The following is a 70,349-nucleotide window of genomic DNA, read 5'->3' on the forward strand; positions in this document are numbered from 1 at the left end:
CTCTCCTTTCTCTGTACTCTCTCCTTTCTCTGTGCTCTCTCCTTTCTCCATACTTTCTCCTTTCTCCGCAATCCTCTCTCCTTTCCCCGTACTCCATCCTTTCTCTGCACTCTCTCCTTTCTCTGTACTCTCTCCTTTCTGTATACTCTCTCCTTTCTCTGTTCTCTCTCCTTTCTCAGTACTCTCTCCTTTCTCTCTACGCTCTCCTTTCTCAGTTCTCTCTCCATTCCCCGTATTCTCTCGTTCTCTGTACTCTCTCCTTTCTCTGCACTCTCTCCTTTCCCGTACTCTTCTTTGTCGGCACTCCCCCCTTTCTCTGTACTCTCTCGTTTCACTCCATTCTCTCCTTTCCCCGTACTCTCTCCTTTCCCCGAACACTCTCCTTTCTCTGCACTCTCTCCTTTCTCTGTACTCTCTCCTTTCTCCGTACTCGCTCCTTTCTCTGTACTCTCTCCTTTCTCAGTACTCTTTCCTTTCTCTCTACGCTCTCCTTTCTCGAAACTCTCTCCTTTCTCTGCACTCTCTCCTTTCTCCATACTCTCTCCTTTCCCCGTACTCTCTCCTTTCTCTCGACTCTCTCCTTTCTCTGTACTCTCTCCTTTCTCTCTACGATCATCTTTCTCTGTACTCTCTCCTTTCTCTCGAAGCTCTCCTTTCTCTGTTGACCCTCCTTTCCGCATACTCTTTCCTTTCTCTGCACTCTCTCCTTTCTCTGCACTCTCTCATTTCCCTGTACTCTATCCTTTCTCTGTACTCTCTCCGTTCTCTATACTCTCTCCTTTCTCCCCAATTCTCGACTTTCTCTATACTCTCTCCTTTCTCTATACTCTCTCCTTTCTCCGCAATTCTCTCCTTTCTCCATACTTTCTCCTTTCTCTGTACTCTCTCCTTTCTCCACAATTCTCTCCTTTCTCCACACTCTCTCCTTTCTCTGTACTCTCTACTTTCTCTATATTGTCTCCTTTCTCCGCAATTCTTTCCTTTCTCCATATTCTCTCCTTTCTCTGTACTCTCTCCTTTCTCGGTAATCTTTCCTTTCTCTGTACTCTCTCCTTTCTCTGTACTCTCTCCTTTCTCTGTAATCTCTCCTTTCTCTGTGCTCTCTCCTTTCTACACACTCTCTACTTTCTCTGCACTCTCTCCTTTCTCCGTACTCTCTCCTTTCTCTGTACTCTCTCCTTTCTCTGTGCTCTCTCCTTTCTACATACTCTCTCCTTTCTCTGCACTCTCTCCTTTCTCAGAACTCTCCCCTTTCTCGAGACTCTCTACTTTCTATGTACTCTCTCCTTTCTCCACACTCTCTCCTTTCTCTGCACTCTCTCCTTTCTGTGGACTCTCTCCTTCCTCTGTACTCTCTCCTTTCTCCGCACTCTCTCCTTTCTCTGCACTCTCTCCTTTCTCTGCAACTCTCTCCTTTCTCTTAAGTCTCTCCTTTCTCTGCACTCTCTCCTTTCTCTCTGCCCTCTCCTTTCTCTGTTCTCTCTCCTTTCCCCGTAATCTCTCCTTTCTCTGTACTCTCTCCTTTCTCTGTTCTCTCCCCTTTCTCCGTACTCTCTCCTTTCTCTGTATTCTCTCCTTTCTCAGTACACTCTCCATTCTCTCTACGCTCTCCTTTCTCTGTTCTCTCTCCTTTCCCCGTACTCTCTCCTTTCTCTGTACTCTCTCCTTTCTCCGTACCCTCTCTTTTCTCTATACTCTCTACTTTCTATGTACTCTCTCCTTTCTCCACACTCTCTCCGTTCCCCATACTCCCTCCTTTCTCTGTACTCTCACCTTTATCAGCACGCTCTCCTTTCTCTGTACTCTCTCCTTTCTCTGCACTCTCTCCTTTCTCTGCACTCTCTCCTTTCTCAGTACTCTCTCCTTTCTCTCTGTACTCTCCTTTCTCTGAACTCTCTCCTTTCTCTATACTCTCTACTTTCTATGTACTCTCTCCTTTCTCCACACTCTCTCCTTTCTCTGCACTCTCTCCTTTCTGTGTACTCTTTCCTGTCTCCGTACTCTCTCCTTTATCTGCACTCTCTCCTTTCTCTGCACTCTCTACTTACGATGTACTCTCTCCTTTCTCCACACTCTCTCCTTTCTCTGCACTCTCTCCTTTCTGTGTACTCTTTCCTGTCTCCGTACTCTCTCCTTGATCTGAACTCTCTCCTTTCTCCATACTCTCTACTTTCTATGTACTCTCTCCTTTCTCCACACTCTCTCCTTTCTCTGCACTCTCTCCTTTCTGTGTACTCTTTCCTGTCTCCGTACTCTCTCCTTTATCTGCACTCTCTCCTTTCTCTGCACTCTCTACTTTCTCTGCACTCTCTCCTTTCTCTGCACTCTCTCCTTTCTCTCTGCGCTCTCCTTTCTCTGTTCTCTATCCTTTCTCCGTACTCTCTCCTTTCTCTGTATTCTCTCCTTTCTCAGTACCGTCTCCATTCTCTCTACGCTCCCCTTTCCCTGTTCTCTCTCCTTTCCCCGTACTCTCTACTTTCTCTGTACTCTCTCCTTTCTCCACACTCTCTCCGTTCCCCATACTCCCTCCTTTCTCTGTACTCTCACCTTTATCAGCACGCTCTCCTTTCTCTGTATTCTCTCCTTTCTCTGCACTCTCTCCATTCTCTGCACTCTCTCCTTTCTCAGTACTCTCTCCTTTCCCTCTGTACTCTCCTTTCTCTGAACTCTCTCCTTTCTCTATACTCTCTACTTTCTGTGTACTCTCTCCTTTCTCCACACTCTCTCCTTTCTCTGCACTCTCTCCTTTCTGTGTACTCTTTCCTGTCTCCGTACTCTCTCCTTTATCTGCACTCTCTCCTTTCTCTGCACTCTCTACTTACTATGTACTCTCTCCTTTCTCCACACTCTCTCCTTTCTCTGCACTCTCTCCTTTCTGTGTACTCTTTCCTGTCTCCGTACTCTCTCCTTTATCTGAACTCTCTCCTTTCTCTATACTCTCTACTTTCTATGTACTCTCTCCTTTCTCCACACTCTCTCCTTTCTCTGCACTCTCTCCTTTCTGTGTACTCTTTCCTGTCTCCGTACTCTCTCCTTTATCTGCACTCTCTCCTTTCTCTGCACTCTCTCCTTTCTCTGCACTCTCTCCTTTCTCTGCACTCTCTCCTTTCTCTCTGCGCTCTCCTTTCTCTGTTCTCTATCCTTTCTCTGTACTCTCCCCTTTCTCCGTACTCTCTCCTTTCTCTGTATTCTCTCCTTTCTCAGTACTCTCTCCATTCTCTCTACGCTCCCCTTTCTCTGTTCTCTCTCCTTTCCCCGTACTCTCTCCTTTCTCTGTACTCTCTCCTTTCTCCGTACCCTCTCTTTTCTCAGTACTCTCTCCTTTCTCTCTGTACTCTCCTTTCTTTGTACTCTCTCCTTTCTCTATACTCTCTCCTTTCTCTGTACTCTCTCCGTTCTCTATACTCTTTCCTTTCTCTATACTTTCTCCTTTCTCCGCATTTCTCTCCTTTCTCCATACACTCTCCTTTCTCTGTACTCTCTCCTTTCTCTGTACTCTCTCCTTTCTCTGCACTCTCCCCTTTCTCCGTACTCTCTCCTTTCTCTGTATTCTCTCGTTTCTCAGTACTCTCTCCATTCTCTCTACGCTCTCCTTTCTCTGTTCTCTCTCCTTTCCCCGTACTCTCTCCTTTCTCGGTGCTCTCTCCTTTCTCCGTACCCTCTCTTTTCTCAGTACTCTCTCCTTTCTCTCTGTACTCTCCTTTCTTTGTACTCTCTCATTTCTCTATACTCTCTCCTTTCTCTGTACTCTCTCCGTTCTCTATACTCTTTCCTTTCTCTATACTCTCTCCTTTCTCCGCAATTCTCTCCTTTCTCCATACTCTCTCCTTTCTCTGTATTCTCTCCTTTCTCTGTACTCTCTCCTTTCTCCATACTCTCTCCTTTCTCTGCACTCTCTCCTTTCTCAGAACTCTCTCCTTTCTCTATACTCTCTACTGTCTATGTACTCTCTCCTTTCTCTGCACTCTCTCCTTTCTCAGAACTCTCCAGTTTCTCTATACTCTCTACTTTCTATGTACTCCCTCCTTTGTCTGCACTCTCTCCTTTCTGTGTACTCTCTCCTTTCTCCGTACTCTCTCCTTTATCTGCACTCTCTCCTTTCTCTGCACTCTCTACTTTCTCTGCACTCTCTCCTTTCTCTGCACTCTCTCCTTTCTCTCTGCGCTCTCCTTTCTCTGTTCTCCATCCTTTCCCCGTACTCACTCCTTTCTCTGTACTCTCTCCTTTCTCTGTACTCTCCCCTTTCTCCGTACTCCCTCCTTTCTCTGTATTCTCTCCTTTCTCAGTACTCTCTCCATTCTCTCTACGCTCTCCTTTCTCTGTTCTCTCTCCTTTCCCCGTACTCTCTCCTTTCTCTGTACTCTCTCCTTTCTCTGTACTCTCACCGTTCTCTATACTCTTTCCTTTCTCTATACTTTCTCCTTTCTCCGCAATTCTCTCCTTTCTCCATACACTCTCCTTTCTCCGTACTCTCTCCTTTCTCGGTAATCTTTCCTTTCTCTGTAATCTCTCCTTTCTCCATACTCTCTACTTTCTCTGCACTCTCTCCTTTCTCTGTGCTCTCTCCTTTCTACATACTCTCTACTTTCTCTGCACTCTCTCCTTTCTCCGTACTCTCTCCATTCTCTGCACTCTCTCCTTTCCCGTACTCTTCTTTGTCGGCACTCCCCCCTTTCTCTGTACTCTCTCGTTTCACTCCATTCTCTCCTTTCCCCGTACTCTCTCCTTTCCCCGAACACTCTCCTTTCTCTGCACTCTCTCCTTTCTCTGTACTCTCTCCTTTCTCCGTACTCGCTCCTTTCTCTGTACTCTCTCCTTTCTCAGTACTCTTTCCTTTCTCTCTACGCTCTCCTTTCTCGAAACTCTCTCCTTTCTCTGCACTCTCTCCTTTCTCCATACTCTCTCCTTTCCCCGTACTCTCTCCTTTCTCTCGACTCTCTCCTTTCTCTGTACTCTCTCCTTTCTCTCTACGATCATCTTTCTCTGTACTCTCTCCTTTCTCTCGAAGCTCTCCTTTCTCTGTTGACCCTCCTTTCTGCATACTCTTTCCTTTCTCTGCACTCTCTCCTTTCTCTGCACTCTCTCATTTCCCTGTACTCTATCCTTTCTCTGTACTCTCTCCGTTCTCTATACTCTCTCCTTTCTCCCCAATTCTCGACTTTCTCTATACTCTCTCCTTTCTCTATACTCTCTCCTTTCTCCGCAATTCTCTCCTTTCTCCATACTTTCTCCTTTCTCTGTACTCTCTCCTTTCTCCACAATTCTCTCCTTTCTCCACACTCTCTCCTTTCTCTGTACTCTCTACTTTCTCTATATTGTCTCCTTTCTCCGCAATTCTTTCCTTTCTCCATATTCTCTCCTTTCTCTGTACTCTCTCCTTTCTCGGTAATCTTTCCTTTCTCTGTACTCTCTCCTTTCTCTGTACTCTCTCCTTTCTCTGTAATCTCTCCTTTCTCTGTGCTCTCTCCTTTCTACACACTCTCTACTTTCTCTGCACTCTCTCCTTTCTCCGTACTCTCTCCTTTCTCTGTACTCTCTCCTTTCTCTGTGCTCTCTCCTTTCTACATACTCTCTCCTTTCTCTGCACTCTCTCCTTTCTCAGAACTCTCCCCTTTCTCGAGACTCTCTACTTTCTATGTACTCTCTCCTTTCTCCACACTCTCTCCTTTCTCTGCACTCTCTCCTTTCTGTGGACTCTCTCCTTCCTCTGTACTCTCTCCTTTCTCCGCACTCTCTCCTTTCTCTGCACTCTCTCCTTTCTCTGCAACTCTCTCCTTTCTCTTAAGTCTCTCCTTTCTCTGCACTCTCTCCTTTCTCTCTGCCCTCTCCTTTCTCTGTTCTCTCTCCTTTCCCCGTAATCTCTCCTTTCTCTGTACTCTCTCCTTTCTCTGTTCTCTCCCCTTTCTCCGTACTCTCTCCTTTCTCTGTATTCTCTCCTTTCTCAGTACACTCTCCATTCTCTCTACGCTCTCCTTTCTCTGTTCTCTCTCCTTTCCCCGTACTCTCTCCTTTCTCTGTACTCTCTCCTTTCTCCGTACCCTCTCTTTTCTCTATACTCTCTACTTTCTATGCACTCTCTCCTTTCTCCACACTCTCTCCGTTCTCCATACTCCCTCCTTTCTCTGTACTCTCACCTTTATCAGCACGCTCTCCTTTCTCTGTACTCTCTCCTTTCTCTGCACTCTCTCCTTTCTCTGCACTCTCTCCTTTCTCAGTACTCTCTCCTTTCTCTCTGTACTCTCCTTTCTCTGAACTCTCTCCTTTCTCTATACTCTCTACTTTCTATGTACTCTCTCCTTTCTCCACACTCTCTCCTTTCTCTGCACTCTCTCCTTTCTGTGTACTCTTTCCTGTCTCCGTACTCTCTCCTTTATCTGCACTCTCTCCTTTCTCTGCACTCTCTACTTACGATGTACTCTCTCCTTTCTCCACACTCTCTCCTTTCTCTGCACTCTCTCCTTTCTGTGTACTCTTTCCTGTCTCCGTACTCTCTCCTTGATCTGAACTCTCTCCTTTCTCCATACTCTCTACTTTCTATGTACTCTCTCCTTTCTCCACACTCTCTCCTTTCTCTGCACTCTCTCCTTTCTGTGTACTCTTTCCTGTCTCCGTACTCTCTCCTTTATCTGCACTCTCTCCTTTCTCTGCACTCTCTACTTTCTCTGCACTCTCTCCTTTCTCTGCACTCTCTCCTTTCTCTCTGCGCTCTCCTTTCTCTGTTCTCTATCCTTTCTCCGTACTCTCTCCTTTCTCTGTATTCTCTCCTTTCTCAGTACCGTCTCCATTCTCTCTACGCTCCCCTTTCCCTGTTCTCTCTCCTTTCCCCGTACTCTCTACTTTCTCTGTACTCTCTCCTTTCTCCACACTCTCTCCGTTCCCCATACTCCCTCCTTTCTCTGTACTCTCACCTTTATCAGCACGCTCTCCTTTCTCTGTATTCTCTCCTTTCTCTGCACTCTCTCCATTCTCTGCACTCTCTCCTTTCTCAGTACTCTCTCCTTTCCCTCTGTACTCTCCTTTCTCTGAACTCTCTCCTTTCTCTATACTCTCTACTTTCTGTGTACTCTCTCCTTTCTCCACACTCTCTCCTTTCTCTGCACTCTCTCCTTTCTGTGTACTCTTTCCTGTCTCCGTACTCTCTCCTTTATCTGCACTCTCTCCTTTCTCTGCACTCTCTACTTACTATGTACTCTCTCCTTTCTCCACACTCTCTCCTTTCTCTGCACTCTCTCCTTTCTGTGTACTCTTTCCTGTCTCCGTACTCTCTCCTTTATCTGAACTCTCTCCTTTCTCTATACTCTCTACTTTCTATGTACTCTCTCCTTTCTCCACACTCTCTCCTTTCTCTGCACTCTCTCCTTTCTGTGTACTCTTTCCTGTCTCCGTACTCTCTCCTTTATCTGCACTCTCTCCTTTCTCTGCACTCTCTCCTTTCTCTGCACTCTCTCCTTTCTCTGCACTCTCTCCTTTCTCTCTGCGCTCTCCTTTCTCTGTTCTCTATCCTTTCTCTGTACTCTCCCCTTTCTCCGTACTCTCTCCTTTCTCTGTATTCTCTCCTTTCTCAGTACTCTCTCCATTCTCTCTACGCTCCCCTTTCTCTGTTCTCTCTCCTTTCCCCGTACTCTCTCCTTTCTCTGTACTCTCTCCTTTCTCCATACCCTCTCTTTTCTCAGTACTCTCTCCTTTCTCTCTGTACTCTCCTTTCTTTGTACTCTCTCCTTTCTCTATACTCTCTCCTTTCTCTGTACTCTCTCCGTTCTCTATACTCTTTCCTTTCTCTATACTTTCTCATTTCTCCGCATTTCTCTCCTTTCTCCATACACTCTCCTTTCTCTGTACTCTCTCCTTTCTCTGTACTCTCTCCTTTCTCTGCACTCTCCCCTTTCTCCGTACTCTCTCCTTTCTCTGTATTCTCTCGTTTCTCAGTACTCTCTCCATTCTCTCTACGCTCTCCTTTCTCTGTTCTCTCTCCTTTCCCCGTACTCTCTCCTTTCTCGGTGCTCTCTCCTTTCTCCGTACCCTCTCTTTTCTCAGTACTCTCTCCTTTCTCTCTGTACTCTCCTTTCTTTGTACTCTCTCATTTCTCTATACTCTCTCCTTTCTCTGTACTCTCTCCGTTCTCTATACTCTTTCCTTTCTCTATACTCTCTCCTTTCTCCGCAATTCTCTCCTTTCTCCATACTCTCTCCTTTCTCTGTATTCTCTCCTTTCTCTGTACTCTCTCCTTTCTCCATACTCTCTCCTTTCTCTGCACTCTCTCCTTTCTCAGAACTCTCTCCTTTCTCTATACTCTCTACTGTCTATGTACTCTCTCCTTTCTCTGCACTCTCTCCTTTCTCAGAACTCTCCAGTTTCTCTATACTCTCTACTTTCTATGTACTCCCTCCTTTGTCTGCACTCTCTCCTTTCTGTGTACTCTCTCCTTTCTCCGTACTCTCTCCTTTATCTGCACTCTCTCCTTTCTCTGCACTCTCTACTTTCTCTGCACTCTCTCCTTTCTCTGCACTCTCTCCTTTCTCTCTGCGCTCTCCTTTCTCTGTTCTCCATCCTTTCCCCGGACTCACTCCTTTCTCTGTACTCTCTCCTTTCTCTGTACTCTCCCCTTTCTCCGTACTCCCTCCTTTCTCTGTATTCTCTCCTTTCTCAGTACTCTCTCCATTCTCTCTACGCTCTCCTTTCTCTGTTCTCTCTCCTTTCCCCGTACTCTCTCCTTTCTCTGTACTCTCTCCTTTCTCTGTACTCTCACCGTTCTCTATACTCTTTCCTTTCTCTATACTTTCTCCTTTCTCCGCAATTCTCTCCTTTCTCCATACACTCTCCTTTCTCCGTACTCTCTCCTTTCTCGGTAATCTTTCCTTTCTCTGTAATCTCTCCTTTCTCCATACTCTCTACTTTCTCTGCACTCTCTCCTTTCTCTGTGCTCTCTCCTTTCTACATACTCTCTACTTTCTCTGCACTCTCTCCTTTCTCCGTACTCTCTCCATTCTCTGTACTCTCTCCTTTCTCTGTGCTCTCTCCTTTCTACATACTTTCTCCTTTCTCCACAATTCTCTCTCCTTTCCCCGTACTCCCTCCTTTCTCTGCACTCTCTCCTTTCTCAGAACTCTCCCCTTTCTCGAGACTCTCTACTTTCTATGTACTCTCTCCTTTCTCCACACTCTCTCCTTTCTCTGCACTCTCTCCTTTCTGTGGACTCTCTCCTTCCTCTGTACTCTCTCCTTTCTCCGCACTCTCTCCTTTCTCTGCACTCTCTCCTTTCTCTGCACTCTCTCCTTTCTCTGCACTCTCTCCTTTCTCTGCATTCTCTCCTTTCTCTCTGCCCTCTCCTTTCTCTGTTCTCTCTCCTTTCCCCGTAATCTCTCCTTTCTCTGTACTCTCTCCTTTCTCTGTACTCTCCCCTTTCTCCGTACTCTCTCCTTTCTCTGTATTCTCTCCTTTCTCAGTACTCTCTCCATTCTCTCTATGCTCTCTTTTCTCAGTACTCTCTCCTTTCTCTCTGCACTCTCCTTTCTTTGTACTCTCTCCTTTCTCCGTACCCTTTCTTTTCTCTATACTCTCTACTTTCTATGTACTCTCTCCTTTCTCCACACTCTCTCCGTTCCCCATACTCCCTCCTTTCTCTGTACTCTCACTTTTATCAGCACGCTCTCCTTTCTCTGTACTCTCTCCTTTCTCTGCACTCTCTTCTTTCTCTGCACTCTCTCCTTTCTCTGAACTCTCTCCTTTCTCTATACTCTCTACTGTCTATGTACTCTCTCCTTTCTCCACACTCCGTCCTTTCTCTGCACTCTCTCCTTTCTCAGTACTCTCTCCTTTCTCTCTGTACTCTCCTTTCTCTGAACTCTCTCCTTTCTCTATACTCTCTACTTTCTATGTACTCTCTCCTTTCTCCGTACCCTTTCTTTTCTCTATACTCTCTACTTTCTATGTACTCTCTCCTTTCTCCACACTCTCTCCGTTCCCCATACTCCCTCCTTTCTCTGTACTCTCACTTTTATCAGCACGCTCTCCTTTCTCTGTACTCTCTCCTTTCTCTGCACTCTCTTCTTTCTCTGCACTCTCTCCTTTCTCTGAACTCTCTCCTTTCTCTATACTCTCTACTGTCTATGTACTCTCTCCTTTCTCCACACTCCCTCCTTTCTCTGCACTCTCTCCTTTCTCAGTACTCTCTCCTTTCTCTCTGCGCTCTCCTTTCTCTGTTCTCTATCCTTTCTCTGTACTCTCCCCTTTCTCCGTACTCTCTCCTTTCTCTGTATTCTCTCCTTTCTCAGTACTCTCTCCATTCTCTCTACGCTCTCCTTTCTCTGTTCTCTCTCCTTTCCCCGTACTCTCTCCTTTCTATGTACTCTCTCCTTTCTCCGTACCCTCTCTTTTCTCAGTACTCTCTCCTTTCTCTCTGTACTCTCCTTTCTTTGTACTCTCTCCTTTCTCTATACTCTCTCCTTTCACTGTACTCTCTCCGTTCTCTATACTCTTTCCTTTCTCTATACTTTCTCCTTTCTCCGCATTTCTCTCCTTTCTCCATACACTCTCCTTTCTCTGTACTCTCTCCTTTCTCTGTACTCTCTCCTTTCTCTGTACTCTCCCCTTTCTCCGTACTCTCTCCTTTCTCTGTATTCTCTCCTTTCTCAGTACTCTCTCCATTCTCTCTACGCTCTCCTTTCTCTGTTCTCTCCCCTTTCCCCGTACTCTCTCCTTTCTCGGTGCTCTCTCCTTTCTCCGTACCCTCTCTTTTCTCAGTACTCTCTCCTTTCTCTCTGTACTCTCCTTTCTTTGTACTCTCTCTTTTCTCTATACTCTCTCCTTTCTCTGTACTCTCTCCGTTCTCTATACTCTTTCCTTTGTCTATACTCTCTCCTTTCTCCGCAATTCTCTCCTTTCTCCATACTCTCTCCTTTCTCTGTATTCTCTCCTTTCTCTGTAATCTCTCCTTTCTCTGTATTCTCTCCTTTCTCTGTATTCTCTCCTTTCTCCAGACTCTCTACTTTCTCTGCACTCTCTCCTTTCTCCGTACTCTCTCCTTTCTCGATATTCTCTCCTTTCTTTGTAATCTCTCCTTTCTTTGCAATCTCTCCTTTCTCTGTACTCTCTCCTTTCTCAGTACTCTCTCCTTTCGCTGTACTCTCTCCTTTCTCTGAACTCTCTCCTTTCTCTATTCTCTCTCCTTTCTCTATACTCTCTAATTTCTATGTACTCTCTCCTTTCTCCATACTCTCTCCTTTCTCTGCACTCTCTCCTTTCTCAGAACTCTCTCCTTTCTCCATACTCTCTACTGTCTATGTACTCTCTCCTTTCTCTGCACTCTCTCCTTTCTCAGAACTCTCCAGTTTCTCCATACTCTCTACTTTCTATATACTCTTTCGTTTCTCTGTACTCTCTCCTTTCTCCATACTCTCTACTTTCTCTGCACTCTCTCCTTTCTCCGTACTCTCTCCTTTCTCGATATTCTCTCCTTTCTCTGTACTCTCTCCTTTCTCTGTACTCTCTCCTTTCTCTGTGCTCTCTCCTTTCTCCATACTTTCTCCTTTCTCTGCAATCCTCTCTCCTTTCCCCATACTCCCTCCTTTCTCTGCACTCTCTCCTTTCTCTGCACTCTCTCCTTTCTCTGTACTCTCTCCTTTCTGTATACTCTCTCCTTTCTCTGTTCTCTCTCCTTTCTCAGTACTCTCTCCTTTCTCTCTACGCTCTCCTTTCTCAGTTCTCTCTCCATTCCCCGTATTCTCTCGTTCTCTGTACTCTCTCCTTTCTCTGCACTCTCTCCTTTCCCGTATTCTTCTTTCTCGGCACTCCCCCCTTTCTCTGTACTCTCTTGTTTCACTCCATTCTCTCCTTTCCCCGTACTCTCTCCTTTCCCCGAACACTCTCCTTTCTCTGCACTCTCTCCTTTCTCTGTACTCTCTCCTTTCTCCGTACTCGATCCTTTCTCTGTACTCTCTCCTTTCTCAGTACTCTTTCCTTTCTCTCTACGCTCTCCTTTCTCGAAACTCTCTCCTTTCTCTGCACTCTCTCCTTTCTCCATACTCTCTCCTTTCCCCGTACTCTCTCCTTTCTCTCCACTCTCTCCTTTCTCTGTACTCTCTCCTTTCTCTCTACGATCATCTTTCTCCGTACTCTCACCTTTCTCCGTACTCTCTCCTTTGTCTGTATTCTCTCCTTTCTCTGTACTCTCTCCTTTCTCTCTAAGCTCTCCTTTCTCTGTTGACCCTCCTTTCCGCATACTCTTTCCTTTCTCTGCACTCTCTCCTTTCTCTGCACTCTCTCATTTCCCCGTACTCTATCCTTTCTCTGTACTCTCTCCGTTCTCTATACTCTCTCCTTTCTCCCCAATTCTCTACTTTCTCTATACTCTCTCCTTTCTCTATACTCTCTCCTTTCTCCGCAATTCTCTCCTTTCTCCATACTTTCTCCTTTCTCTGTACTCTCTCCTTTCTCCACAATTCTCTCCTTTCTCCACACTCTCTCCTTTCTCTGTACTCTCTACTTTCTCTATATTGTCTCCTTTCTCCGCAATTCTTTCCTTTCTCCATATTCTCTCCTTTCTCTGTACTCTCTCCTTTCTCTGTAATCTCTCCTTTCTCTGTGCTCTCTCCTTTCTCCATACTCTCTACTTTTTCTGCACTCTCTCCTTTCTCTGTACTCTCTACTTTCTCTATATTGTCTCCTTTCTCCGCAATTCTTTCCTTTCTCCATATTCTCTCCTTTCTCTGTACTCTCTCCTTTCTCTGTAATCTCTCCTTTCTCTGTGCTCTCTCCTTTCTCCATACTCTCTACTTTTTCTGCACTCTCTCCTTTCTCCGTACTCTCTCCATTCTCTGTACTCTCTCCTTTCTCTGTGCTCTCTCCTTTCCACATACTTTCTCCTTTCTCCGCAATTCTCTCTCCTTTCCCCGTACTCCCTCCTTTCTCTGCACTCTCACCTTTCTCAGAACTCTCCCCTTTCTCGAGACTCTCTACTTTCCATGTACTCTCTCCTTTCTCCACACTCTCTCCTTCCTCTGCACTCTCTCCTTTCTGTGGACTCTCTCCTTCCTCTGTACTCTCTCCTTTCTCCGCACTCTCTCCTTTCTCCGCACTCTCTCCTTTCTCTGCACTCTCTCCTTTCTCTGCACTCTCTCCTTTCTCTGCACTCTCTCCTTTCTCTGCACTCTCTCCTTTCTCTCTGCCCTCTCCTTTCTCTGTTCTCTCTCCTTTCCCCGTAATCTCTCCTTTCTCTGTACTCTCTCCTTTCTCTGTACTCTACCCTTTCTCCGTACTCTCTCCTTTCTCTGTATTCTCTCCTTTCTCAGTACTCTCTCCATTCTCTCTACGCTCTCCTTTCTCTGTTCTCTCTCCTTTCCCCGTACTCTCTCCTTTCTCTGTACTCTCTCCTTTCTCCGTACCCTCTCTTTTCTCAGTACTCTCTCCTTTCTCTCTGCACTCTCCTTTCTTTGTACTCGCTCCTTTTTCCGTACCCTCTCTTTTCTCTATACTCTCTACTTTCCATGTACTCTCTCCTTTCTCCACACTCTCTCCGTTCCCCATACTCCCTCCTTTCTCTGTACTCTCTCCTTTCTCTGCACTCTCTCCTTTCTCTGCACTCTCTCCTTTCTCTGAACTCTCTCCTTTCTCTCCACTCTCTCCTTTCTCTGTACTCTCTCCTTTCTCTCTACGATCATCTTTCTCCGTACTCTCACCTTTCTCCGTACTCTCTCATTTGTCTGTATTCTCTCCTTTCTCTGTACTCTCTCCTTTCTCTCTAAGCTCTCCTTTCTCTGTTGACCCTCCTTTCCGCATACTCTTTCCTTTCTCTGCACTCTCTCCTTTCTCTGCACTCTCTCATTTCCCCGTACTCTATCCTTTCTCTGTACTCTCTCCGTTCTCTGTACTCTCTCCTTTCTCCCCAATTCTCTACTTTCTCTATACTCTCTCCTTTCTCTATACTCTCTCCTTTCTCCGCAATTCTCTCCTTTCTCCATACTTTCTCCTTTCTCTGTACTCTCTCCTTTCTCCACAATTCTCTCCTTTCTCCACACTCTCTCCTTTCTCTGTACTCTCTACTTTCTCTATATTGTCTCCTTTCTCCGCAATTCTTTCCTTTCTCCATATTCTCTCCTTTCTCTGTACTCTCTCCTTTCTCTGTAATCTCTCCTTTCTCTGTGCTCTCTCCTTTCTCCATACTCTCTACTTTTTCTGCACTCTCTCCTTTCTCCGTACTCTCTCCATTCTCTGTACTCTCTCCTTTCTCTGTGCTCTCTCCTTTCCACATACTTTCTCCTTTCTCCGCAATTCTCTCTCCTTTCCCCGTACTCCCTCCTTTCTCTGCACTCTCACCTTTCTCAGAACTCTCCCCTTTCTCGAGACTCTCTACTTTCCATGTACTCTCTCCTTTCTCCACACTCTCTCCTTTCTCTGCACTCTCTCCTTTCTGTGGACTCTCTCCTTCCTCTGTACTCTCTCCTTTCTCCGCACTCTCCCCTTTCTCCGCACTCTCTCCTTTCTCTGCACTCTCTCCTTTCTCTGCACTCTCTCCTTTCTCTGCACTCTCTCCTTTCTCTGCACTCTCTCCTTTCTCTCTGCCCTCTCCTTTCTCTGTTCTCTCTCCTTTCCCCGTACTCTCTCCTTTCTCTGTACTCTCTCCTTTCTCCGTACCCTCTCTTTTCTCAGTACTCTCTCCTTTCTCTCTGCACTCTCCTTTCTTTGTACTCTCTCCTTTTTCCGTACCCTCTCTTTTCTCTATACTCTCTACTTTCCATGTACTCTCTCCTTTCTCCACACTCTCTCCGTTCCCCATACTCCCTCCTTTCTCTGTACTCTCACCTTTATCAGCACGCTCTCCTTTCTCTGTACTCTCTCCTTTCTCTGCACTCTCTCCTTTCTCTGCACTCTCTCCTTTCTCTGAACTCTCTCCTTTCTCTATACTCTCTACTGTCTATGTACTCTCTCCTTTCTCCACACTCTCTCCTTTCTCTGCACTCTCTCCTTTCTCTCTGCGCTCTCCTTTCTCTGTTCTCTATCCTTTTTCTGTACTCTCCCCTTTCTCCGTACTCTCTCCTTTCTCTGTATTCTCTCCTTTCTCAGTACACTCTCCATTCTCTCTACGCTCTCCTTTCTCTGTTCTCTCTACTTTCCCCATACTCTCTCCTTTCTCTGTACTCTCTCCTTTCTCCGTACCCTCTCTTTTCTCAGTACTCTCTCCTTTCTCTCTGTATTCTCTCCTTTCTCAGTACTCTCTCCATTCTCTCTACGCTCTCCTTTCTCTGTTCTCTCCCCTTTCCCCGTACTCTCTCCTTTCTCGGTGCTCTCTCCTTTCTCCGTACCCTCTCTTTTCTCAGTACTCTCTCCTTTCTCTCTGTACTCTCCTTTCTTTGTACTCTCTCCTTTCTCTATACTCTCTCCTTTCTCTGTACTCTCTCCGTTCTCTATACTCTTTCCTTTCTCTATACTTTCTCCTTTCTCCGCATTTCTCTCCTTTCTCCATACTCTCTACTTTCTCTGCACTCTCTCCTTTCTCCGTACTCTCTCCTTTCTCGATATTCTCTCCTTTCTCTGTACTCTCTCCTTTCTCTGTACTCTCTCCTTTCTCTGTGCTCTCTCCTTTCTCCATACTTTCTCCTTTCTCTGCAATCCTCTCTCCTTTCCCCGTACTCCCTCCTTTCTCTGCACTCTCTCCTTTCTCTGCACTCTCTCCTTTCTCTGTACTCTCTCCTTTCTGTATACTCTCTCCTTTCTCTGTTCTCTCTCCTTTCTCAGTACTCTCTCCTTTCTCTCTACGCTCTCCTTTCTCAGTTCTCTCTCCATTCCCCGTATTCTCTCGTTCTCTGTACTCTCTCCTTTCTCTGCACTCTCTCCTTTCCCGTATTCTTCTTTCTCGGCACTCCCCCCTTTCTCTGTACTCTCTTGTTTCACTCCATTCTCTCCTTTCCCCGTACTCTCTCCTTTCCCCGAACACTCTCCTTTCTCTGCACTCTCTCCTTTCTCTGTACTCTCTCCTTTCTCCGTACTCGCTCCTTTCTCTGTACTCTCTCCTTTCTCAGTACTCTTTCCTTTCTCTCTACGCTCTCCTTTCTCGAAACTCTCTCCTTTCTCTGCACTCTCTCCTTTCTCCATACTCTCTCCTTTCCCCGTACTCTCTCCTTTCTCTCCACTCTCTCCTTTCTCTGTACTCTCTCCTTTCTCTCTACGATCATCTTTCTCCGTACTCTCACCTTTCTCCGTACTCTCTCCTTTGTCTGTATTCTCTCCTTTCTCTGTACTCTCTCCTTTCTCTCTAAGCTCTCCTTTCTCTGTTGACCCTCCTTTCCGCATACTCTTTCCTTTCTCTGCACTCTCTCCTTTCTCTGCACTCTCTCATTTCCCCGTACTCTATCCTTTCTCTGTACTCTCTCCGTTCTCTATACTCTCTCCTTTCTCCCCAATTCTCTACTTTCTCTATACTCTCTCCTTTCTCTGTAATCTCTCCTTTCTCTGTGCTCTCTCCTTTCTCCATACTCTCTACTTTTTCTGCACTCTCTCCTTTCTCCGTACTCTCTCCATTCTCTGTACTCTCTCCTTTCTCTGTGCTCTCTCCTTTCCACATACTTTCTCCTTTCTCCGCAATTCTCTCTCCTTTCCCCGTACTCCCTCCTTTCTCTGCACTCTCACCTTTCTCAGAACTCTCCCCTTTCTCGAGACTCTCTACTTTCCATGTACTCTCTCCTTTCTCCACACTCTCTCCTTTCTCTGCACTCTCTCCTTTCTGTGGACTCTCTCCTTCCTCTGTACTCTCTCCTTTCTCCGCACTCTCTCCTTTCTCCGCACTCTCTCCTTTCTCTGCACTCTCTCCTTTCTCTGCACTCTCTCCTTTCTCTGCACTCTCTCCTTTCTCTGCACTCTCTCCTTTCTCTCTGCCCTCTCCTTTCTCTGTTCTCTCTCCTTTCCCCGTAATCTCTCCTTTCTCTGTACTCTCTCCTTTCTCTGTACTCTACCCTTTCTCCGTACTCTCTCCTTTCTCTGTATTCTCTCCTTTCTCAGTACTCTCTCCATTCTCTCTACGCTCTCCTTTCTCTGTTCTCTCTCCTTTCCCCGTACTCTCTCCTTTCTCTGTACTCTCTCCTTTCTCCGTACCCTCTCTTTTCTCAGTACTCTCTCCTTTCTCTCTGCACTCTCCTTTCTTTGTACTCGCTCCTTTTTCCGTACCCTCTCTTTTCTCTATACTCTCTACTTTCCATGTACTCTCTCCTTTCTCCACACTCTCTCCGTTCCCCATACTCTCTCCTTTCTCTGTACTCTCTCCGTTCTCGATATTCTCTCCTTTCTCTGTACTCTCTCCTTTCTCTGTACTCTCTCCTTTCTCTGTGCTCTCTCCTTTCTCCATACTTTCTCCTTTCTCTGCAATCCTCTCTCCTTTCCCCGTACTCCCTCCTTTCTCTGCACTCTCTCCTTTCTCTGCACTCTCTCCTTTCTCTGTACTCTCTCCTTTCTGTATACTCTCTCCTTTCTCTGTTCTCTCTCCTTTCTCAGTACTCTCTCCTTTCTCTCTACGCTCTCCTTTCTCAGTTCTCTCTCCATTCCCCGTATTCTCTCGTTCTCTGTACTCTCTCCTTTCTCTGCACTCTCTCCTTTCCCGTATTCTTCTTTCTCGGCACTCCCCCCTTTCTCTGTACTCTCTTGTTTCACTCCATTCTCTCCTTTCCCCGTACTCTCTCCTTTCCCCGAACACTCTCCTTTCTCTGCACTCTCTCCTTTCTCTGTACTCTCTCCTTTCTCCGTACTCGATCCTTTCTCTGTACTCTCTCCTTTCTCAGTACTCTTTCCTTTCTCTCTACGCTCTCCTTTCTCGAAACTCTCTCCTTTCTCTGCACTCTCTCCTTTCTCCATACTCTCTCCTTTCCCCGTACTCTCTCCTTTCTCTCCACTCTCTCCTTTCTCTGTACTCTCTCCTTTCTCTCTACGATCATCTTTCTCCGTACTCTCACCTTTCTCCGTACTCTCTCCTTTGTCTGTATTCTCTCCTTTCTCTGTACTCTCTCCTTTCTCTCTAAGCTCTCCTTTCTCTGTTGACCCTCCTTTCCGCATACTCTTTCCTTTCTCTGCACTCTCTCCTTTCTCTGCACTCTCTCATTTCCCCGTACTCTATCCTTTCTCTGTACTCTCTCCGTTCTCTATACTCTCTCCTTTCTCCCCAATTCTCTACTTTCTCTATACTCTCTCCTTTCTCTATACTCTCTCCTTTCTCCGCAATTCTCTCCTTTCTCCATACTTTCTCCTTTCTCTGTACTCTCTCCTTTCTCCACAATTCTCTCCTTTCTCCACACTCTCTCCTTTCTCTGTACTCTCTACTTTCTCTATATTGTCTCCTTTCTCCGCAATTCTTTCCTTTCTCCATATTCTCTCCTTTCTCTGTACTCTCTCCTTTCTCTGTAATCTCTTCTTTCTCTGTGCTCTCTCCTTTCTCCATACTCTCTACTTTTTCTGCACTCTCTCCTTTCTCCGTACTCTCTCCATTCTCTGTACTCTCTCCTTTCTCTGTGCTCTCTCCTTTCCACATACTTTCTCCTTTCTCCGCAATTCTCTCTCCTTTCCCCGTACTCCCTCCTTTCTCTGCACTCTCACCTTTCTCAGAACTCTCCCCTTTCTCGAGACTCTCTACTTTCCATGTACTCTCTCCTTTCTCCACACTCTCTCCTTTCTCTGCACTCTCTCCTTTCTGTGGACTCTCTCCTTCCTCTGTACTCTCTCCTTTCTCCGCACTCTCTCCTTTCTCCGCACTCTCTCCTTTCTCTGCACTCTCTCCTTTCTCTGCACTCTCTCCTTTCTCTGCACTCTCTCCTTTCTCTGCACTCTCTCCTTTCTCTCTGCCCTCTCCTTTCTCTGTTCTCTCTCCTTTCCCCGTAATCTCTCCTTTCTCTGTACTCTCTCCTTTCTCTGTACTCTACCCTTTCTCCGTACTCTCTCCTTTCTCTGTATTCTCTCCTTTCTCAGTACTCTCTCCATTCTCTCTACGCTCTCCTTTCTCTGTTCTCTCTCCTTTCCCCGTACTCTCTCCTTTCTCTGTACTCTCTCCTTTCTCCGTACCCTCTCTTTTCTCAGTACTCTCTCCTTTCTCTCTGCACTCTCCTTTCTTTGTACTCGCTCCTTTTTCCGTACCCTCTCTTTTCTCTATACTCTCTACTTTCCATGTACTCTCTCCTTTCTCCACACTCTCTCCGTTCCCCATACTCTCTCCTTTCTCTGTACTCTCTCCGTTCTCTATACTCTTTCCTTTCTCTATACTTTCTCCTTTCTCCGCATTTCTCTCCTTTCTCCATACTCTCTACTTTCTCTGCACTCTCTCCTTTCTCCGTACTCTCTCCTTTCTCGATATTCTCTCCTTTCTCTGTACTCTCTCCTTTCTCTGTACTCTCTCCTTTCTCTGTGCTCTCTCCTTTCTCCATACTTTCTCCTTTCTCTGCAATCCTCTCTCCTTTCCCCGTACTCCCTCCTTTCTCTGCACTCTCTCCTTTCTCTGCACTCTCTCCTTTCTCTGTACTCTCTCCTTTCTGTATACTCTCTCCTTTCTCTGTTCTCTCTCCTTTCTCAGTACTCTCTCCTTTCTCTCTATGCTCTCCTTTCTCAGTTCTCTCTCCATTCCCCGTATTCTCTCGTTCTCTGTACTCTCTCCTTTCTCTGCACTCTCTCCTTTCCCGTATTCTTCTTTCTCGGCACTCCCCCCTTTCTCTGTACTCTCTTGTTTCACTCCATTCTCTCCTTTCCCCGTACTCTCTCCTTTCCCCGAACACTCTCCTTTCTCTGCACTCTCTCCTTTCTCTGTACTCTCTCCTTTCTCCGTACTCGATCCTTTCTCTGTACTCTCTCCTTTCTCAGTACTCTTTCCTTTCTCTCTACGCTCTCCTTTCTCGAAACTCTCTCCTTTCTCTGCACTCTCTCCTTTCTCCATACTCTCTCCTTTCCCCGTACTCTCTCCTTTCTCTCCACTCTCTCCTTTCTCTGTACTCTCTCCTTTCTCTCTACGATCATCTTTCTCCGTACTCTCACCTTTCTCCGTACTCTCTCCTTTGTCTGTATTCTCTCCTTTCTCTGTACTCTCTCCTTTCTCTCTAAGCTCTCCTTTCTCTGTTGACCCTCCTTTCCGCATACTCTTTCCTTTCTCTGCACTCTCTCCTTTCTCTGCACTCTCTCATTTCCCCGTACTCTATCCTTTCTCTGTACTCTCTCCGTTCTCTATACTCTCTCCTTTCTCCCCAATTCTCTACTTTCTCTATACTCTCTCCTTTCTCTATACTCTCTCCTTTCTCCGCAATTCTCTCCTTTCTCCATACTTTCTCCTTTCTCTGTACTCTCTCCTTTCTCCACAATTCTCTCCTTTCTCCACACTCTCTCCTTTCTCTGTACTCTCTACTTTCTCTATATTGTCTCCTTTCTCCGCAATTCTTTCCTTTCTCCATATTCTCTCCTTTCTCTGTACTCTCTCCTTTCTCTGTAATCTCTCCTTTCTCTGTGCTCTCTCCTTTCTCCATACTCTCTACTTTTTCTGCACTCTCTCCTTTCTCCGTACTCTCTCCATTCTCTGTACTCTCTCCTTTCTCTGTGCTCTCTCCTTTCCACATACTTTCTCCTTTCTCCGCAATTCTCTCTCCTTTCCCCGTACTCCCTCCTTTCTCTGCACTCTCACCTTTCTCAGAACTCTCCCCTTTCTCGAGACTCTCTCCTTTCTCTGCACTCTCTCCTTTCTGTGGACTCTCTCCTTCCTCTGTACTCTCTCCTTTCTCCGCACTCTCTCCTTTCTCTGTGCTCTCTCCTTTCTCCATACTTTCTCCTTTCTCTGCAATCCTCTCTCCTTTCCCCGTACTCCCTCCTTTCTCTGCACTCTCTCCTTTCTCTGCACTCTCTCCTTTCTCTGTACTCTCTCCTTTCTGTATACTCTCTCCTTTCTCTGTTCTCTCTCCTTTCTCAGTACTCTCTCCTTTCTCTCTACGCTCTCCTTTCTCAGTTCTCTCTCCATTCCCCGTATTCTCTCGTTCTCTGTACTCTCTCCTTTCTCTGCACTCTCTCCTTTCCCGTATTCTTCTTTCTCGGCACTCCCCCCTTTCTCTGTACTCTCTTGTTTCACTCCATTCTCTCCTTTCCCCATACTCTCTCCTTTCCCCGAACACTCTCCTTTCTCTGCACTCTCTCCTTTCTCTGTACTCTCTCCTTTCTCCGTACTCGATCCTTTCTCTGTACTCTCTCCTTTCTCAGTACTCTTTCCTTTCTCTCTACGCTCTCCTTTCTCGAAACTCTCTCCTTTCTCTGCACTCTCTCCTTTCTCCATACTCTCTCCTTTCCCCGTACTCTCTCCTTTCTCTCCACTCTCTCCTTTCTCTGTACTCTCTCCTTTCTCTCTACGATCATCTTTCTCCGTACTCTCACCTTTCTCCGTACTCTCTCCTTTGTCTGTATTCTCTCCTTTCTCTGTACTCTCTCCTTTCTCTCTAAGCTCTCCTTTCTCTGTTGACCCTCCTTTCCGCATACTCTTTCCTTTCTCTGCACTCTCTCCTTTCTCTGCACTCTCTCATTTCCCCGTACTCTATCCTTTCTCTGTACTCTCTCCGTTCTCTATACTCTCTCCTTTCTCCCCAATTCTCTACTTTCTCTATACTCTCTCCTTTCTCTGTAATCTCTCCTTTCTCTGTGCTCTCTCCTTTCTCCATACTCTCTACTTTTTCTGCACTCTCTCCTTTCTCCGTACTCTCTCCATTCTCTGTACTCTCTCCTTTCTCTGTGCTCTCTCCTTTCCACATACTTTCTCCTTTCTCCGCAATTCTCTCTCCTTTCCCCGTACTCCCTCCTTTCTCTGCACTCTCACCTTTCTCAGAACTCTCCCCTTTCTCGAGACTCTCTACTTTCCATGTACTCTCTCCTTTCTCCACACTCTCTCCTTTCTCTGCACTCTCTCCTTTCTGTGGACTCTCTCCTTCCTCTGTACTCTCTCCTTTCTCCGCACTCTCTCCTTTCTCCGCACTCTCTCCTTTCTCTGCACTCTCTCCTTTCTCTGCACTCTCTCCTTTCTCTGCACTCTCTCCTTTCTCTGCACTCTCTCCTTTCTCTCTGCCCTCTCCTTTCTCTGTTCTCTCTCCTTTCCCCGTAATCTCTCCTTTCTCTGTACTCTCTCCTTTCTCTGTACTCTACCCTTTCTCCGTACTCTCTCCTTTCTCTGTATTCTCTCCTTTCTCAGTACTCTCTCCATTCTCTCTACGCTCTCCTTTCTCTGTTCTCTCTCCTTTCCCCGTACTCTCTCCTTTCTCTGTACTCTCTCCTTTCTCCGTACCCTCTCTTTTCTCAGTACTCTCTCCTTTCTCTCTGCACTCTCCTTTCTTTGTACTCGCTCCTTTTTCCGTACCCTCTCTTTTCTCTATACTCTCTACTTTCCATGTACTCTCTCCTTTCTCCACACTCTCTCCGTTCCCCATACTCTCTCCTTTCTCTGTACTCTCTCCGTTCTCTATACTCTTTCCTTTCTCTATACTTTCTCCTTTCTCCGCATTTCTCTCCTTTCTCCATACTCTCTACTTTCTCTGCACTCTCTCCTTTCTCCGTACTCTCTCCTTTCTCGATATTCTCTCCTTTCTCTGTACTCTCTCCTTTCTCTGTACTCTCTCCTTTCTCTGTGCTCTCTCCTTTCTCCATACTTTCTCCTTTCTCTGCAATCCTCTCTCCTTTCCCCGTACTCCCTCCTTTCTCTGCACTCTCTCCTTTCTCTGCACTCTCTCCTTTCTCTGTACTCTCTCCTTTCTGTATACTCTCTCCTTTCTCTGTTCTCTCTCCTTTCTCAGTACTCTCTCCTTTCTCTCTACGCTCTCCTTTCTCAGTTCTCTCTCCATTCCCCGTATTCTCTCGTTCTCTGTACTCTCTCCTTTCTCTGCACTCTCTCCTTTCCCGTATTCTTCTTTCTCGGCACTCCCCCCTTTCTCTGTACTCTCTTGTTTCACTCCATTCTCTCCTTTCCCCGTACTCTCTCCTTTCCCCGAACACTCTCCTTTCTCTGCACTCTCTCCTTTCTCTGTACTCTCTCCTTTCTCCGTACTCGATCCTTTCTCCGTACCCTCTCTTTTCTCAGTACTCTCTCCTTTCTCTCTGTACTCTCCTTTTTTTGTACTCTCTCCTTTCTCTATACTCTCTCCTTTCTCTGTACTCTCTCCTTTCTCTGTACTCTCCACTTTCTCTGTACTCTCTCCTTTCTCTGTATTCTCTCCTTTCTCAGTACTCTCTCCATTCTCTCTACGCTCTCCTTTCTCTGTTCTCTCTCCTTTCCCCGTACTCTCTCCTTTCTCGGTGCTCTCTCCTTTCTCCGTACCCTCTCTTTTCTCAGTACTCTCTCCTTTCTCTCTGTACTCTCCTTTCTTTGTACTCTCTCTTTTCTCTATACTCTCTCCTTTCTCTGTACTCTCTCCGTTCTCTATACTCTTTCCTTTCTCTATACTCTCTCCTTTCTCCGCAATTCTCTCCTTTCTCCATACTCTCTCCTTTCTCTGTATTCTCTCCTTTCTCTGTACTGTCTCCTTTCTCCATACTCTCTACTTTCTCTGCACTCTCTCCTTTCTCCGTACTCTCTCCTTTCTCGATATTCTCTGCTTTCTTTGTAATCTCTCCTTTCTTTGTAATCTCTCCTTTCTCTGTACTCTCTCCTTTCTCAGTACTCTCTCCTTTCGCTGTACTCTCTCCTTTCTCTGAACTCTCTCCTTTCTCCATACTCTCTCCTTTCTCTATACTCTCTACTTTCTATGTACTCCCTCCTTTCTCTGCACTCTCTCCTTTCTCTGCACTCTCTCCTTTCTCTGTACTCTCTCCTTTCTGTATACTCTCTCCTTTCTCTGTTCTCTCTCCTTTCTCAGTACTCTCTCCTTTCTCTCTACGCTCTCCTTTCTCAGTTCTCTCTCCATTCCTCGTATTCTCTCGTTCTCTGTACTCTCTCCTTTCTCTGCACTCTCTCCTTTCCCGTACTCTTCTTTCTCGGCACTCCCCCCTTTCTCTGTACTCTCTTGTTTCACTCCATTCTCTCCTTTCCCCGTACTCTCTCCTTTCCCCGAACACTCTCCTTTCTCTGCACTCTCTCCTTTCTCTGTACTCTCTCCTTTCTCCGTACTCGCTCCTTTCTCTGTACTCTCTCCTTTCTCAGTACTCTTTCCTTTCTCTCTACGCTCTCCTTTCTCGAAACGCTCTCCTTTCTCTGCACTCTCTCCTTTCTCCATACTCTCTCCTTTCCCCGTACTCTCTCCTTTCTCTCCACTCTCTCCTTTCTCTGTACTCTCTCCTTTCTCTCTACGATCATCTTTCTCCGTACTCTCACCTTTCTCCGTACTCTCTCCTTTGTCTGTATTCTCTCCTTTCTCTGTACTCTCTCCTTTCTCTCTCAGCTCTCCTTTCTCTGTTGACCCTCCTTTCCGCATACTCTTTCCTTTCTCTGCACTCTCTCCTTTCTCTGCACTCTCTCATTTCCCCGTACTCTATCCTTTCTCTGTACTCTCTCCGTTCTCTATACTCTCTCCTTTCTCCCCAATTCTCTACTTTCTCTGTACTCTCTCCTTTCTCTGTACTCTCTCCTTTCTCGGTAATCTTTCCTTTCTCTGTGCTCTCTCCTTTCTACATACTCTCTACTTTCTCTGCACTCTCTCCTTTCTCCGTACTCTCTCCATTCTCTGTACTCTCTCCTTTCTCTGTGCTCTCTCCTTTCCACATACTTTCTCCTTTCTCCGCAATTCTCTCTCCTTTCCCCGTACTCCCTCCTTTCTCTGCACTCTCTCCTTTCTCAGAACTCTCCCCTTTCTCGAGACTCTCTACTTTCTATGTACTCTCTCCTTTCTCCACACTCTCTCCTTTCTCTGCAATCTGTCCTTTCTGTGGACTATCTCCTTCCTCTGTACTCTCTCCTTTCTCCGCACTCTCTCCTTTCTCTGCACTCTCTCCTTTCTCTGCACTCTCTCCTTTCTCTGCATTCTCTCCTTTCTCTGCACTCTCTCCTTTCTCTCTGCCCTCTCCTTTCTCTGTTCTCTCTCCTTTCCCCGTAATCTCTCCTTTCTCTGTACTCTCTCCTTTCTCTGTACTCTCCCCTTTCTCCGTACTCTCTCCTTTCTCTGTATTCTCTCCTTTCTCAGTACTCTCTCCATTCTCTCTACGCTCTCCTTTCTCTGTTCTCTCTCCTTTCCCCGTACTCTCTCCTTTCTCTGTACGCTCTCCTTTCTCCGTACCCTCTCTTTTCTCAGTACTCTCTCCTTTCTCTCTGCACTGTCCTTTCTTTGTACTCTCTCCTTTTTCCGTACCCCCTCTTTTCTCTATAATCTCTACTTTCCATGTACTCTCTCCTTTCTCCACACTCTCTCCGTTCCCCATACTCCCTCCTTTCTCTGTACTCTCACCTTTATCAGCACGCTCTCCTTTCTCTGTACTCTCTCCTTTCTCTGCACTCTCTCCTTTCTCTGCACTCTCTCCTTTCTCTGAACTCTCTCCTTTCTCTATACTCTCTACTGTCTATGTACTCTCTCCTTTCTCAACACTCTCTCCTTTCTCTGCACTCTCTCCTTTCTCAGTACTCTCTCCTTTCTCTCTGTACTCGCCTTTCTCTGAACTCTCTCCTTTCTCTATACTCTCTACTTTCCATGTACTCTCTCCTTTCTCCACACTCTCTCCTTTCTCTGCACTCTCTCCTTTCTGTGTACTCTTTCCTGTCTCCGTACTCTCTCCTTTATCTGCACTCTCTCCTTTCTCTGCACTCTCTACTTTTTCTGCACTCTCCCCTTTCTCCGTACTCTCTCCTTTCTCTGTATTCTCTCCTTTCTCAGTACTCTCTCCATTCTCTCTACGCTCTTCTTTCTCTGTTCTCTCTCCTTTCCCCATACTCTCTCATTTCTCTGTACTCTCTCCTTTCTCCGTACCCTCTCTTTTCTCAGTACTCTCTCCTTTCTCTCTGTACTCTCCTTTCTTTGTACTCTCTCCTTTCTCTATACTCTCTCCTTTCTCTGTACTCTCTCCGTTCTCTATACTCTTTCCTTTCTCTATACTTTCTCCTTTCTCCGCATTTCTCTCCTTTCTCCATACACTCTCCTTTCTCTGTACTCTCTCCTTTCTCTGTACTCTCTCCTTTCTCTGTACTCTCCACTTTCTCCCTACTCTCTCCTTTCTCTGTATTCTCTCCTTTCTCAGTACTCTCTCCATTCTCTCTACGCTCTCCTTTCTCTGTTCTCTCTCCTTTCCCCGTACTCTCTCCTTTCTCGGTGCTCTCTCCTTTCTCCGTACCCTCTCTTTTCTCAGTACTCTCTCCTTTCTCTCTGTACTCTCCTTTCTTTGTACTCTCTCTTTTCTCTATACTCTCTCCTTTCTCTGTACTCTCTCCTTTCTCTGTACTCTCTCCGTTCTCTATACTCTTTCCTTTCTCTATACTTTCTCCTTTCTCCGCAATTCTCTCCTTTCTCCATACACTCTCCTTTCTCTGTACTCTCTCCTTTCTCGGTAATCTTTCCTTTCTCTGTAATCTCTCCATCTCCATACTCTCTACTTTCTCTGTACTCTCTCCTTTCTCTGTACTCTCTCCTTTCTCCGTACCCTCTCTTTTCTCAGTACTCTCTCCTTTCTCTCTGTACTCTCCTTTCTTTGTACTCTCTCCTTTCTCTATACTCTCTCCTTTCTCCGCAATTCTCTCCTTTCTCCATACTCTCTCCTTTCTCTGTACTCTCTCATTTCTCAGTACTCTCTCCTTTCTCTCTGCACTCTCCTTTCTTTGTACTCTCTCCTTTCCCCGTACTCTCTCCTTTCTCGGTGCTCTCTCCTTTCTCCGTACCCTCTCTTTTCTCAGTACTCTCTCCTTTCTCTCTGTACTCTCCTTTCTTTGTACTCTCTCTTTTCTCTGTACTCTCTCCTTTCTCTGTATTCTCTCCTTTCTCTGTACTCTCTCCGTTCTCTATACTCTTTCCTTTCTCTATACTTTCTCCTTTCTCCGCAATTCTCTCCTTTCTCCATACACTCTCCTTTCTCTGTACTCTCTCCTTTCTCGGTAATCTTTCCTTTCTCTGTAATCTCTCCTTTCTCCATACTCTCTACTTTCTCTGCACTCTCTCCTTTCTCTCTGTACTCTCCTTTCTTTGTACTCTCTCCTTTCTCTATACTCTCTCCTTTCTCCGCAATTCTCTCCTTTCTCCATACTCTCTCCTTTCTCCGTACCCTCTCTTTTCTCAGTACTCTCTCCTTTCTCTCTGCACTCTCCTTTCTTTGTACTCTCTCCTTTTTCCGTACCCTCTCTTTTCTCTATAATCTCTACTTTCCATGTACTCTCTCCTTTCTCCACACTCTCTCCGTTCCCCATACTCCCTCCTTTCTCTGTACTCTCACCTTTATCAGCACGCTCTCCTTTCTCTGTACTCTCTCCTTTCTCTGCACTCTCTCCTTTCTCTGCACTCTCTCCTTTCTCTGAACTCTCTCCTTTCTCTATACTCTCTACTGTCTATGTACTCTCTCCTTTCTCAACACTCTCTCCTTTCTCTGCACTCTCTCCTTTCTCAGTACTCTCTCCTTTCTCTCTGTACTCGCCTTTCTCTGAACTCTCTCCTTTCTGTATACTCTCTACTTTCCATGTACTCTCTCCTTTCTCCACACTCTCTCCTTTCTCTGCACTCTCTCCTTTCTGTGTACTCTTTCCTGTCTCCGTACTCTCTCCTTTATCTGCACTCTCTCCTTTCTCTGCACTCTCTACTTTTTCTGCACTCTCCCCTTTCTCCGTACTCTCTCCTTTCTCTGTATTCTCTCCTTTCTCAGTACTCTCTCCATTCTCTCTACGCTCTCCTTTCTCTGTTCTCTCTGTTTTCCCCATACTCTCTCCTTTCTCTGTACTCTCTCCTTTCTCCGTACCCTCTCTTTTCTCAGTACTCTCTCCTTTCTCTCTGTACTCTCCTTTCTTTGTACTCTCTCCTTTCTCTATACTCTCTCCTTTCTCTGTACTCTCTCCGTTCTCTATACTCTTTCCTTTCTCTATACTTTCTCCTTTCTCCGCATTTCTCTCCTTTCTCCATACACTCTCCTTTCTCTGTACTCTCTCCTTTCTCAGTACTCTCTCCATTCTCTCTACGCTCTCCTTTCTCTGTTCTCTCTCCTTTCCCCGTACTCTCTCCTTTCTCTGTACTCTCTCCTTTCTCCGTACCCTCTCTTTTCTCAGTACTCTCTCCTTTCTCTCTGTACTCTCCTTTCTTTGTACTCTCTCCTTTCTCTATACTCTCTCCTTTCTCCGCAATTCTCTCCTTTCTCCATACTCTCTCCTTTCTCTGTACTCTCTCCTTTCTCGGTAATCTTTCCTTTCTCTGTACTCTCTCCTTTCTCCGTACTCTCTCCTTTCTCGATATTCTCTCCTTTCTCTGTACTCTCTCCTTTCTCTGTGCTCTCTCCTTTCTCCATACTTTCTCCTTTCTCCGCAATCCTCTCTCCTTTCCCCGTACTCCCTCCTTTCTCTGCACTCTCTCCTTTCTCTGCACTCTCTCCTTTCTCTGTACTCTCTCGTTTCTGTATACTCTCTCCTTTCTCTGTTCTCTCTCCTTTCTCAGTACTCTCTCCTTTCTCTCTACGCTCTCCTTTCTCAGTTCTCTCACCATTCCTCGTATTCTCTCGTTCTCTGTACTCTCTCCTTTCTCTGCACTCTCTCCTTTCCCGTACTCTTCTTTCTCGGCACTCCCCCCTTTCTCTGTACTCTCTTGTTTCACTCCATTCTCTCCTTTCCCCATACTCTCTCCTTTCTCTGTACTCTCTCCTTTCTCCGTACCCTCTCTTTTCTCAGTACTCTCTCCTTTCTCTCTGTACTCTCCTTTTTTTGTACTCTCTCCTTTCTCTATACTCTCTCCTTTCTCTGTACTCTCTCCTTTCTCTGTACTCTCCACTTTCTCTGTACTCTCTCCTTTCTCTGTATTCTCTCCTTTCTCAGTACTCTCTCCATTCTCTCTACGCTCTCCTTTATCTGTTCTCTCTCCTTTCCCCGTACTCTCTCCTTTCTCCGTACCCTCTCTTTTCTCAGTACTCTCTCCTTTCTCTCTGCACTCTCCTTTCTTTGTACTCTCTCCTTTTTCCGTACCCTCTCTTTTCTCTATAATCTCTACTTTCCATGTACTCTCTCCTTTCTCCACACTCTCTCCGTTCCCCATACTCCCTCCTTTCTCTGTACTCTCACCTTTATCAGCACGCTCTCCTTTCTCTGTACTCTCTCCTTTCTCTGCACTCTCTCCTTTCTCTGCACTCTCTCCTTTCTCTGAACTCTCTCCTTTCTCTATACTCTCTACTGTCTATGTACTCTCTCCTTTCTCAACACTCTCTCCTTTCTCTGCACTCTCTCCTTTCTCAGTACTCTCTCCTTTCTCTCTGTACTCGCCTTTCTCTGAACTCTCTCCTTTCTCTATACTCTCTACTTTCCATGTACTCTCTCCTTTCTCCACACTCTCTCCTTTCTCTGCACTCTCTCCTTTCTGTGTACTCTTTCCTGTCTCCGTACTCTCTCCTTTATCTGCACTCTCTCCTTTCTCTGCACTCTCTACTTTTTCTGCACTCTCCCCTTTCTCCGTACTCTCTCCTTTCTCTGTATTCTCTCCTTTCTCAGTACTCTCTCCATTCTCTCTACGCCCTTCTTTCTCTGTTCTCTCTCCTTTCCCCATACTCTCTCCTTTCTCTGTACTCTCTCCTTTCTCCGTACCCTCTCTTTTCTCAGTACTCTCTCCTTTCTCTCTGTACTCTCCTTTCTTTGTACTCTCTCCTTTCTCTATACTCTCTCCTTTCTCTGTACTCTCTCCGTTCTCTATACTCTTTCCTTTCTCTATACTTTCTCCTTTCTCCGCATTTCTCTCCTTTCTCCATACACTCTCCTTTCTCTGTACTCTCTCCTTTCTCTGTACTCTCTCCTTTCTCTGTACTCTCCACTTTCTCCGTACTCTCTCCTTTCTCTGTATTCTCTCCTTTCTCAGTACTCTCTCCATTCTCTCTACGCTCTCCTTTCTCTGTTCTCTCTCCTTTCCCCGTACTCTCTCCTTTCTCGGTGCTCTCTCCTTTCTCCGTACCCTCTCTTTTCTCAGTACTCTCTCCTTTCTCTCTGTACTCTCCTTTCTTTGTACTCTCTCTTTTCTCTATACTCTCTCCTTTCTCTGTACTCTCTCCTTTCTCTGTACTCTCTCCGTTCTCTATACTCTTTCCTTTCTCTATACTTTCTCCTTTCTCCGCAATTCTCTCCTTTCTCCATACACTCTCCTTTCTCTGTACTCTCTCCTTTCTCGGGAATCTTTCCTTTCTCTGTAATCTCTCCTTTCTCCATACTCTCTACTTTCTCTGTACTCTCTCCTTTTTCTGTACTCTCTCCTTTCTCCGTACCCTCTCTTTTCTCAGTACTCTCTCCTTTCTCTCTCTACTCTCCTTTCTTTGTACTCTCTCCTTTCTCTATACTCTCTCCTTTCTCCGCAATTCTCTCCTTTCTCCATACTCTCTCCTTTCTCTGTACTCTCTCATTTCTCAGTACTCTCTCCTTTCTCTCTGCACTCTCCTTTCTTTGTACTCTCTCCTTTCCCCGTACTCTCTCCTTTCTCGGTGCTCTCTCCTTTCTCCGTACCCTCTCTTTTCTCAGTACTCTCTCCTTTCTCTCTGTACTCTCCTTTCTTTGTACTCTCTCTTTTCTCTATACTCTCTCCTTTCTCTGTATTCTCTCCTTTCTCTGTACTCTCTCCGTTCTCTATACTCTTTCCTTTCTCTATACTTTCTCCTTTCTCCGCAATTCTCTCCTTTCTCCATACACTCTCCTTTCTCTGTACTCTCTCCTTTCTCGGTAATCTTTCCTTTCTCTGTAATCTCTCCTTTCTCCATACTCTCTACTTTCTCTGCACTCTCTCCTTTCTCTCTGTACTCTCCTTTCTTTGTACTCTCTCCTTTCTCTATACTCTCTCCTTTCTCCGCAATTCTCTCCTTTCTCCATACTCTCTCCTTTCTCCGTACCCTCTCTTTTCTCAGTACTCTCTCCTTTCTCTCTGCACTCTCCTTTCTTTGTACTCTCTCCTTTTTCCGTACCCTCTCTTTTCTCTATAATCTCTACTTTCCATGTACTCTCTCCTTTCTCCACACTCTCTCCGTTCCCCATACTCCCTCCTTTCTCTGTACTCTCACCTTTATCAGCACGCTCTCCTTTCTCTGTACTCTCTCCTTTCTCTGCACTCTCTCCTTTCTCTGCACTCTCTCCTTTCTCTGAACTCTCTCCTTTCTCTATACTCTCTACTGTCTATGTACTTTCTCCTTTCTCAACACTCTCTCCTTTCTCTGCACTCTCTCCTTTCTCAGTACTCTCTCCTTTCTCTCTGTACTCGCCTTTCTCTGAACTCTCTCCTTTCTCTATACTCTCTACTTTCCATGTACTCTCTCCTTTCTCCACACTCTCTCCTTTCTCTGCACTCTCTCCTTTCTGTGTACTCTTTCCTGTCTCCGTACTCTCTCCTTTATCTGCACTCTCTCCTTTCTCTGCACTCTCTACTTTTTCTGCACTCTCCCCTTTCTCCGTACTCTCTCCTTTCTCTGTATTCTCTCCTTTCTCAGTACTCTCTCCATTCTCTCTACGCTCTCCTTTCTCTGTTCTCTCTCCTTTCCCCATACTCTCTCCTTTCTCTGTACTCTCTCCTTTCTCCGTACCCTCTCTTTTCTCAGTACTCTCTCCTTTCTCTCTGTACTCTCCTTTCTTTGTACTCTCTCCTTTCTCTATACTCTCTCCTTTCTCTGTACTCTCTCCGTTCTCTATACTCTTTCCTTTCTCTATACTTTCTCCTTTCTCCGCATTTCTCTCCTTTCTCCATACACTCTCCTTTCTCTGTACTCTCTCCTTTCTCTGTACTCTCTCCTTTCTCTGTACTCTCCACTTTCTCCGTACTCTCTCCTTTCTCTGTATTCTCTCCTTTCTCAGTACTCTCTCCATTCTCTCTACGCTCTCCTTTCTCTGTTCTCTCTCCTTTCCCCGTACTCTCTCCTTTCTCGGTGCTCTCTCCTTTCTCCGTACCCTCTCTTTTCTCAGTACTCTCTCCTTTCTCTCTGTACTCTCCTTTCTTTGTACTCTCTCTTTTCTCTATACTCTCTCCTTTCTCTGTACTCTCTCCTTTCTCTGTACTCTCTCCGTTCTCTATACTCTTTCCTTTCTCTATACTTTCTCCTTTCTCCGCAATTCTCTCCTTTCTCCATACACTCTCCTTTCTCTGTACTCTCTCCTTTCTCGGTAATCTTTCCTTTCTCTGTAATCTCTCCTTTCTCCATACTCTCTACTTTCTCTGTACTCTCTCCTTTCTCTGTACTCTCTCCTTTCTCCGTACCCTCTCTTTTCTCAGTACTCTCTCCTTTCTCTCTGTACTCTCCTTTCTTTGTACTCTCTCCTTTCTCTATACTCTCTCCTTTCTCCGCAATTCTCTCCTTTCTCCATACTCTCTCCTTTCTCTGTACTCTCTCCTTTCTCGGTAATCTTTCCTTTCTCTGTACTCTCTCCTTTCTCCATACTCTCTACTTTCTCTGCACTCTCTCCTTTCTCCGTACTCTCTCCTTTCTCGATATTCTCTCCTTTCTCTGTACTCTCTCCTTTCTCTGTACTCTCTCCTTTCTCTGTGCTCTCTCCTTTCTCCATACTTTCTCCTTTCTCCGCAATCCTCTCTCCTTTCCCCGTACTCCCTCCTTTCTCTGCACTCTCTCCTTTCTCTGCACTCTCTCCTTTCTCTGTACTCTCTCTTTTCAGTATACTCTCTCCTTTCTCTGTTCTCTCTCCTTTCTCAGTACTCTCTCCTTTCTCTCTACGCTCTCCTTTCTCAGTTCTCTCTCCATTCCTCGTATTCTCTCGTTCTCTGTACTCTCTCCTTTCTCTGCACTCTCTCCTTTCCCGTACTCTTCTTTCTCGGCACTCCCCCCTTTCTCTGTACTCTCTTGTTTCACTCCATTCTCTCCTTTCCCCGTACTCTCTCCTTTCCCCGAACACTCTCCTTTCTCTGCACTCTCTCCTTTCTCTGTGCTCTCTCCTTTCTCCGTACTCGCTCCTTTCTCTGTACTCTCTCCTTTCTCAGTACTCTTTCCTTTCTCTCTACGCTCTCCTTTCTCAAAACTCTCTCCTTTCTCTGCACTCTCTCCTTTCTCCATACTCTCTCCTTTCCCCGTACTCTCTCTTTTCTCTCTACTCTCTCCTTTCTCTGTACTCTCTCCTTTCTCTCTACGATCATCTTTCTCCGTACTCTCACCTTTCTCCGTACTCTCTCCTTTGTCTGTATTCTCTCCTTTCTCTGTACTCTCTCCTTTCTCTCTAAGCTCTCCTTTCTCTGTTGACCCTCCTTTCCGCATACTCTTTCCTTTCTCTGCACTCTCTCCTTTCTCTGCACTCTCTCATTTCCCCGTACTCTATCCTTTCTCTGTACTCTCTCCGTTCTCTATACTCTCTCCTTTCTCCCCAATTCTCTACTTTCTCTATACTCTCTCCTTTCTCTATACTCTCTCCTTTCTCCGCAATTCTCTCCTTTCTCCATACTTTCTCCTTTCTCTGTACTCTCTCCTTTCTCCCCAATTCTCTACTTTCTCTATACTCTCTCCTTTCTCTATATTGTCTCCTTTCTCCGCAATTCTTTCCTTTCTCCATATTCTCTCCTTTCTCTGTACTCTCTCCTTTCTCCATACTCTCTACTTTCTCTGCACTCTCTCCTTTCTCTGTACTCTCTCCTTTCTCTGTAATCTCTCCTTTCTCTGTGCTCTCTCCTTTCTACATACTCTCTACTTTCTCTGCACTCTCTCCTTTCTCCGTACTCTCTCCATTCTCTGTACTCTCTCCTTTCTCTGTGCTCTCTCCTTTCCACATACTTTCTCCTTTCTCCGCAATTCTCTCTCCTTTCCCCGTACTCCCTCCTTTCTCTGCACTCTCTCCTTTCTCAGAACTCTCCCCTTTCTCGAGACTCTCTACTTTCTATGTACTCTCTCCTTTCTCCACACTCTCTCCTTTCTCTGCACTCTCTCCTTTCTGTGGACTCTCTCCTTCCTCTGTACTCTCTCCTTTCTCCGCACTCTCTCCTTTCTCTGCACTCTCTCCTTTCTCTGCACTCTCTCCTTTCTCTGCACTCTCTCCTTTCTCTGCACTCTCTCCTTTCTCTCTGCCCTCTCCTTTCTCTGTTCTCTCTCCTTTCCCCGTAATCTCTCCTTTCTCTGTACTCTCTCCTTTCTCTGTACTCTCTCCTTTCTCCGTACTCTCTCCTTTCTCTGTATTCTCTCCTTTCTCAGTACTCTCTCCATTCTCTCTACGCTCTCCTTTCTCTGTTCTCTCTCCTTTCCCCGTACTCTCTCCTTTCTTTGTACTCTCTCCTTTTTCCGTACCCTCTCTTTTCTCTATAATCTCTACTTTCCATGTACTCTCTCCTTTCTCCACACTCTCTCCGTTCCCCATACTCCCTCCTTTCTCTGTACTCTCTCCTTTCTCTGCACTCTCTCCTTTCTCTGCACTCTCTCCTTTCTCTGAACTCTCTCCTTTCTCTATACTCTCTACTGTCTATGTACTCTCTCCTTTCTCCACACTCTCTCCTTTCTCTGCACTCTCTCCTTTCTCAGTACTCTCTCCTTTCTCTCTGTACTCGCCTTTCTCTGAACTCTCTCCTTTCTCTATACTCTCTACTTTCCATGTACTCTCTCCTTTCTCCACACTCTCTCCTTTCTCTGCACTCTCTCCTTTCTGTGTACTCTTTCCTGTCTCCGTACTCTCTCCTTTATCTGCACTCTCTCCTTTCTCTGCACTCTCTACTTTTTCTGCACTCTCCCCTTTCTCCGTACTCTCTCCTTTCTCTGTATTCTCTCCTTTCTCAGTACTCTCTCCATTCTCTCTACGCTCTCCTTTCTCTGTTCTCTCTCCTTTCCCCATACTCTCTCCTTTCTCTGTACTCTCTCCTTTCTCCGTACCCTCTCTTTTCTCAGTACTCTCTCCTTTCTCTCTGTACTCTCCTTTCTTTGTACTCTCTCCTTTCTCTATACTCTCTCCTTTCTCTGTACTCTCTCCGTTCTCTATACTCTTTCCTTTCTCTATACTTTCGCCTTTCTCCGCATTTCTCTCCTTTCTCCATACACTCTCCTTTCTCTGTACTCTCTCCTTTCTCTGTACTCTCTCCTTTCTCTGTACTCTCCACTTTCTCCATACTCTCTCCTTTCTCTGTATTCTCTCCTTTCTCAGTACTCTCTCCATTCTCTCTACGCTCTCCTTTCTCTGTTCTCTCTCCTTTCCCCGTACTCTCTCCTTTCTCGGTGCTCTCTCCTTTCTCCGTACCCTCTCTTTTCTCAGTACTCTCTCCTTTCTCTCTGTACTCTCCTTTCTTTGTACTCTCTCTTTTCTCTATACTCTCTCCTTTCTCTGTACTCTCTCCTTTCTCTGTACTCTCTCCGTTCTCTATACTCTTTCCTTTCTCTATACTTTCTCCTTTCTCCGCAATTCTCTCCTTTCTCCATACACTCTCCTTTCTCTGTACTCTCTCCTTTCTCGGTAATCTTTCCTTTCTCTGTAATCTCTCCTTTCTCCATACTCTCTACTTTCTCTGTACTCTCTCCTTTCTCTGTACTCTCTCCTTTCTCCGTACCCTCTCTTTTCTCAGTACTCTCTCCTTTCTCTCTGTACTCTCCTTTCTTTGTACTCTCTCCTTTCTCTATACTCTCTCCTTTCTCCGCAATTCTCTCCTTTCTCCATACTCTCTCCTTTCTCTGTACTCTCTCCTTTCTCGGTAATCTTTCCTTTCTCTGTACTCTCTCCTTTCTCCATACTCTCTACTTTCTCTGCACTCTCTCCTTTCTCCGTACTCTCTCCTTTCTCGATATTCTCTCCTTTCTCTGTACTCTCTCCTTTCTCTGTACTCTCTCCTTTCTCTGTGCTCTCTCCTTTCTCCATACTTTCTCCTTTCTCCGCAATCCTCTCTCCTTTCCCCGTACTCCCTCCTTTCTCTGCACTCTCTCCTTTCTCTGCACTCTCTCCTTTCTCTGTACTCTCTCTTTTCTGTATACTCTCTCCTTTCTCTGTTCTCTCTCCTTTCTCAGTACTCTCTCCTTTCTCTCTACGCTCTCCTTTCTCAGTTCTCTCTCCATTCCTCGTATTCTCTCGTTCTCTGTACTCTCTCCTTTCTCTGCACTCTCTCCTTTCCCGTACTCTTCTTTCTCGGCACTCCCCCCTTTCTCTGTACTCTCTTGTTTCACTCCATTCTCTCCTTTCCCCGTACTCTCTCCTTTCCCCGAACACTCTCCTTTCTCTGCACTCTCTCCTTTCTCTGTGCTCTCTCCTTTCTCCGTACTCGCTCCTTTCTCTGTACTCTCTCCTTTCTCAGTACTCTTTCCTTTCTCTCTACGCTCTCCTTTCTCGAAACTCTCTCCTTTCTCTGCACTCTCTCCTTTCTCCATACTCTCTCCTTTCCCCGTACTCTCTCTTTTCTCTCTACTCTCTCCTTTCTCTGTACTCTCTCCTTTCTCCCCAATTCTCTACTTTCTCTATACTCTCTCCTTTCTCTATACTCTCTCCTTTCTCCGCAATTCTCTCCTTTCTCCATACTTTCTCCTTTCTCTGTACTCTCTCCTTTCTCCCCAATTCTCTACTTTCTCTATACTCTCTCCTTTCTCTATATTGTCTCCTTTCTCCGCAATTCTTTCCTTTCTCCATATTCTCTCCTTTCTCTGTACTCTCTCCTTTCTCCATACTCTCTACTTTCTCTGCACTCTCTCCTTTCTCTGTACTCTCTCCTTTCTCTGTAATCTCTCCTTTCTCTGTGCTCTCTCCTTTCTACATACTCTCTACTTTCTCTGCACTCTCTCCTTTCTCCGTACTCTCTCCATTCTCTGTACTCTCTCCTTTCTCTGTGCTCTCTCCTTTCCACATACTTTCTCCTTTCTCCGCAATTCTCTCTCCTTTCCCCGTACTCCCTCCTTTCTCTGCACTCTCTCCTTTCTCAGAACTCTCCCCTTTCTCGAGACTCTCTACTTTCTATGTACTCTCTCCTTTCTCCACACTCTCTCCTTTCTCTGCACTCTCTCCTTTCTGTGGACTCTCTCCTTCCTCTGTACTCTCTCCTTTCTCCGCACTCTCTCCTTTCTCTGCACTCTCTCCTTTCTCTGCACTCTCTCCTTTCTCTGCACTCTCTCCTTTCTCTCTGCCCTCTCCTTTCTCTGTTCTCTCTCCTTTCCCCGTAATCTCTCCTTTCTCTGTACTCTCTCCTTTCTCTGTACTCTCCCCTTTCTCCGTACTCTCTCCTTTCTCTGTATTCTCTCCTTTCTCAGTACTCTCTCCATTCTCTCTACGCTCTCCTTTCTCTGTTCTCTCTCCTTTCCCCGTACTCTCTCCTTTCTCTGTACTCTCTCCTTTCTCCGTACCCTCTCTTTTCTCAGTACTCTCTCCTTTCTCTCTGCACTCTCCTTTCTTTGTACTCTCTCCTTTTTCCGTACCCTCTCTTTTCTCTATACTCTCTACTTTCCATGTACTCTCTCCTTTCTCCACACTCTCTCCGTTCCCCATACTCCCTCCTTTCTCTGTACTCTCACCTTTATCAGCACGCTCTCCTTTCTCTGTACTCTCTCCTTTCTCTGCACTCTCTCCTTTCTCTGCACTCTCTCCTTTCTCTGAACTCTCTCCTTTCTCTATACTCTCTACTGTCTATGTACTCTCTCCTTTCTCCACACTCTCTCCTTTCTCTGCACTCTCTCCTTTCTCAGTACTCTCTCCTTTCTCTCTGTACTCTCCTTTCTCTGAACTCTCTCCTTTCTCTATACTCTCTACTTTCCATGTACTCTCTCCTTTCTCCACACTCTCTCCTTTCTCTGCACTCTCTCCTTTCTGTGTACTCTTTCCTGTCTCCGTACTCTCTCCTTTATCTGCACTCTCTCCTTTCTCTGCACTCTCTACTTTTTCTGCACTCTCTCCTTTCTCTGCACTCTCTCCTTTCTCTCTGCGCTCTCCTTTCTCTGTTCTCTATCCTTTCTCTGTACTCTCCCATTTCTCCGTACTCTCTCCTTTCTCTGTATTCTCTCTTTTCTCAGTACTCTCTCCATTCTCTCGACGCTCTCCTTTCTCTGTTCTCTCTCCTTTCCCCGTACTCTCTCCTTTCTCTGTACTCTCTCCTTTCTCCGTACCCTCTCCTTTCTCTCTGTACTCTCCTTTCTTTGTACTCTCTCCTTTCTCTATACTCTCTCCTTTCTCTGTACTCTCTCCGTTCTCTATACTCTTTCCTTTCTCTATACTTTCTCCTTTCTCCGCATTTCTCTCCTTTCTCCATACACTCTCCTTTCTCTGTACTCTCTCCTTTCTCTGTACTCTCTCCTTTCTCTGTACTCTCCACTTTCTCCGTACTCTCTCCTTTCTCTGTATTCTCTCCTTTCTCAGTACTCTCTCCATTCTCTCTACGCTCTCCTTTCTCTGTTCTCTCTCCTTTCCCCGTACTCTCTCCTTTCTCGGTGCTCTCTCCTTTCTCCGTACCCTCTCTTTTCTCAGTACTCTCTCCTTTCTCTCTGTACTCTCCTTTCTTTGTACTCTCTCTTTTCTCTATACTCTCTCCTTTCTCCGCAATTCTCTCCTTTCTCCATACTCTCTCCTTTCTCTGTATTCTCTCCTTTCTCGGTAATCTTTCCTTTCTCTGCAATCTCTCCTTTCTCCATACTCTCTACTTTCTTTGCACTCTCTCCTTTCTCCGTACTCTCTCCTTTCTCGATATTCTCTCCTTTCTTTGTAATCTCTCCTTTCTCTGTCATCTCTCCTTTCTCAGTACTCTCTCCTTTCTCTCTGTACTCTCCTTTCTCTGAACTCTCTCCTTTCTCTATACTCTCTACTTTCTGTGTACACTCTCCTTTCTCCACACTCTCTCCGTTCCCCGTACTCCCTCCTTTCTCTGTACTCTCGCTTTTCTCAGCACGCTCTCCTTTCTCTGTACTCTCTCCTTTCTCTGCACTCTCTCCTTTCTCTGCACTCTCTCCTTTCTCTGAACTCTCTCCTTTCTCCGTACTCTCTCCTTTCTCTGCACTCTCTCCTTTCTCAGAACTCTCCCCTTTCTCTATACTCTCTCCTTTCTCCACATTCTCTCCTTTCTCTGCACTCTCTCCTTTCTGTGTACTCTCTCCTTTCTCCGTACTCTCTCCTTTATCTGCACTCTCTCCTTTCTCTGCACTCTCTACTTTCTCTGCACTCACTCCATTCTCTCTGCGCTCTCCTTTCTCTGTTCTCTCTCCTTTCCCCGTACTCTCTCCTTTCTCTGTACTCTCTCCTTTCTCTGTACTCTCCCCTTCCTCCGTACTCTCTCCTTGCTCAGTACTCTCTCCATTCTCTCTACGCTCTCCTTTCTCTGTTCTCTCTCCTTTCCCCGTACTCTCTCCTTTCTCTGTACTCTCTCCTTTCTCCGCACCCTCTCTTTTGTCAGTACTCTCTACTTTCTCTCTGTACTCTCCTTTCTTTGTACTCTCTCCTTTCTCTGTACTCTCTCCTTTCTCTGTACTCTCTCTGTTCTATATACTCTTTCCTTTCTCTATACTATCTCCTTTCTCCGCAATTCTCTCCTTTCTCCATACTCTCTCCTTTCTCTGTACTCTCTCCTTTCTCGGTAATCTTTCCTTTCTCTGTACTCTCTCCTTTCTCCATACTCTCTACTTTCTCTGCAGTCTCTCCTTTCTCCGTTCTCTCTCCTTTCTCGATATTCTCTCCCTTCTTTGTAATCTCTCCTTTCTCTGTACTCTCTACTTTCTCTGGACTCTCTCCTTTCACTGTGCTCTCTCCTTTCTCCATACTTTCTCCTTTCTCCGCAATCCTCTCTCCTTTCCCCGTACTTCCTCCTTTCTCTGTACTCGCACCTTTCTCTGTACTCCCTCCCTTCTCTACACTCTCTCCTTTCTCTGTCGTCTCTCCTTTCTCTGTACTCTCTCATTTCTCTGTACTCTCTCCTTTCTCTATACTCTCTCCTTTCTCTGATCTCTCTCCTTTCTCTGTACTCTCTCCTTTCTCTGTACTCTCCTTTCTCTGTACTCTCTGCTTTCTCGATACTCTCTCCTTTCTCCGTACTCTCTCCTTTCTTTCTATGCTATCCTTTCTCTCTTCTCTCTCCTTTCCCCGCACTCGCTTCGTTCTCTGTACACTCTCCTTTCTCTCGATGCTCTCCTTTCTCTGTACTCTCTCCTTTCTCTGTACTCTCTCCTTTCTCTGCACTCTCTCCATTTTCTGTACTCTCTCCTTTCTATGTCCTCTCGGCTTTGTCAGTACTCTCTCCTTTCTCCGTACCCTCTCTATTCTTCGTACTCTCTCCTTTCTCTGTACTCTCTCCTTTCTCCGTACTCTCTCCTTTCTCTGTAATCTTTCCTTTCTCTGTACTCTCTCCTTTCTCCTTACTCTCACCTTTCTCCGTACTCTCTCCTTTCTCTGTACTCTCTCCTTTCTCTGTACTCTCTCCTTTCTCTGTACTCTCTACTTTCTCCGCACTCTCTCCTTTCTCCGTACTCTCTCCTTTCTCTGCACTCTCACCTTTCTCTGTACTCTCTCTGTTCTATATACTCTTTCCTTTCTCTATACTATCTCCTTTCTCCGCAATTCTCTCCTTTCTCCATACTCTCTCCTTTCTCTGTACTCTCTCCTTTCTCGGTAATCTTTCCTTTCTCTGTACTCTCTCCTTTCTCCATACTCTCTACTTTCTCTGCACTCTCTCCTTTCTCCGTACTCTCTCCTTTCTCGATATTCTCTCCCTTCTTTGTAATCTCTCCTTTCTCTGTACTCTCTCCTTTCTCTGGACTCTCTCCTTTCACTGTGCTCTCTCCTTTCTCCATACTTTCTCCTTTCTCCGCAATCCTCTCTCCTTTCCCCGTACTTCCTCCTTTCTCTGTACTCGCACCTTTCTCTGTACTCCCTCCCTTCTCTACACTCTCTCCTTTCTCTGTCGTCTCTCCTTTCTCTGTACTCTCTCCTTTCTCTGTACTCTCTCCTTTCTCTATACTCTCTCCTTTCTCTGATCTCTCTCCTTTCTCTGTACTCTCTCCTTTCTCTGTACTCTCCTTTCTCTGTACTCTCTGCTTTCTCGATACTCTCTCCTTTCTCCGTACTCTCTCCTTTCTTTCTACGCTATCCTTTCTCTCTTCTCTCTCCTTTCCCCGCACTCGCTTCGTTCTCTGTACACTCTCCTTTCTCTCGACGCTCTCCTTTCTCTGTACTCTCTCCTTTCTCTGTACTCTCTCCTTTCTCTGCACTCTCTCCATTTTCTGTACTCTCTCCTTTCTATGTCCTCTTGGCTTTCTCAGTACTCTCTCCTTTCTCCGTACTCTCTCTATTCTTCATACTCTCTCCTTTCTCTGTACTCTCTCCTTTCTCCGTACTCTCTCCTTTCTCTGTAATCTTTCCTTTCTCTGTACTCTCTCTTTTCTCTGTAATCTTTCCTTTCTCTATACTCTCTCCTTTCTCCTTACTCTCACCTTTCTCCGTACTCTCTCCTTTCTCTGTACTCTCTCCTTTCTCTGTACTCTCTCCTTTCTCTGTACTCTCTACTTTCTCCGCACTCTCTCCTTTCTCCGTACTCTCTCCTTTCTCTGCACTCTCACCTTTCTCTGTACACTCTCCTTTCTCTGCACTCTCTCCTTTCTCTGTAATCATTCCTTTCTCTATTCTCTCTCCTTTCTCCATACTCTCTCCTTTCTCCGTACTCTTTCCTTTCTCCATACTCTCTCCTTTCTCTATACTCTCTCCTTTCTCTATACTCTCTCCTTTCTCCGTACCCTCACCTTTCTCCGTTCTCTCTCCTTTCTCCATACTCTCTCCTTTCTCTGTACTCTCTCCTTTCTCTGTACTCTCTCCTTTCTCTGTACTCTCTACTTTCTCCGCACTCTCTCCTTTCTCCGTACTCTCTCCTTTCTCTGCACTCTCACCTTTCTCTGTACACTCTCCTTTCTCTGCACTCTCTCCTTTCTCTGTAATCATTCCTTTCTCTATTCTCTCTCCTTTCTCCATACTCTCTCCTTTCTCCGTACTCTTTCCTTTCTCCATACTCTCTCCTTTCTCTATACTCTCTCCTTTCTCGATACTCTCTCCTTTCTCCGTACTCTCTCCATTCTTCGTACACTCTCCTTTCTCTGTACTCTCTCCTTTCTCAGTACTCTCTCCTTTCTCCGTACTCTCTCCTTTCTCCGTACTCTCTCCTTTTTCCATACCCTCTCCTTTCTCTGTACTCTCTCCCTTTTCTGTATTGTCTCCTTTCTCTGTACTCGCTCCTTTCTCTCTATGCTCTCCTTTCTCTGTTCTCTCTCCTCTCCCTGTACTCGCTCCTTTCTCTGTACTCGCTCCTTTCTCTGTACTCTCCCCTTTCTCTGTACTCTCTCCTTTCTCTGTACTCCCTCCCTTCTCTACACTCTCTCCTTTCTCTGTACTCTCTCCGTTCTCTGTACTCTCTCCTTTCTCTGTACTCTCTCCTTTCTCTGTACTCTCTCCTTTCTCCGTACCCTCACCTTTCTCCGTTCTCTCTCCTTTCTCTATACTCTCTCCTTTCTCCGTAATCTCTCCTTTCTCTGTACTCTCTCCTTTCTCGAAACTCTCTCCTTTCCCCGTACTCTCTCCTTTCCCTGCATTCTCCTTTCTCCGTACTCTTTCCTTTCTCCGTACTCTCTCCTTTCTCTGTACTCTCTCCTTTCTCTATACTCTGTCCATTCCCTGTACTCTCTCCTTTCCCTGCATTCTCTCCTTTCTCCATAATCTCTCCTTTTCCCGTACTCTCTCCTTTCCCTGCACTCTCTCCTTTCTCTGTTCTCTCTCCTTTCCCCGTACTCTCTCCTTTCTCTGCACTCTCTCCTGTCCCGGTACTCTCTCCTTTCCCCGTACTCTCTCCTTTCTCTGTACTCTCCCCCTTCTCTGTATTGTCTCCTTTCTCTGTACTCGCTCCTTTCTCTCTCTGCTCTCCTTTCTCTGTTCTCTCTCCTCTCCCTGTACTCGCTCCTTTCTCTGTACTCGCTCCTTTCTCTGTACTCCCTCCCTTCTCTACACTCTCTCCTTTCTCTGTACTCTCTCCTTTCTCTGCACTCTCTCCTTTCTCGATACTCTCTCCTTTCTCCACACTCTCTCCTTTCTCTCTACGCTCTCCATTCTCTGTACTCTCTCCTTTCTCTGTAATCTCTCCATTGTCCACACTCTCTCCTTTCCCCGTAATCTCTCCTTTCTCCGTACTGTCTCCTTTCTCCCTACGCTCTCCATTCTCTGTTCTCTCTCCTCTCCCTGTACTTGCTCCTTTCTCTGGACTCCCTTCTTTCTCTATACTCCCTCCTTTCTCTATGCTCTCTCCTTTCTCTATACTTTCTACTTTCTCCATACTCTCTCCTTTCTCTATACTCTCTCCTTTCTCGGTACTCTCTCCTTTCTCTGTACTCTCTCCCTTTTCTGTATTGTCTCCTTTCTCTGTACTCGCTCCTTTCTCTCTATGCTCTCCTTTCTCTGTTCTCTCTCCTCTCCCTGTACTCGCTCCTTTCTCTGTACTCGCTCCTTTCTCTGTACTCTCCCCTTTCTCTGTACTCTCTCCTTTCTCTGTACTCCCTCCCTTCTCTACACTCTCTCCTTTCTCTGTACTCTCTCCGTTCTCTGTACTCTCTCCTTTCTCTGTACTCTCTCCTTTCTCTGTACTCTCTCCTTTCTCCGTACCCTCACCTTTCTCCGTTCTCTCTCCTTTCTCTATACTCTCTCCTTTCTCCGTAATCTCTCCTTTCTCTGTACTCTCTCCTTTCTATGTCCTCTCGGCTTTGTCAGTACTCTCTCCTTTCTCCGTACTCTCTCTATTCTTCGTACTCTCTCCTTTCTCTGTACTCTCTCCTTTCTCCGTACTCTCTCCTTTCTCTGTAATCTTTCCTTTCTCTGTACTCTCTCCTTTCTCCTTACTCTCACCTTTCTCCGTACTCTCTCCTTTCTCTGTACTCTCGCCTTTCTCTGTACTCTCTCCTTTCTCTGTACTCTCTACTTTCTCCGCACTCTCTCCTTTCTCCGTACTCTCTCCTTTCTCTGCACTCTCACCTTTCTCTGTACTCTCTCTGTTCTATATACTCTTTCCTTTCTCTATACTATCTCCTTTCTCCGCAATTCTCTCCTTTCTCCATACTCTCTCCTTTCTCTGTACTCTCTCCTTTCTCGGTAATCTTTCCTTTCTCTGTACTCTCTCCTTTCTCCATACTCTCTACTTTCTCTGCACTCTCTCCTTTCTCCGTACTCTCTCCTTTCTCGATATTCTCTCCCTTCTTTGTAATCTCTCCTTTCTCTGTACTCTCTCCTTTCTCTGGACTCTCTCCTTTCACTGTGCTCTCTCCTTTCTCCATACTTTCTCCTTTCTCCGCAATCCTCTCTCCTTTCCCCGTACTTCCTCCTTTCTCTGTACTCGCACCTTTCTCTGTACTCCCTCCCTTCTCTACACTCTCTCCTTTCTCTGTCGTCTCTCCTTTCTCTGTACTCTCTCCTTTCTCTGTACTCTCTCCTTTCTCTATACTCTCTCCTTTCTCTGATCTCTCTCCTTTCTCTGTACTCTCTCCTTTCTCTGTACTCTCCTTTCTCTGTACTCTCTGCTTTCTCGATACTCTCTCCTTTCTCCGTACTCTCTCCTTTCTTTCTACGCTATCCTTTCTCTCTTCTCTCTCCTTTCCCCGCACTCGCTTCGTTCTCTGTACACTCTCCTTTCTCTCGACGCTCTCCTTTCTCTGTACTCTCTCCTTTCTCTGTACTCTCTCCTTTCTCTGCACTCTCTCCATTTTCTGTACTCTCTCCTTTCTATGTCCTCTTGGCTTTCTCAGTACTCTCTCCTTTCTCCGTACTCTCTCTATTCTTCATACTCTCTCCTTTCTCTGTACTCTCTCCTTTCTCCGTACTCTCTCCTTTCTCTGTAATCTTTCCTTTCTCTGTACTCTCTCTTTTCTCTGTAATCTTTCCTTTCTCTATACTCTCTCCTTTCTCCTTACTCTCACCTTTCTCCGTACTCTCTCCTTTCTCTGTACTCTCTCCTTTCTCTGTACTCTCTCCTTTCTCTGTACTCTCTACTTTCTCCGCACTCTCTCCTTTCTCCGTACTCTCTCCTTTCTCTGCACTCTCACCTTTCTCTGTACACTCTCCTTTCTCTGCACTCTCTCCTTTCTCTGTAATCATTCCTTTCTCTATTCTCTCTCCTTTCTCCATACTCTCTCCTTTCTCCGTACTCTTTCCTTTCTCCATACTCTCTCCTTTCTCTATACTCTCTCCTTTCTCTATACTCTCTCCTTTCTCCGTACCCTCACCTTTCTCCGTTCTCTCTCCTTTCTCCATAATCTCTCCTTTCTCTGTACTCTCTCCTTTCTCTGTACTCTCTCCTTTCTCTGTACTCTCTACTTTCTCCGCACTCTCTCCTTTCTCCGTACTCTCTCCTTTCTCTGCACTCTCACCTTTCTCTGTACACTCTCCTTTCTCTGCACTCTCTCCTTTCTCTGTAATCATTCCTTTCTCTATTCTCTCTCCTTTCTCCATACTCTCTCCTTTCTCCGTACTCTTTCCTTTCTCCATACTCTCTCCTTTCTCTATACTCTCTCCTTTCTCGATACTCTCTCCTTTCTCCGTACTCTCTCCATTCTTCGTACACTCTCCTTTCTCTGTACTCTCTCCTTTCTCAGTACTCTCTCCTTTCTCCGTACTCTCTCCTTTCTCCGTACTCTCTCCTTTTTCCATACCCTCTCCTTTCTCTGTACTCTCTCCCTTTTCTGTATTGTCTCCTTTCTCTGTACTCGCTCCTTTCTCTCTATGCTCTCCTTTCTCTGTTCTCTCTCCTCTCCCTGTACTCGCTCCTTTCTCTGTACTCGCTCCTTTCTCTGTACTCTCCCCTTTCTCTGTACTCTCTCCTTTCTCTGTACTCCCTCCCTTCTCTACACTCTCTCCTTTCTCTGTACTCTCTCCGTTCTCTGTACTCTCTCCTTTCTCTGTACTCTCTCCTTTCTCTGTACTCTCTACTTTCTCCGTACCCTCACCTTTCTCCGTTCTCTCTCCTTTCTCTATACTCTCTCCTTTCTCCGTAATCTCTCCTTTCTCTGTACTCTCTCCTTTCTCGAAACTCTCTTCTTTCCCCGTACTCTCTCCTTTCCCTGCATTCTCCTTTCTCCGTACTCTTTCCTTTCTCCGTACTCTCTCCTTTCTCTGTACTCTCTCCTTTCTCTATACTCTGTCCATTCCCTGTACTCTCTCCTTTCCCTGCATTCTCTCCTTTCTCCATAATCTCTCCTTTTCCCGTACTCTCTCCTTTCCCTGCACTCTCTCCTTTCTCTGTTCTCTCTCCTTTCCCCGTACTCTCTCCTTTCTCTGCACTCTCTCCTGTCCCGGTACTCTCTCCTTTCCCCGTACTCTCTCCTTTCTCTGTACTCTCCCCCTTCTCTGTATTGTCTCCTTTCTCTGTACTCGCTCCTTTCTCTCTCTGCTCTCCTTTCTCTGTTCTCTCTCCTCTCCCTGTACTCGCTCCTTTCTCTGTACTCGCTCCTTTCTCTGTACTCCCTCCCTTCTCTACACTCTCTCCTTTCTCTGTACTCTCTCCTTTCTCTGCACTCTCTCCTTTCTCGATACTCTCTCCTTTCTCCACACTCTCTCCTTTCTCTCTACGCTCTCCATTCTCTGTACTCTCTCCTTTCTCTGTAATCTCTCCATTGTCCACACTCTCTCCTTTCCCCGTAATCTCTCCTTTCTCCGTACTGTCTCCTTTCTCCCTACGCTCTCCATTCTCTGTTCTCTCTCCTCTCCCTGTACTTGCTCCTTTCTCTGGACTCCCTTCTTTCTCTATACTCCCTCCTTTCTCTATGCTCTCTCCTTTCTCTATACTTTCTACTTTCTCCATACTCTCTCCTTTCTCTATACTCTCTCCTTTCTCGGTACTCTCTCCTTTCTCTGTACTCTCTCCCTTTTCTGTATTGTCTCCTTTCTCTGTACTCGCTCCTTTCTCTCTATGCTCTCCTTTCTCTGTTCTCTCTCCTCTCCCTGTACTCGCTCCTTTCTCTGTACTCGCTCCTTTCTCTGTACTCTCCCCTTTCTCTGTACTCTCTCCTTTCTCTGTACTCCCTCCCTTCTCTACACTCTCTCCTTTCTCTGTACTCTCTCCGTTCTCTGTACTCTCTCCTTTCTCTGTACTCTCTCCTTTCTCTGTACTCTCTCCTTTCTCCGTACCCTCACCTTTCTCCGTTCTCTCTCCTTTCTCTATACTCTCTCCTTTCTCCGTAATCTCTCCTTTCTCTGTACTCTCTCCTTTCTCGAAACTCTCTCCTTTCCCCGTACTCTCTCCTTTCCCTGCATTCTCCTTTCTCCGTACTCTTTCCTTTCTCCGTACTCTCTCCTTTCTCTGTACTCTCTCCTTTCTCTATACTCTGTCCATTCCCTGTACTCTCTCCTTTCCCTGCATTCTCTCCTTTCTCCATAATCTCTCCTTTTCCCGTACTCTCTCCTTTCCCTGCACTCTCTCCTTTCTCTGTTCTCTCTCCTTTCCCCGTACTCTCTCCTTTCTCTGCACTCACTCCTGTCCCGGTACTCTCTCCTTTCCCCGTACTCTCTCCTTTCTCTGTACTCTCCCCCTTCTCTGTATTGTCTCCTTTCTCTGTACTCGCTCCTTTCTCTCTCTGCTCTCCTTTCTCTGTTCTCTCTCCTCTCCCTGTACTCGCTCCTTTCTCTGTACTCGCTCCTTTCTCTGTACTCCCTCCCTTCTCTACACTCTCTCCTTTCTCTGTACTCTCTCCTTTCTCTGCACTCTCTCCTTTCTCGATACTCTCTCCTTTCTCCACACTCTCTCCTTTCTCTCTACGCTCTCCATTCTCTGTACTCTCTCCTTTCTCTGTAATCTCTCCATTGTCCACACTCTCTCCTTTCCCCGTAATCTCTCCTTTCTCCGTACTGTCTCCTTTCTCCCTACGCTCTCCATTCTCTGTTCTCTCTCCTCTCCCTGTACTTGCTCCTTTCTCTGGACTCCCTTCTTTCTCTATACTCCCTCCTTTCTCTATGCTCTCTCCTTTCTCTATACTTTCTACTTTCTCCATACTCTCTCCTTTCTCTATACTCTCTCCTTTCTCGGTACTCTCTCCTTTCTCTGCACTCTCACCTTTCTCTGTACTCTCTCCTTTCTCTGCACTCTCTCCTTTCTCTGTAATCATTCCTTTCTCCATACTCTCTCCTTTCTCCGTACCCTCACCTTTCTCCGTTCGCTCTCCTTTCTCTATACTCTCTCCTTTCTCTATATTCTATCCTTTCTCTGTACTCTCTCCTTTCTCTATACTCTCTCCTTTCTCTATACTCTCTCCTTTCTCCGTACTCTCTCCTTTCTCTGCACTCTCTCCTTTCTCCGTACTCTCTACTTTCTCTATACTCTCTCCATTCCCCGTACTCTCTCCTTTCCCTGCATTCTCTCCTTTCTCCATACTCTATCCTTTCCCCGTACTCTCTCCTTTCTCTGCACTCTTTCCTGTCCCCGTACTCTCTCCTTTCCCCGTACTCTCTCCTTTCTCTGTACTCTCTCCTTTCTCTGTACTCTCTCTTTTCTCAGTACTCACTCCTTTCTCTCTGTACTCGCTCCTTTCCCCGTACTTGCTCCTTTCTCTGTACTCCCTCCTTTGTCCATACTCTCTCATTTCCCCGTATACTCTCCATTCTCCGTACTCTCTCCTTTCTCCGTACTCTCTCCTTTTTCCATACCCTCTCCTTTCTCTGTACTCTCTCCCTTTTCTGTATTGTCTCCTTTCTCTGTACTCGATCCTTTCTCTCTATGCTCTCCTTTCTCTGTTCTCTCTCCTCTCCCTGTACTCGCTCCTTTCTCTGTACTCGCTCCTTTCTCTGTACTCTCCCCTTTCTCTGTACTCTCTCCTTTCTCTGTACTCCCTCCCTTCTCTACACTCTCTCCTTTCTCTGTACTCTCCCCTTTCTCTGTACTCTCTCCTTTCTCTGTACTCCCTCCCTTCTCTACACTCTCTCCTTTCTCTGTACTCTCTCCGTTCTCTGTACTCTCTCCTTTCTCTGTACTCTCTCCTTTCTCTATACTCTCTCCTTTCTCCGTACCCTCACCTTTCTCCGTTCTCTCTCCTTTCTCTATACTCTCTCCTTTCTCTATATTCTATCCTTTCTCCGTACTCTCTCCTTTCTCTGCACTCTCTCCTTTCTCGAAACTCTCTCCTTTCCCCGTACTCTCTCCTTTCCCTGCATTCTCCTTTCTCCGTACTCTTTCCTTTCTCCGTACTCTCTCCTTTCTCTGTACTCTCTCCTTTCTCTATACTCTGTCCATTCCCTGTACTCTCTCCTTTCCCTGCATTCTCTCCTTTCTCCATACTCTCTCCTTTTCCCGTACTCTCTCCTTTCCCTGCACTCTCTCCTTTCTCTGTTCTCTCTCCTTTCCCCGTACTCTCTCCTTTCTCTGCACTCTCTCCTGTCCCGGTACTCTCTACTTTCCCCGTACTCTCTCCTTTCTCTGTAATCTCTCCTTTCTCTGTACTCTCTCTTTTCTCAGTACTCGCTCCTTTCTCTCTGTACTCTCTCCTTTCCCCGTACTTGCTCCTTTCTCTGTACTCCCTCCTTTGTCCATATTCTCTCCTTTCCCCGTATACTCTCCATTCTCCGTACTCTCTCCTTTCTCCGTACTCTCTCCTTTTTCCATACTCTCTCCTTTCTCTGTACTCTCTCCCTTCTCTGTATTGTCTCCTTTCTCTGTACTCGCTCCTTTCTCTCTATGCTCTCCTTTCTCTGTTCTCTCTCCTCTCCCTGTACTCGCTCCTTTCTCTGTACTCGCTCCTTTCTCTGTACTCCCTCCCTTCTCTACACTCTCTCCTTTCTCTGTACTCACTCCTTTCTCTGTACTCTCTCCTTTCTCTATACTCTCTCCTTTCTCTGTACTCTCTCCTTTCCCTGTATTCTCTCCTTTCTCTGCACTCTCTCCTTTCTCGATACTCTCTCCTTTCTCCACACTCTCTCCTTTCTCTCTACGCTCTCCATTCTCTGTACTCTCTCCTTTCTCTGTAATCTCTCCATTGTCCACACTCTCTCCTTTCCCCGTAATCTCTCCTTTCTCCGTACTGTCTCCTTTCTCCCTACGCTCTCCATTCTCTGTTCTCTCTCCTCTCCCTGCACTCGCTCCTTTCTCTGTACTCGCTCCTTTCTCTGTACTCTCCCCTTTCTCTGTACTCTCTCCTTTCTCTGTACTCCCTCCCTTCTCTACACTCTCTCCTTTCTCTGTACTCTCTCCGTTCTCTGTACTCTCTCCTTTCTCTGTACTCTCTCCTTTCTCTGTACTCTTTCCTTTCTCTGAACTCTCTCCTTTCTCTGTATTCCCTACTTTCTCTGCGATCTCTCCTTTCTCTGTACTCTCTCCTTTTTCTCTACGCGCTCCTTTCTCTATACTCTCTCCTTTCTCTACACTATCTCCTTTCTCTATACTCTCTCCTTTCTCTATACTCTCTCCATTCCCCGTACTCTCTCCTTTCCCTGCACTCTCTCCTTTCTCTGTTCTCTCTCCTTTCTCCATAATCTCTCCTTTCTCCGTAATCTCTCCTTTCTCTGCACTCTCACCTTTCCTCGTACTCAATACTTTCCCCGTGCTCTCTCCTTTCTCCGTACTCTCTCCTTTCTCTGCACTCTCTCCTTTCTCCGTACTCTCTCCCTTCTCCGTACTCTCTCTTTTCTCAGTACTCGCTCCTTTCTCTCTGTAATCTCTCCTTTCTCCGTACTCTCTCCTTTCTCTGCACTCTCTCCTTTCTCCGTACTCTCTCCTTTCTCCGTACTCTCTCTTTTCTCAGTACTCGCTCCTTTCTCTCAATACTCTCTCCTTTCCCCGTATACTCTCCATTCTCCGTACTCTCTCCTTTCTCCGTACTCTCTCCTTTCTACATACTCTCTCCTTTCTCTGTACTCTCTCCCTTCTCTCTATTGTCTCCTTTCTCTGTACTCGCTCCTTTCTCTCTATGCTCTCCTTTCTCTGTTCTCTTTCCTCTCCCTGTACTCGCTCCTTTCTCTGTAATCACTCCTTTCTCTGTGCACCCTCCTTTCTCTATACTCTCTCCTTTCTCCGTAATCTCTCCTTTCTCTATACTCTCTCCTTTCTCTGTCGTCTCTCCTTTCTCTGTACTCTCTCCTTTCTCTGTACTCTCTCCTTTCTCTATACTCTCTCCTTTCTCTGTACTCTCTCCTTTCTCTGTACTCTCTCCTTTCTCTGCACTCTCTCCTTTCTCTGTACTCTCTCCTTTCTCTGTACTCTCCTTTCTCTGTACTCTCTCCTTTCTCTGTACTCTCTCCGTTCTCTGTACTCTCTCCTTTCTCTGTACTCTCTCCTTTCTCTGTACTCTTTCCTTTCTCTGAACTCTCTCCTTTCTCTGTATTCCCTACTTTCACTGCGATCTCTCCTTTCTCTGTACTCTCTCCTTTTTCTCTACGCGCTCCTTTCTCTATACTCTCTCCATTCTCTACACTCTCTCCTTTCTCTATACTCTCTCCTTTTTCTATACTCTCTCCTTTCCCCGTACTCTCTCCTTTCCCTGCAATCTCTCCTTTCTCTGTTCTCTCTCCTTTCTCCGTAATCTCTTCTTTCTCCGTACTCTCTCCTTTCTCCATACTCTCTCTTTTCTCAGTACTCGCTCCTTTCTCTCTGTAATCTCTCCTTTCTCCGTACTCTCTCCTTTCTCTGCACTCTCTCCTTTCTCCGTACTCTCTCCTTTCTCCGTACTCTCTCTTTTCTCAGTACTCGCTCCTTTCTCTCAATACTCTCTCCTTTCCCCGTATACTCTCCATTCTCCGTACTCTCTCCTTTCTCCATACTCTCTCCTTTCTACATACTCTCTCCTTTCTCTGTACTCTCTCCCTTCTCTCTATTGTCTCCTTTCTCTGTACTCGCTCCTTTCTCTCTATGCTCTCCTTTCTCTGTTCTCTCTCCTCTCCCTGTACTCGCTCCTTTCTCTGTAATCACTCCTTTCTCTGTGCACCCTCCTTTCTCTATACTCTCTCCTTTCTCCGTAATCTCTCCTTTCTCTATACTCTCTCCTTTCTCTGTCGTCTCTCCTTTCTCTGTACTCTCTCCTTTCTCTGTACTCGCTCCTTTCTCTATACTCTCTCCTTTCTCTGTACTCTCTCCTTTCTCTGTACTCTCCCCTTTCTCTGCACTCTCTCCTTTCTCTGTACTCTCTCCTTTCTCTGTACTCTCCTTTCTCTGTACTCGCTGCTTTCTCTATACTCTCTCCTTTCTCCGAACTCTCTCCTTTCTCCGGACACTCTCCATTCTCTGTACTCTCTCCTTTCTCTGTAATTTCTCCTTTCTCTGTACGCTCCGCTTTCTCTGTACTCCCTCCTTTCTCTGTTCTCCATCCTTTCTCCATACTCTCTCATTTCTCCGTACTCTTTCCTTTCACTGTAATCTCTCCTTTGCCTGTACTCTTTCCTTTCTCTGAAATCTCTCCCTTCTCTGTACGCTCTGCTTTCTCTGTACTCCTTCCTTTCTCTGTTCTCCCTCCTTTCTCCATACTCTCTCCTTTCCCCGTACTCCCTCCTTTCTCTGCACTCTCTCCTTTCTCTGTACTCTCTCCTTTTTCTCTACGCGCTCGTTTCTCTGTTCTCTCTCCTCTCCCTGTACACTCTCCTTTCTCTATACTCTCTCCTTTCTCTGTCCTCCCTCCTTTCTCCATACTCTCTCCTTTCCCCGTATAATCTCCTTTCTCCGTACTCTCTCCTTTCTCCGTACTCTCCCCTTTCTCCATACTCTCTCCTTTCTCTGTACTCTCTCCCTTCGCTCTATTGTCTCCTTTCTCTGGACTCGCTCCTTTCTCTCTATGCTCTCCTTTCTCTGTACACCCTCCTTTCTCTATACTCTATCCTTTCTCTATACTCTCTCCTTTCTCTGTACTCTCTCCTTTCTCTGCACTCTCTCCTTTCTCTGTACTCTCTCCTTTCTCTGTACTCTCCTTTCTCTGTACTCGCTGCTTTCTCTATACTCTCTCCTTTCTCCGTACTCTCCTTTCTCCGTACACTCTCCATTCTCTGTACTCTCTCCTTTCTCTGTAATCTTTCCTTTCTCTGCACTCTCTCCTTTCTCGGTACTCTCTCCTTTCTCTGCACTCTCTCCTTTCTCTCTACGCTCTCCTTTCTCTGTTCTCTCTCCTTTCTCTCTGTACTCTCTCCTTTACCCGTACTCGCTCCATTCTCTGTACTCTCTCCTTTCTCCATACTCTCTCCTTTCCCCTTAATCTCTCCTTTCCCCGTACTCTCTCCTTTCTCCGTACTCTCTCCTTTCTCCGAACTCTCTCCTTTCTCTGCACTCTCTCCTTTCCCCGTACTCGCTTCTTTCTCGATACTCTCTCCTTTCTCCGTACTCACTCCTTTCTCTATACTGTCTCATTTCTCTGTCCTCCATCCTTTCTCTGTACTCCCTCCTTTCTCTGTACTCTCTCCTTTCTCTGCACTCTCTCCTTTCTCGATAGTCTCTCCTTTCTCTGTACTCTCCTTTCTATGTACTCTCTGCTTTCTCTATACTCTCTCCTTTCTCCGTACTCTGTCCTTTTTCTGTACTCTCTCCTTTCTCTGTACTCTCTCATTTCTCTATACTCTCTCCTTTCTCCGTACTCTCTCCTTTCTCTGTACTCTCTCCTTTCTCTCTACTCTCTCCTTTCTCTTTCCTCTCTCCTTTCTCTATACTCTCTCCTTTCTCCGTACTCTCTACTTTCTCCGTACTCTCTCTTTTCTCTGCACTCTCACCTTTCTCTGTACTTTCTCCTTTCTCTGCACTCTCTCCTTTCTCTGTAATCTTTCCTTTCTCTATACTCTCTCCTTTCTCCGTACTTTCTCCTTTACCCGTACTCTTTCCTTTCTCCGTACTCTCTCCTTTCTCTATACTCTCTCCTTTCTCTATACTCTCTCCTTTCTCCGTACTCTCTCCTTTACCCGTACTCTTTCCTTTCTCCGTACTCTCTCCTTTCTCTATCCTCTCTCCTTTCTGCATACCCTCAACTTTCTCCGTTCTCTCTCCTTTCTCTATACTCTCTCCTTTCTCTGTACTCTCTCCTTTCTCTATACTCTCTCCTTTCTCCGTACTCTCTCCTTTACCCGTCCTCTTTCCTTTCTCCGTTCTCTCTCCATTCTCTGCACTCTCTCCTTTCTCTATACTCTCTCCTTTCTCTGTTCTCCCTCCTTTCTCTATACTCTCCCCTTTCTCTGTACTCTCTCCTTTATCCGTACTCTCTCCTTTCTCTGTCCTCTCTTTTGCCCGTACTCTCTCCTTTCTCTGTTCTCCCTCCTTTCTCTTTCCTCTCTCCTTTCTCTGTACTCTCTCCTTTCTCCGTACTCTCTGCTTTCTCTGTTCTCTCTCCTTTGCCCGTACTCTCTCCTTTCTCTGTACTCTCTCCTTTCTCTATACTCTCTCCTTTCTCTGTACTCTCTCCTCCTCTGTACTCTCTCCTTTCTCTGCACTCTCTCCTTTCTCTATACTCTCTCCTTTCTCCATACTCTCTCCTTTCACCGTTCTCTCTTCTTTCTCTGTTCTACCTCCTTTCTCTATACTCTCTCCTTTCTCTGTGTTCTCTCCTTTTTCTGTACTCTCTCCTTTCTCCGTACTCTCTCCTTTCTCTGTCCTCTCTCCTTTCTCAATTCTCTCTCCTTTCTCTATAATCTCTACTTTCTCTGTAATCTCTCCTTTCTCCATTCTCTCTCCTTTCTCTATACTCTCTCCTTTCCCTGTACTCTCTCCTTACTCCTTATTCTCTCCTTTCACTGTACTCTCTCCTTTATCCGTATTCTCTCCTTTCTCTGCACTCTCTCCTTTCTCTTTCCTCTCTCCTTTCTCTGTACTCTCTCCTTTCTCTCTACTCTGTCCTTTCTCTGTACTCTCACCTTTCTCAGTATTCTCTCCTTTCTCTGCACTCTCTCCTTTCTCCGTATTCTCTCCTTTCTCTGTACTCTCTCCTTTCTCCCTATTCTCTCCTTTCTCTGCACTCTCTCCTTTCTCTGTACTCTCTCCTTTCTCTGTAATCTCTCCTTTCTCTGCACTCTCTCCTTTCTCTGTACTCTCTCCTTTCTCTGTAATCTCTCCTTTCTCTGTACTCTCTCCTTTCTCCCTATTCTCTCCTTTCTCTGTATTCTCTCCTTTCTCTATACTCTCTCCTTTCTCTGTACTCTCTCCTTTCTCTGTACTCTCTCCTTTCTCTGTACTCTCCCCCGGTGGTCGGAGAATGCAACGTGGGAGGGGGTGGTGGAGCAAGAGGGGGAGCGGAAGGGCTGAAGTGGAGGCGGAGGGGAGGGTATTCGGAATGAGGGTGAGGGGAAGAGGGTGAGAGGGAGGGAGGGGAGGAGGGGTGGAGAGGGTGGCGAGGGGATCGGAGAAGGAGAAAGATCAATAATGATTCATAATTACCTCCCTCCCCCTCCCCGTCTATCTCCCCCTCCCTCTCACCCCTCTCTCCATCCCACTCCCTCTCTCTCTCTCCCATTTCCCCCTCTCCCTCCCTTTCTCCCTCTCTCTCTTTCCCTCCCTCTCTCTCTCTCTCTTCCTCTCCCCCTCTCTCCAACCCCTCACTGGCCCCCTCTCCCTCTCTCCCTTTCCCCTCTCCCTACCTCTCTCCCTCTCTCCCTTTCCCTCCCTCTCTCTCTCGCTCCCTCTCTCCCTTTCCCCTCCCTCACCCTATCCCCCTCTCTCGCCCATTTCCCCCTCTCCCTACCTCGCTCACTCCTCTCAGTCCCTCCCCCCTTCTCCCTCCCTCCTCTCCCCCCTACCTCTCTCTCTCCTCTCCCCTCCCCCTCCCCTGATTTCCTCTACCCCTCCCCTGATTTCCTCTCCCCCTCCCCCGTTCTCCTCTCCCCTCCTCCGCTCTCCTCTCCACTCCCCTCCCAACGCTCTCCTCTCCTCCTCCACTCTCCTCTCCTCCTCCACTCTCTCTACTCTCCCCCTCCCCACTCTCCTCTCCCCTCCTCCGCTCCATTGGGATTGTGTACAGTGGGAGTGAATGGGAAGGGGTTTGGTCCATTGGGATTGTGTACAGTGGGAGTGAATGGGAAGGGGTTTGGTCCATTGGGATTGTGCACAGTGGAAGTGAATGGGAAGGGGTTTGGTCCATTGGGATTGTGTACAGCGGGAGCGAACGGGAAGGGGTTTGGTCCATTGGGATTGTGTACATTGGGAGTGAGTGGGAAGGGGTTTGATCCATTAGGATTGTGTACAGTGGGAGTGAATGGGAAGGGGTTTGGTCCATTGGGATTGTGTGCAGTGGGAGTGAATGGGAAGGGGTTTGGTCCATTGGGATTGTGTACAGTGGGAGTGAATGGGAAGGGGTTTGGTCCATTGGGATTGTGTACAGTAGCAGTGAATGGGAAGGGGTTTGGTCCATTGGGATTGTGTACAGTAGCAGTGAATGGGAAGGGGTTTGGTCCATTGGGATTGTGTACAGCGGGAGTGAATGGGAAGGGGTTTGGTCCATTGGGATTGTGTACAGTGGGAGTGAATGGGAAGGGGTTTGGTCCATTGGGATTGTGTACAGTGGGAGTGAATGGGAAGGGGTTTGGTCCATTGGGATTGTGTACAGTGGGAGCGAACGGGAAGGGGTTTGGTCCATTGGGATTGTGTACAGTGGGAGTGAATGGGAAGGGGTTTGGTCCATTGGGATTGTGTACAGTGGGAGTGAATGGGAAGGGGTTTGGTCCATTGGGATTGTGTACAGTAGCAGTGAATGGGAAGGGGTTTGGTCCATTGGGATTGTGTACAGTGGGAGTGAATGGGAAGGGGTTTGGTCCATTGGGATTGTGTACAGTGGGAGTGAATGGGAAGGGGTTTGGTCCATTGGGATTGTGTACAGCGGGAGCGAACGGGAAGGGGTTAGTTTTGAATTCTATATTCTGGGATCTCGCTCTGCTTTTGAGGAGACCTCCCTGTTCCTTTATCATCCAGCGTTCGCCTCGTCTGCTGGTGGATGTCTGCCCGAGGACCTTCTTCTGTTTTTTGCTTCATATGCACGACGCCAAGAAAGCTCGCCTCTGAGGTGGCAGATATCTGCTCCCCCCTCCCCCGTCCTGTTTCCTAAATTGGTAACGATCGGAAATGACCTCAACCACACAATTGCCGCTGTGTTTCTTAACCTTTCATGAGATGTCAACACGGGCCTTGTTTCGCTGGGCCTTCTGCCCACCATTCTGTTCCATTTCCTTCCAGACGAGACATTGAAGCCCTTTTCTCAGACGCCGAACGCCCCGGGGCGGGGGGAACCTTCGTAATTTTATTTTCCACTGCGGGCCGCGTGACTCCCCTCATCCTGCCCCGAGCTGCCTCTCTCTCTCTCCTCCTCAGCCCCAGTAACGGTTTTCGCGAGAGACACGGAGAGACATGTCCAACTCAACGCTGTCAGGGATGAGACAGTGCAGTGACAAGGAATATTCAAAGGCCAAGCTCTGCTGCCTGAAATGTTCGGCAGGTAAGCCCTGAGATTCCCCTTGGTGATGCCCGCGCCGTCTGGGGGGTGCGGCGCAGCCTCTCATGGGCGAGCAGCCACGGGGCTGGAGCTCTGGGCGAGGGGGCATTTGTGGGAAGGGGTTTGGCCCGTTGGGATTGTGTACAGTAGCAGCGAATGGGAAGGGGTTTGGTCCATTGGGATTGTGTACTGCAGGAGTGAACGGGAAGGGGTTTGGTCCATTGGGATTGTGTACGGTGGGAGTGAATGGGAAGGGGTTTGGTCCATTGGGACTGTGTACAGTGGGAGTGAATGGGAAGGGGTCGGGTCCATTGGGATTGTGTACGGTGGGAGTGAATGGGAAGGGGTTTGGTCCATTGGGATTGTGTACAGTGGGAGTGAGTGGGAAGGGGTTTGGTCCATTGGGATTGTGTACAGGGGAGTGAATGGGAAGGGGTTTGGTCCATTGGGATTGTGTACAGTGGGAGTGAATGGGAAGGGGTTTGGTCCATTGGGATTGTGTACAGTGGGAGTGAATGGGAAGGGGTTTGGTCCATTGGGATTGCGTACAGTGGGAGTGAATGGGAAGGGGTTTGGTCCATTGGGATTGTGTACAGTGGGAGTGAATGGGAAGGGGTTTGGTCCATTGGGATTGTGTACAGTGGGAGTGAATGGGAAGGGGTTTGGTCCATTGGGATTGTGTACAGTGGGAGTGAATGGGAAGGGGTTTGGTCCATTGGGATTGTGTACAGTGGGAGTGAATGGGAAGGGGTTTGGTCCATTGGGATTGTGGACAGTGGGAGTGAATGGGAAGGGGTTTGATCCATTGGGATTGTGTACAGTGGGAGTGAATGGGAAGGGGTTTGGTCCATTGGGATTGTGTACAGTGGGAGTGAATGGGAAGGGGATTTATTAGTGACTCTCTTATATTTATGGCCCCCCCCTAGTTCTGGTCTCCCCCCCACAAGTGGAAGTTTCTTCTCTACGTCTACCCTATCGAACCCTTTCATAATCTTAAAGACTTCTATCAGGTCACCCCTCAGTCTTCTCTTTTCTAGAGAAAAGAGCCCCAGTCTGTTCAGTCTTTCCTGATAGTTAGAAACCTCTCAGTTCTGGTCTCATCCTTGTGAATCTTTTTTGCACCTTCTCCAGTGCCTCTATATCCTTTTTATAATATGGAGACCAGAACTGTGCACAGTGCTCCAAGTGTGGTCTAACCAAGGTATATGGAGACCAGAACTGTGCACAGTGCTCCAAGTGTGGTCTAACCAAGGTATATGGAGACCAGGACTGTGCACAGTGCTCCAAGTGTGGTCTAACCCAGGTATATGGAGACCAGAACAGTGCACAGTGCTCCGAGTGTAGTCCAACCAAGGTATATGGAGACCAGAACTGTGCACAGTGCTCCAAGTGTGGTCTAACCAAGGTATATGGAGACCAGAACTGTGCACAGTGCTCCGAGTGTAGTCCAACCAAGGTATATGGAGACCAGAACTGTGCACAGTGCTCCAAGTGTGGTCTAACCAAGGTATATGGAGACCAGAACTGTGCACAGTGCTCCAAGTGTGGTCTAACCAAGGTATATGGAGACCAGAACTGTGCACAGTGCTCCAAGTGTGGTCTAACCGAGGTATATGGAGACCAGAACTGTGCACAGTGCTCCAAGTGTGGTCTAACCAAGGTATATGGAGACCAGAACTGTGCACAGTGCTCCGAGTGTGGGCTAACCAAGGTATATGGAGACCAGAACTGTGCACAGTGCTCCGAGTGTGGTCCAACCAAGGTATATGGAGACCAGAACTGTGCACAGTGCTCCGAGTGTGGTCTAACCAAGGTATATGGAGACCAGAACTGTGCACAGTGCTCCAAGTGTGGTCTAACCGAGGTATATGGAGACCAGAACTGTGCACAGTGCTCCAAGTGTGGTCTAACCGAGGTATATGGAGACCAGAACTGTGCACAGTGCTCCAAGTGTGGTCTAACCAAGGTATATGGAGACCAGAACTGTGCACAGTGCTCCAAGTGTGGTCTAACCGAGGTATATGGAGACCAGAACTGTGCACAGTGCTCCAAGTGTGGTCTAACCAAGGTATATGGAGACCAGAACTGTGCACAGTGCTCCGAGTGTGGTCTAACCAAGGTATATGGAGACCAGAACTGTGCACAGTGCTCCGAGTGTGGTCCAACCAAGGTATATGGAGACCAGAACTGTGCACAGTGCTCCGAGTGTGGTCCAACCAAGGTATATGGAGACCAGAACTGTGCACAGTGCTCCAAGTGTGGTCTAACCAAGGTATATGGAGACCAGAACTGTGCACAGTGCTCCAAGTGTGGTCTAACCAAGGTATATGGAGACCAGAACTGTGCACAGTGCTCCAAGTGTGGTCTAACTGAGGTATATGGAGACCAGAACTGAGCACAGTGCTCCAAGTGTGGTCTAACCAAGGTATATGGAGACCAGAACTGAGCACAGTGCTCCAAGTGTGGTCTAACCAAGGTATATGGAGACCAGAACTGAGCACAGTGCTCCAAGTGTGGTCTAACCAAGGTATATGGAGACCAGAACTGAGCACAGTGCTCCAAGTGTGGTCTAACCAAGGTATATGGAGACCAGAACTGTGCACAATGCTCCAAGTGTGGTCTAACCCAGGTATATGGAGACCAGAACTGTGCACAGTGCTCCAAGTGTGGTCTAACCAAGGTATATGGAGACCAGAACTGAGCACAGTGCTCCAAGTGTGGTCTAACCAAGGTACGATACATGTTTAACATAATTTCTCTGCTTTTCAATTCTATCCCTCTGGAAATGAACCCCAGAGCGTGATTTGCTTTTTCTTCTGGTCTTGTTAACCAGATCAACAACATCACTGAGTTCTGAGTAATTCGATACCTAACTCATAGTGTCAGTTGTGATCCAGTGGGTAGCTCTCTCTCTCTCTCTCTCTCGACTCTAAGTCAGAAGGCCGTGGGTTTTGAGTTCCACTCCGAATCCCAGGCCAACACTCCCCGGTGCCAGTACTGAGGGAGGGCCGCACTGTCGGAGGGTCAGTACTGAGGGAGGGCCGCACTGTGGGAGGGTCGGTACTGAGGGAGCGCCGCACTGTCGGAGGGTCGGTACTGAGGCAGGGCCGCACTGTCGGAGGGTCGGTACTGAGGGAGCGCCGCACTGTCGGAGGGTCGGTACTGAGGGAGCGCCGCACTGTCGGAGGGTCGGTACTGAGGGAGCGCCGCACTGTCGGAGGGTCGGTACTGAGGGAGCGCCGCACTGTCGGAGGGTCGGTACTGAGGGAGCGCCGCACTGTGGGAGGGTCGGTACTGAGGGAGCGCCGCACTGTGGGAGGGTCGGTACTGAGGGAGCGCCGCACTGTGGGAGGGTCGGTACTGAGGGAGCGCCGCACTGTCGGAGGGTCGGTACTGAGGGAGGGCCGCACTGTCGGAGGGTCAGTACTGAGGGAGCGCTGCACTGTCGGAGGGTCGGTACCGAGGGAGCGCCACACTGTGGGAGGGTCGGTACTGAGGGAGCGCCGCACTGTCGGAGGGTCGTGCCTTCAGCTGCCCGGGCCCTAAAGCTCTGGAATTCCCTCCCTGAGCCTCTCCGCCTCTCTCCCCTCTTATAAGACGCCCCTGAAAACCTACCTCTTTGGCCAAGCTTTGGGTGACGTGTCCCTAATCTCTCCTTGTGTGGCTCGTTATCAGATTTATGCCTGAATGTCCCTCCTGTGAATTGGTTACTGCGTTCTTGGCACTGTCTGACTGGACGCTGTCAATGTTGTTTTGATTTGGGGGGATTTGCCCTGGTGTTGTTTTGATGAGAATACTCGCTCAAAAGCAATTTTCAGGCCCAATCGCCTCCCTGTGACGTCAGAGGGACGGAAATGTCACTTGTCTTTTTCTGTTTCCCCCCCACGTAAATGGTTCTGACTCTCTCAGGTTGATTTTCCCAGGCAGTGGAAATACTGACAGTATATCGGTCGGGTGGGTGTGTACCCCAGGTAGTATACCGGAAATGAGAGTGTGCTGGGGTATTTATAGCAGATACATTCATTCATACACACTCATGTACACACATATATACACACAGATAGACACACAGATAGACATACACACATATACACACATAGATATAGATACACACATATACACACACAGATAGACATACACACATATACACACACAGATAGAGATACACACATATACACACACAGATAGAGATACACACAGATAGACACACAGATAGACATACACACATATACACACATAGATTTTCCATACACACATATACACACATAGATATAGATACATACATATACACACACAGATAGACATACACACAGATAGACACACAGATAGAGATACACACACATATACACACACAGATAGAGATACACACATATACACACACAGATAGAGATACACACACATATATACACACAGATAGAGATACACACATATACACACATAGGTATAGATACACACACATATACACACACAGATAGAGATACACACATATACACACATAGATATAGATACACACATATACACACACAGATAGACATACACACAGATAGACACACAGATAGAGATACACACACATATACACACACAGATAGAGATACACACACATATATACACACAGATAGAGATACACACATATACACACATAGGTATAGATACACACACATATACACACACAGATAGAGATACACACATATACACACATAGGTATAGATACACACACATGTACACACACAGATAGACATACACACATATATACACACAAAGATAGAGATACACACACATATACACACACAGATATAGATACACACATATACACACATAGGTATAGATACACACACATATACACACACAGATAGAGATACACACATATATACACACAGATAGACATACACACATATACACACACAGATAGAGATACACACATATACACACACAGATAGAGATACACACATATACACACACAGATAGAGATACACACATATACACACACAGATAGAGATACACACACATATATACACACAGATAGAGATACACACATATACACACATCGGTATAGATACACACATATACACACATAGGTATAGATACACACACATATACACACATAGATATAGATACACACATATATACACACAGCTAGAGATACACACATATACACACACAGATAGACATATACACATATACACACATAGATAGAGATACACACATATATACACATAGATATAGATACACACATATATACACACAGATAGAGATACACACATATACACACACAGATAGACATACACACATATACACACACAGATAGAGATACACACATATACACACACAGATAGACATACACACATATACACACACAGATAGAGATACACACATATATACACATAGATATAGATACACACATATATACACACAGATAGAGATACACACATATACACACAGATAGAGATACACACATATACACACACAGATAGAGATACACACATATACACACATAGGTATAGATACACACATATATACACACACAGATAGAGATACACACATATACACACATAGATATAGATACACACATATACACACACAGATAGAGATACACACATATACACACACAGATAGAGATACACACATATACACACACAGATAGAGATACACACACATATATACACACAGATAGAGATACACACATATACACACATAGGTATAGATACACACACATATACACACACAGATAGAGATACACACATATATACACACAGATAGACATACACACATATACACACACAGATAGAGATACACACATATACACACACAGATAGAGATACACACATATATACACATAGATAGAGATACACACATATATACACACAGATAGATACACACACATATACACACACAGATAGAGATACACACATATATACACACAGATATCGATACACACATATACACACACAGATAGAGATACACACATATACACACACAGATAGAGATACACACATATACACACACAGATAGAGATACACACATATACACACACAGATAGAGATACACACATATACACACACAGATAGACATATACACATATACACACATAGATAGAGATACACACATATATACACATAGATATAGATACACACATATACACACATAGATATAGATACACACATATACACACACAGATAGAGATACACACATATACACACACAGATAGACATACACACATATACACACACAGATAGAGATACTCACATATATACACACAGATATCGATACACACATATACACACACAGATATAGATACACACATACATACACAGATAGAGATACACATATACAAGGTCATCTATGTGCGGAACCACAAGAGATGGGTGAGATCCTGAATGAATATTTCACATCGGTATTTACGGTTGAGAAAGGCATGGATGTTAGGGAACTTGGGGAAATAAATAGTGATGTCTTGAGGAGTGTACATATTACAGAGAGGGAGGTGCTGGAAGTCTTAACGCGCATCAAGGTAGATAAATCCCCGGGACCTGATGAAATGTATCCCAGGACGTTATGGGAGGTTAGGGAGGAAATTGCGGGTCCCCTAGCAGAGATATTTGAATCATCCACCGCTACAGGTGAGGTGCCTGAAGATTGGAGGGTAGCAAATGTTGTGCCTTTGTTTAAGAAGGGCGGCAGGGAAAAGCCTGGGAACTACAGACCAGTGAGCCTGACATCTGTAGTGGGTAAGTTGTTAGAGGGTATTCTGAGAGACAGGATCTACGGGCATTTGGAGAGGCAGGGACTGATTCAGAACAGTCAGCATGGTTTTGTGAGAGGAAAATCATGTCTCACGAATTTGATTGAGTTTTTTGAAGGGGTAACCAAGAAGATAGATGAGGGCTGTGCAGTAGACGTGGTCTACATGGACTTCAGCAAAGCCTTTGACAAGGTACCGCATGGTAGGTTGTTATATAAGGTTAAATCTCATGGGATCCAAGGTGAGGTAGCCAATTGGATACCAAATTGGCTTGACGGCAGAAGACAGAGGGTGGTTGTAGACGGTTGTTTTTCAAACTGGATGCCTGTGTCCAGCGGTGTGCCTCAGGGATCGGTGCTGGGTCCGCTGTTATTTGTTATTTATATTAATGATTTGGATGAGAATTTAGGAGGCACGGTTAGTAAGTTTGCAGATGACACCAAGATTGGTGGCATTGTGGACAGTGAAGAAGGTTATCTGGGATTGCAACGGGATCTTGATAAATTGGGCCAGTGGGCCGATGAATGGCAGATGGAGTTTAATTTAGATAAATGTGAGGTGATGCATTTTGGTTGATCGAATCGGGCCAGGACCTACTCCGTTAATGGTAGGACGTTGGGGAGAGTTATAGAACAAAGAGATCTAGGAGTACAGGTTCATAGCTCCTTGAAAGTGGAGTCACAGGTGGATAGGGTGGTGAAGAAGGCATTCAGCATGCTTGGTTTCATTGGTCAGAACATTGAATACAGGAGTTGGGATGTCTTGTTGAAGTTGTACAAGACATTAGTAAGGCCACACTTGGAATACTGTGTACAGTTCTGGTCACCCTATTATAGAAAGGATATTATTAAACTAGAAAGAGTGCAGAAAAGATTTACTAGGATGCTACCGGGACTTGATGGTTTGACTTATAGGGAGAGGTTGCATAGACTGGGACTTTATTCCCTGGAGAGTAGGAGGTTTAGGGGTGACCTTATAGAAGTCTATAAAATAATGAGGGGCATAGATAAGGTCGACAGTCAAAATCTTTTCCCAAAGGTAGGGGAGTCTATAACGAGGGGGCATAGATTTAAGGTGAGAGGGGAGAGATACAAAAGGGTCCAGAGGGGGAATTTTTTCACTCAAAGGGTGGTGAGTGTCTGGAACGAGCTGCCAGAGGCAGTAGTAGAGGTGGGTACAATTTTGTCTTTTAAAAAGCATTTGGACAGTTACATGGGTAAGATGGGTATCGAGGGATATGGGCCAAGTGCAGGCAATTGGGACTAGCTTAGTGGTACAAACTGGGCGACATGGACATGTTGGGCCGAAGGGCCTGTTTCCATGTTGTAAACTTCTATGAGTCTATATAGATACACACATATACACACACATATACACACAGATATAGATACACACATGTACACACATATATACACACAGATATAGATACACACATATACACACAGATATACACACAGATAGAGATACACACATATACACACATATATACACACAGATAGAGATACACACATATACACACAGATATACACACAGATAGAGATACACACATATACACACATATATACACACAGATAGAGATACACACATATACACACAGATATACACACAGATAGAGATACACACATATACACACATATATACACACAGATAGAGATACACACATATATACACACAGATAGAGATACGCACATAAAAACAAACATATACACACACAGATATATATATATATATACACACATATATACACACACATACGCACAGACACATATACACACATATATACAAACATATAGACACACACACATATGCACACACACGTATAGACACACATATACACACATAAACAAACGCATATATACTCATATACACACGTAAACACACATATGTACACACATAAACACACAGATATAAACATAAACACACACATATACACATGTAAACACAAATATAAACACATATACACACTCGCATGTACACACATAAACACACACATATACAAACACATATATACACGCATACATGTATACATACATAAACATACACAAACAAACATCCATAGTTACATATATTAATATATACATACCTATATGCAAGCACATGTAAGTACACACAAATATATATATATATACACACAGACATAGACCTGCCCTGGGAGTGTTTGACGGGACAGTGTAGAGGGAGCTTTACTCTGTATCTAACCCTGTACCTGCCCTGGGAGTGTTTGACGGGACAGTGTAGAGGGAGCTTTACTCTGTATCTAACCCTGTACCTGCCCCTGGGAGTGTTTGATGGGACAGTGTAGAGGGAGCTTTACTCTGTATCTAACCCTGTACCTGCCCTGGGAGTGTTTGACGGGACAGTGTAGAGGGAGCTTTACTCTGTATCTAACCCTGTACCTGCCCCCCTGGGCGTGTCTGAAGGGACCAGTGTAGAGTGCGCTCCTCCCTGCCTCCCCAACCCCTCCCCGCCCCCCCCTCGGCAGTGTTTGATGGACAGTGTTAGAGGGAGCTTTTTACTCTGTATCTAACCCTGTACCCTGCCCCTCGGGTCCCCGGAGTGTTTGACGGGACAGTGTAGAGGGAGCTTTACTCTGTATCTAACCCTGTACCTGCCCTGGGAGTGTTTGACGGGACAGTGTAGAGGGAGCTTTACTCTGTATCTAACCCTGTACCTGCCCTGGGAGTGTTTGATGGGACGGTGTGGAGGGAGCTTTACTCTGTATTTAACCCTGTACCTGCCCTGGGAGTGTTTGATGGGACAGTGTAGAGGGAGCTTTACTCTGTATCTAACCCTGTACCTGCCCTGGGAGTGTTTGACGGGACAGTGTAGAGGGAGCTTTACTCTGTATCTAACCCTGTACCTGCCCTGGGAGTGTTTGACGGGACAGTGTGGAGGGAGCTTCACTCTGTATCTAACCCCGTACCTGCCCTGGGAGTGTTTGACGGGACAGTGTAGAGGGAGCTTTACTCTGTATCTAACCCTGTACCTGCCCTGGGAGTGTTTGACGGGACAGTGTGGAGGGAGCTTCACTCTGTATCTAACCCGGTACCTGCCCTGGGAGTGTTTGACGGGACAGTGTAGAGGGAGCTTCACTCTGTATCTAACCCCGTACCTGCCCTGGGAGTGTTTGATGGGACAGTGTAGAGGGAGCTTTACTCTGTATCTAACCCTGTACCTACCCTGGGAGTGTTTGACGGGACAGTGTGGAGGGAGCTTCACTCTGTATCTAACCCGGTACCTGCCCTGGGAGTGTTTGACGGGACAGTGTAGAGGGAGCTTCACTCTGTATCTAACCCCGTACCTGCCCTGGGAGTGTTTGACGGGACAGTGTAGAGGGAGCTTCACTCTGTATCTAACCCCGTACCTGCCCTGGGAGTGTTTGACGGGGACAGTCCGATTGATGAGATGACTTTTGCAGCAGAATAATGAAGTCGTCCCCAATGCATATTGATGATTTCTGTCTTTCTTTCCCGAAGGGTTTTATAAACAGAAGGATTGCACCGAGACTTTAGCTACCGATTGCCAGCCCTGTAAATCGGACGAATATATGGACTACCAGAATCATGCGAGCTATTGCCTTCGGTGTGCATACTGCGGACAAGGTAAACTCCAGTACTGCGGGGACCTCCAACTCAAATCCACTGATCAATCGCTCCAAAACTGCTCCAAATCCTATCCGCCTGCGTCGTTTACATAGATAAGTGGGAGGCGCTGCATTTCGGTGGGACGGATGAGGAGGCCACCTCCTGCCTGGATAATAAGAGTCTAAACAGGGCACAGAGGAGCAGAGGGATCGAGGGGGACAGATACACACATCACTGAAAGTAGCGACCGCAGGTTAATAAGGCCGTAAAAAAGACAAATCAAGCTCTGGGCTTCATTTCGAGAATTGAAAAGCAGAGAAGTTTTGTTAAACTTGTCTAGAACCTTGGTTAGATCACACTTGGAGCACTGTGCACAGTTCTGGTCTCCATATACCTTGGTTGGACCACACTTGGAGCACTGTGCACAGTTCTGGTCTCCATATACCTGGGTTAGACCACACTTGGAGCACCGTGCACAGTTCTGGTCTCCATATACCTTGGTTAGACCACACTTGGAGCACAGTGCACAGTTCTGGTCTCCATATACCTTGGTTAGATCACACTCGGAGTACTCTGCACAGTTCTGGTCTCCATATACCTTGGTTAGACCACACTCGGAGCACTGTGCACAGTTCTGGTCTCCATATTCCTTGGTTAGACCACACTTGGAGCACTGAGCATAGTTCTGGTCTCCATATACCTTGGTTAGACCACACTTGGAGCACTGAGCATAGTTCTGGTCTCCATATACCTTGGTTAGACCACACTCGGAGCACTGTGCACAGTTCTGGTCTCCATATTCCTTGGTTAGACCACACTTGGAGCACTGAGCATAGTTCTGGTCTCCATATACCTTGGTTAGACCACACTTGGAGCACTGTGCACAGTCCTGGTCACCATATACCTTGGTTAGACCACACTTGGAGCACAGTGCACAGTTCTGGTCTCAATATACCTTGGTTAGACCACACTCGGAGCACTGTGCACAGTTCTGGTCTCCATATACCTTGGTTAGACCACACTTGGAGCACTGTGCACAGTTCTGGTCTCCGTATACCTTGGTTAGACCACACTCGGAGCACTGTGCACAGTTCTTGTCTCCATATACCTTGGTTAGACCACACTTGGAGCACTGTGCACAGTTCTGGTCTCCATATACCTTGGTTAGACCACACTTGGAGCACTGTGCACAGTTCTGATCTCCATATACCTTGGTTAGACCACACTCGGAGCACTGTGCACAGTTCTGATCTCCATATACCTTGGTTAGACCACACTTGGAGCACTGTGCACAGTTCTGATCTCCATATACCTTGGTTAGACCACACTTGGAGCACTGTGCACAGTTCTGGTCTCCATATTATAAACAGGATATAGAGGCACTGGAGAAGGTGCAAAAAAAGATTTACTAGGATGATACCAGAACTGAGAGGTTTCTAACTATCAGGAAAGACTGAACAGACTGGGGCTCTTTTCTCTAGAACAGAGAAGACTGAGGGGTGACCTGATGGAGGTCTTTAAGATTATGAAAGGGTTCGATAGGGTAGACGTAGAGAAGATGTCTCCACTTGTGGGGGAGAGACCAGAACTAGGGGGGGCCATAAATATAAGAGAGTCACCAATAAATCCAATCGGGGAATTCAGGAGAAACTTCTTTCCCCAGAGAGCGGTGGGAATGTGGGACTCGCTCCCACAAGGAGTAGTCGAGGGGAATAGTGGAGATGGATTTAAGGGGGGAGCTGGATAGACACATGAGGGAGAAAGGGATGGAAGGATATGGGGAGAGGGGGAGACGGAGTAGGGGAGGGAGGAGGCTCGTGTGGAGCAGAAACACCGGGATAGACTAGAAACGGGAGACCTTCGCGTGGGTGAGAGTCAGTTCGTTCGGGGCAAGGCGGGCTTGTATAATTGGAGACACTATAAAGGCCAATTGTGTCCAATTTTGTTTTATTCGTTCGTGGGATGTGGGCGTCGCTGGCCAGGCCGGCATTTATTGCCCATCCCTAATCGCCCCTTGAGAAGGTGGTGGTGAGCCGCCATCTTGAACCGCTGCAGTCCGTGTGGTGACGGTTCTCCCACAGTGCCGTTGGGAAGGGAGTTCCAGGATTTTGACCCAGCGACGATGAAGGAACGGCCGATATATTTCCAAGTCGGGATGGTGTGTGACTCGGAGGGGAACGTGCGGGTGGATGTTGTCCCCATGTGCCCGCTGCCCTGGTCCTTCTAGGTGGGAGAGGTCACTGGTTTGGGAGGTGCTGTCGAAGAAGCCTTGGCGAGTTGCTGCAGTGCATCCTGTGGATGGTCCACACTGCGGCCGCGGTGCGCCGGTGGTGAAGGGAGTGAATGTTTAGGGTGCCAATCAAGCGGGCTGCTTTGTCCTGGATGGTGTCGAGCTTCTCGAGTGTTGTTGGAGCTGCACTCATCCAGGCAAGTGGAGAGTATTCCATCACACTCCTGACTTGTGCCTTGTAGATGGTGGAAAGGCTTTGGGGAGTCAGGAGGTGAGTCACTCGCCGCAGAATACCCAGCCTCTGACCTGCTCTTGTTGCCACAGTATTTACCAGAATGGTCCCCGGGGGGACGAGGGGCTTCAGTTAAGGTGGTGAGACTGGGGGAAACTGGGGTTGTTCTTAGAGCAGAGAATTTGATGGAGGGGTTCACAATCTTGAGGGGGTTTCGACAGAGTAAAT

General features: G+C 46.4%; 2 protein-coding genes across 2 annotated transcripts in view; one reads left to right on the forward strand and one right to left on the reverse strand.

Moving 5' to 3' along the window:
- Positions 1 to 45,073: 45,073 nt before the first annotated feature.
- LOC137311232 (processed variable antigen-like) lies at positions 45,074 to 49,493 on the reverse strand (the record flags this gene model as incomplete). Its single annotated transcript, XM_067978547.1, has 2 exons — positions 49,374 to 49,493; positions 45,074 to 45,187 (listed from the first exon to the last, which is right to left on the reverse strand). Coding segments are annotated over exons 1-2 (234 nt in total), but the record flags the coding sequence as incomplete, so codon positions are not given.
- A 7,532-nt stretch (positions 49,494 to 57,025) lies between these two features.
- Positions 57,026 to 70,349, forward strand: part of LOC137311233 (tumor necrosis factor receptor superfamily member 14) — a 19,346-nt gene continuing 6,022 nt past the window's right edge. The window contains exons 1-2 of the mRNA XM_067978548.1: positions 57,026 to 57,339; positions 67,552 to 67,677. Coding sequence (XP_067834649.1) covers positions 57,252 to 57,339; positions 67,552 to 67,677 — 214 coding nt within the window. The 5' untranslated portion in view covers positions 57,026 to 57,251. The remainder of the gene's footprint in view (positions 57,340 to 67,551; positions 67,678 to 70,349) is intronic.

The sequence above is a fragment of the Heptranchias perlo genome, unplaced genomic scaffold (assembly GCF_035084215.1).
Source record: "Heptranchias perlo isolate sHepPer1 unplaced genomic scaffold, sHepPer1.hap1 HAP1_SCAFFOLD_313, whole genome shotgun sequence".
In the NCBI taxonomy this organism is placed as follows: Eukaryota; Metazoa; Chordata; class Chondrichthyes; order Hexanchiformes; family Hexanchidae; genus Heptranchias; species Heptranchias perlo.